We start from the raw sequence: 72,089 nt of genomic DNA on the forward strand, positions 1-72,089 counted from the left end.
AATATTATTTTCCTTTTGTATTATAGGATATAATTGTTTTACTATCACATTTATCTTGTATTTTAGGTAATTCCGACTTGTGTCGTATAATGCAATGTTATAATCTGTTTCCTAGTTTACCTGTATGCAACTTAACAGAAAGATTGTATTCACAATAATGTTATATTTATTAAGGAAGAGAAGGTTTCACGTTAAGCACTAGAAGATTCTTGTCAGACACAGGTTCACTTCTGAACCTGATTATCACCTTGTATAGTAATCCCGATAATATAATTTGTATAAAATCAATTCAAGTTTACAGTACGTGACGTCATTACGTGCTGTTATATATGACCATGTCATTTATAGCACACGGATTCGGATATTATATTTTCAGTTGATTGACTGATTGCCTGTGACTGCTGAATGCTGATTGTAGTGCTGAAGGAGTGAAGGAGGGACGGATTGTTAGTTATGCTGTATCTCCGTATATGCACCGTATTGTAGGTATTGTTTAGCCGTGGTGCTAATTTGGGTTGTGTTACACCCAGTGTGCTGCTGTAAGTGGTAACGTTGGTCTGGACGAAGATAAAGGTCATTACGTGGTGAAGAACCAAGGCTTCTGGACCAACGGGTCTGCAGATAACAATAGATTTTAGGGATCTTTAGGCAGACCAAGTGGGGCAAACCGATCGTGGTGGCTCCTCAACCATACGACTGAGCGTTTGGGCTGAGAAGACTTTTCGGATTTGTGTTCGACTCTGCAAGATATGTCTCAATGTTTTATATCATATTTCACTATAGCTTAAACTTATCATATTTCACTATTTGAGTGAAAACTTATAATATTTCATTATTTGAGTGAAAACTCATATTTCACTATTTGAGTGAAAACTCGTCATAATTCATTGTTTGTGTGGAATCATTTTTGAATCGTTAATCATTGTATCTTTTAACTTTTTTTTCTTTCTTGCAGATCGGTTCACATTTCATTTAAATCGCAATACATTATCAGGTTCGTGTATATTTTGTTAAATATCCAATATCTGGATTTTGTTGGCGTACAAATCAAATTTTTTTTTTCTTTCTTCATTGAATCATTCATAAATAAATATTGTATTTTCTTCACGATCAAAAGTGTTCGTTATAATCCGACCCCAACCCGGTTATCTTGTTACACTGATAACCACAAACAACAGACTGGCATCACATGACAGTTAAAACTAATCAACTGGCATTACCCGACAGCCACAAATAACAGACTGGCATTACGTAATAATTACAACAATAAAATAATGCTATGAGCAGACGTCACAGAATGACTTTAAGACGTAACAAACATCTTGACGAGGAAAACGTTCTTGCTGATGTTTACGACATGCCTTATCACGTCATTAACACATGTTGTGATGTTGACGATAGTATCTGGCACGTGAAAATCTATCTAAAGGGGAGGGGAATGGAAGGGAGAGCTTTGGTTGGCTACCCATTAGGGGTGTGATACTGTCAGTGCGCAGGCCAGAGCCTCCAACTCATTACCCGACCCAGACATCAGCCCCACCAAACAACAGGACCAAATTTCAAGTCTTAAAAATTTAAAATTTTTATTTTTGTTTTGTACTAAAACTCGCATACATAATTTGAAAATCTACTAAATCTAAAAATACCAAACTACAGTTAATCCACAGGGATCTATATGGGGAAAGTACAAGGCGATGACATCATGGGGCTACGTCACATGGCGCTACGCGAAGTGGACAGGTCTATGAAAGAGTCTTGGAAAAACACCCCATATAGAACATAAACAGACAAAACAAAAACACAAATACAAACAGAGAATACTACATACTAAATACCCCACTGACCCCTTCTTTATCTCAAACCATGCAGCTTCCGTACTGTATGGTTGACAAATCTACAATCTTGTAGTTATACAAACAACTTTGGATTTTTTTAAAGAAATAATGTAATAAAATAATAAAAAGAGGCCTAACTCGATTCAGGAGAAATACAATGAGAATAAAGAAGTGTGGACCTTGAATCGAGCACAGCCTATCTATTTCTAATTCTAGCACTTTTTGTGAGGAGCGACACAGATTAACACTCGAATAAAACAATAGAATTTTTTTTCATAACCTAATATATTGCACCGTTCCGATCGCCAAAATTCTAAATTGAAAATAAATTAACGGAAAATAACATAAAATGGATTCTAAATCCAAAGAATTGAAATAAGACAACTGGGAAAAAACTTGATTTATACTTGCTGTCTCAAAGACACAGAAAATATACCATACATACAATATAGCACTAATACACATAGCAAGCACTGAGACTTAGGCGACCTCTAGCAAAGGTCACAAAATGTTCAAGGGAAGGACTTCGAGCAAGGTGAATAAAACCAGGCTCGGACGAACGACCCTATAGATAACACTAGGGAAAAACAAATACCCCATTAAAAATTTAAATTTAAATTTTTGATATAAAATTCTGTTTAAATAGAACATACAACATATCTGAGGGGGAAGCACGCAAACATAAAATACTTTTTAAATATTTTTTTGGAACTGCGGGGCATCTATCTGGTGCCCCCTCCCCCCAAAAAAGTGAAAATCTATCGATTGTAATTAATAACTATACTTTTAAAAAAGCAAAAATACCTCGTCCCAAAAAACTGAAGTCTGAACTTTTCAACGAGTATTACATTAACATTGAAACAACCATGGTCTCAATTGATAAATATTCTATTCGTCATGCACGCAAGCTTTTATTGACAATCAGGCACATGAAAATTACCAAATTATTCAAAATACACAGAAACCTATAGGTTTGAACAATATCCCAGTCAGAATGTTAATACGCCTTTCCGCGATATTTAAGATGCTTTTGTGTAATCAGCTCCACTTACATTTCGATAATCTTAGGTATAAACATCCACAGTTGTCTTTCTGTGTGCCATGGCTGCCAAACACGAGGTCGCTAGTTCAAAACTCGCGGCGGCAACCCAATTGTTTTAAACACATTTGTGGGATTATTTTTATGTTTAATTTTTCTTTTAAATTCGCTCATTTCCAAATTTTAAAAAAATGTTTTCCTTGCTTTATTCATTCATTAGGACGGGAAGTTAACCTAATATCTTTCAGAAATTTATATCTTTTTAGATAAAGGTATCGATGTCAAACCGTATTGCTGAAATTTGAGGAGAACCAGTGTGTGTGTGTGTGTGTGTGTGTGTGTGTGTGTGCCCTGATCAATGGTTCCAAACGTGGATGCAGTCTAGATATACCAAGGTTTCGGCAAAATAAACCTATTGCTAAGTCGCAACAACTGATTGTTAATTAATATTATGTTAATGGTCTACAAATGCTTTATTGGGGCCCCGAGTGGCCGAGTGGTCTAAAGCGCTATCCGTTACGGATCACTGCCATTTCACCTCTGTCTGCGTGGGTTCGAGTATCGGATTCGGCTAATGTGGGTATGTGAGAAAGCTTGCCAGTAGCTTCTCGTGGGTCGGTGGTTCTTTCCGGGGTTTTCCCGGGTTCTTCCTCCACCATTAATACTGGCCGCCATGTATAATCGTGTGCTGAAGAATGGCGTTAAACCCTATAACAACAACAACAACAACAACCAATGCTTTATTAAGTAAAACTTTAATTGATTGCCCCCTTGTTGTAATGGAAGATATACTGTATATTAGTTTGTTTATTTTAATAACTGGTTTGATTCTTTGTTAAGAAACTAAAGTCTTCGTATTTAGCATAATACTAGATTAAGATACATGCCAACTGAAATAAAATTAATGCATCACAATAGAAGACCTATTTGTCTATGTCAACTGAAATATAAATAATGCCTCACAAGAGAAGACCTAATTGTCTATGACAACTGAAATATAAATGCCTCACAAGAGAAGACCTAATTGTCTATGACAACTGAAATATAAATAATGCCTCACAAGAGAAGACCTATTTGTCTATGACAACTGAAATATAAATAATGCCTCACAAGAGACGACCAAATTGTCTATGACAACTGAAATATAAATGCCTCACAAGAGAAGACCTAATTGTCCATGACAACTGAAATATAAATAATGCCTCACAAGAGAAGACCAAATTGTCTATGACAACTGAAATGTAAATAATGCCTCACAAGAGAAGATCTAATTGTCTATGACAACTGAAATATAAATAATGCCTCACAAGAGAAGACCTAATTGACTATGACAACTGAAATATAAATAATACCTCAGAAGAGAAGACCTAATTGTCTATGACAACTGAAATGTAAATAATGCCTCACAAGAGAAGACGTAATTGTCCATGACAACTGAAATATAAATAATGCATCACAAGAGAAGACCTAATTGTCCCAACGATCTGGTCATATTAAAAAAATTCAATTATAATGCCAGACATAAACATCTGACCCCAATACCAACGGCAACGACCAGAACAGACAACAGGCTTCCTTTTTAAATTTGAAAGCACATAATCTGTAACTGCCTGTTCAACAAACCGAGAGCAATCCTTGATTTCCAAAACTTTAGCAGATTGGTTCGGGCATGGACAGGGCCACAGTCTCAACATGCGTTGTGTCATGAAATTTAGATGTCAGTGACAAAGCAGGTTTATGAAAAAAAGTTAAAAGTCTTTGCTAAGCTACTTTGGTTTGGACCTTGCAGCTATATGCAACGTACACACACACACACACACACACACACACACACACACACACACACACATGCCATATACTGTTATGTTGCTTTTCTTTTTTATTGTTCAAGGGCCTCCAGCTGCTTACCAATAGACTTCTTGGTCTGCAGGCCGTCAGTATTGCCTATGTCAGCACTGTCCTGAACTTCCACTAAATGGAGCCTGTTATAGTGTGTGTGTGTGTGTGTGTTTCAACATTTTAAACCGCCGGGTTGCCTACCCAACGTGAGTTTAGTAGGCACTGATCTAACCTCCATATTGTCATTGTCACTCAAATCATTCTCTTATCAAACATTACATGTCTTAAAATGTATCACCAAACAAATCCAGTGTTTACTTTGTTTATCTCCAAGATCACACAATAAACAAGGTGTTTGCATTATCATTGCATAGTAAGGGTGCCGAGCATTCCAATGTTGTGGAAAATAGTTTATATTTACGTTTACGTATTTTTCTGCATTCTTGTCCACCTGTCTGTCTGTATGATTGTTCGTTTTTCAATTATTGCCAGCTCACCTCTGAAGTTGAACTCGGATGCCTTACAAAAGTGATTAAATAGTTTATAAAATCAGCCTAAGCAATCATGTCATGCCCACCCCCACCCAATAAATAAACCTCGAAAGCCTAAATCCTTGATTCCCGTCAGTTTATTTGTGCGTGGGCACATATCCTGGAGTATTTGCCTATTGTCACTCATGATATACAAATATATGCATTAAACCTTGAAATAAATTGAATATATTTATATATATATATATATACATATATATATATATATATATATATATATATATATATATATATATATATATATATATATATATATATATATATATATATATATATATATATATATATATATATATATATATATATATATATATATATATATATATAAATGGTATGATGGTGGAAAATTCTATCTAGGCCTTTTCCAAGAACTGGGAAAACTGGCGAGGGAACGGTGCAACGCTACACGTGTCGTTTCAGATTTTAAGCTGATACTTACTACTGGCTAAGGTAAATTTATTCAACTGTCACCTAATAATGTACAGATCAGTAATGCCCACGCAACTGTCCAGCCACTATGTGCTTTTTACAAATTGCTATATTGCAAAGATGCAGGAAGCAAACCACTTTTCGGTTTTTAATATACCGGGGAAATTTATAACCAGTTTACCTCAGCCTTCAATTTTTGGTTCAAATATTCCAGTCTACATGCAAATATACCAGTCTACATGAAAACATACAAGTCTACACTTATTATTTCTGGCTCGTCTTCAACGAGGCGTACGAACTGCCTGCCCCGAAGCTTGAAAACAAAACGAATGTTTTATGTATTTACATTCAAGCATGTAAACTTTGAGGAGCGGAGTTTCAGCGTGGTAAATTGGGTTGCCATAGCAACTGATTTGGGAGGAGAAGATTATCTACTCTTCATCGCTGGATACATACCGTGTACTAGGCTGTTGTCCAGAGAACTACCACGCTGGAAAATGATGTAGCAACGTTTTTGTTTTTGTTCCGTGTAGCAGAACACTGACCCAGTAAGAATACCTTTTCTGATCTAAACAAGGATAGAGAGGTAAGAAATAACATTAAATGCTGATATATTTTAAATTTTCATAATTATATTGGAGTGAATCTAAATTTAACTATACAACAAATTTGGAAATGAGTCGTACATTTGTGTGAAGACAGACCGACACTACTAAATACGCTTGTGTTATGGAATACTGTATTGCCCATTTGATTCCAAAACAATTACCAGGGGGAATTCTTTGCAAGAACATCTGCTTATTATAAAATTTTCTCAAAATAGTAATTTAATATCACTATCAATCACATCGATAATGTTGTGGCTTTTTATTATCATTTCTCGTCCATAAACTTTGATGAAAGAAAACAATATGGTATTGACAATGCGTAGAGTATGAAATGAGAGAGAACTTCAATTACTTTACAAACTTTTGTCTCTTTTTTTTTACTTCTGCCTCACCGTATTATTCTATCTTATAAACTAAAATTACACATACCCATAAATCGTTACTACCTATCAAGCCACCAATCCATTATCCTACAGGCATGCATGCAAAGAAACAATGTATAGAACAAAAGGTAAGAAATCAAGAAACAAATGCACACACACAAGAATTAGGTGTCCACAAATACGTGAACTATATATACACACACACTGAAAGCAATACTGTATACGCATATTTGAAGCTTTCATAAAACGTATCTATTATTTATTTGCAAAAAGAAAAGAACGGAGTTAATGATGAATTCAACTTTGAAGGGATCGAAATGGTGGTTTTTAATATTGGTATCCTCCCCTCCCCCATCCCCGCCTCCTCCAGTATCTCAACACCAAGGGGCGTTTAAGAAGATAGAGGGATAAAACCAATCAAAACCAAACAAGGGATACTCTGTGTGTGTGTGTGTGTTTGTGTGTGTGAGAGAGAGAGAGAAAGAGAGAGAGAGAGAGAACCTTCACTAAATATGGAAAATAATTATGTTCTGTTATTAAGCTCTATTATACTATAGGGCTGGCTTCTTTTTCTGACTCTAATATGATTTACGAATTAACGATAACAATAGAGTTTTGTTCCACAAAATCTAGAACACTGACAATTGGATCGGGCTGAAACATTTGCGGAGATTGTTACACGGTAATTCGAGAAGAGCATTACTGTTTCAACATCAGGGGGCACAGATGTTTACAACATAGTTTGTCTGTTATCCCCCCGAATGAATTTGACCTTTATGTAAACCAGATAATGCCAGAAAAAATGGACAGTCGGGACGGCTGGTGTATCTTAGTTCGGTACATTGCCTGATAAATTCACGAGTTCCAGTTTGCTAAGTGCATGAATATACTTTACAACAGTAGGTATTCCTCTTGGTTACGGGATATTTGGCTGCGGTCATTACATACATTACCGCAGACATTATTGCCACGCGCCGATGTTGTATGACGTCATGTGAAGAACGAAATCTGTTATTGACCTCACCCTTTGGAACTGTTTTTGTACAGTGCTGTCTCATGGGATACGATATCATTCGGAACATTCTGGTTTCTTGCCGATGCTAGTCGAATTATTGTGTATTTTTTGGGTGGGTGGGTGGAAACAAATTTTCACATGCCACTTAACGTACTATCAAATTGAACTATTTCTTCATGGTCTTAAATGTCGATGATGTTTTGTCTGTGTTCTATACATCTGCAGTAATATTGTATTTCGTTTAATAGACAAACGAAGTGGCCTCTTTGGTGTGTTCTTTGACTAGTTTTGATGAAAATGATGAACTGCTTAGATACTGTATTGATTATGTGTAGCACAACAATGTGCGCATTGAACAGACCCGAATACGTCATCGTATTAAGCATTAGCAAATCAGGGTTGTGCCGTTGGTTCTATCTACCATTTATGTGACTCGATGTGAATAACATTGACCCTGATCTGTCAAGGTACCATGGGACGGCATATATGGGTCTACACTGTTATCAATCATGTGCTTGTTGAACTGTAAAAATGGTTATGATTTATATAACTCTACAATCGGAACACCTCGTGGCAACAAAAATCTAGGAAATACTTCAATAGAGTGATAAAGCATGACAAGAGTGAACTCACTGGAAAATGGCAGAGAATTCAGTCTCACACTGAAGTACGCGGGGGGGGGGGAGGGGCTTGGTCCAGTTTTTTATGTACAAATTTAATGCCGCAATCAGCGACCTAGTATAAAAAAAATCATAAAAGATCAAATACACAAGTGAGGTCAAAAAGGTCCATATTTTTGGATACCCATATTAAAACAAACCATAAGAATAGTATCCACTTGACCAAAGAAGTAAATGGCAGTTCAAAGCAGAATAAGTTTATGAGCCCCAACCCCAAATTTTTACCTGCAATTTTCATGTCCGAAGGTCATTTTTGACACCATGTGATGGTCACAGTGCAAACACAAGCCGTTTTCCAAGATGATAGTTATGCAAAACAGTGTGTACTAAACAGGCTGATCTAACTGAAAATAGTTGTCATCCAAGCCGTTTTTGAGATATTCTACTTGCTCCAAACCCATGTGTTTACTGCTAAGGGAGGCTAGCTCTTTTGCCTGTAAAAATGTCTTGTCTTACATCAGTAAAAGGTAATAGTTGAGCACTATATGTTTCCCACCCCACCCCATCTAGCCTCCCGAAAATAAATCTGCGGACGCCAGTGTCAACACCATTATGATACATTTACGGAATTATTTGTACAAGATCAATACAAGAAAGTACTTTAGTGAGTACATGCTTGAAAAAAAGAAATTTTGATATCTTTCCGCCAAGAATAAGTCTTCTTAGCCTAGCACACGTTCTTATCTCTTCGGACAAAATATTGAAATTTTACCAAATGAAGCTATACAAACTTTATTGGCTAAAATAGACGAAAACCCTACTTTGTTTCGCTTGCCGTTGATGATTCTAACTTCCTCGCGGCCACACAAATATATTCTACTTGCTTTTATAACACAGTAATACTTGCATTCATTAAATGCATGCACGTAGTGTGGTGTACGTACTTTTTTTTTGGGCGGGGGGCACCAGACAGATGCCCTCTCCCACCTAGCCAAAGGTGAAAATTGTTTATGTGTTGGTGTTTCCCCCGAAGTTGTGTGTTGTATATATTTTTATAAAAAAGAATTTTGAAATTTTATTATTTAGAAATATGATTAGGGTATTTCTAATTTATCTCTTGTGTATCTATAGAGTTGTTCATTTGAGAATGATTTTTATTACCTTCTCGGAATTTCCTTCCCTAGTTCTTTATAATTGACCTTGCTGGGGGTCACCTATGTCCCGTGTATGCTATATGTGTGTGCTATATGTTGTGATTGCTATTTTTGTTTCCATGTTGGGACAGCAGATTTTTGTCAAATTTGAACCCATTTGTCCTATTTTCTCCCGTGATCATGTTTTCACTGGGAGATTTATGTAATTTTGAAGTTTGGCGAGTTAGCGTTATACTAATATATGAAATTAAAACCTTATTGGTTTGTATGTGTGTACTCGTGGGTGTCGCTCTCGCATTGTCTCATAAGATTAACTGTGCTCGAGGTGGGGTCGATACTTTCTTTATTTTTGTATTTCTCCCATCTCGAGCAGGTTATCTTTTATTTAGTTATCTGCCAAAATTTTCAAATTATTTTAAGCTGGTATTTAAATGTTAACGACTAATTAAATGCTTTGTCTGATACTTCATTGAAGATATTACTAAAGAGATCAGTTGATTACTGCAGGTAATATCTTTGGTCTATTTAAAAAATCTCGTTAATTGATACCTATTTGCCTTGGAATGGCCAGTCTATTATGATTTTGACATTATGTGTCATCTCCTCCCCTCTGAGCTGCTTTTACACTGGATGTGACGAAAAACATGTCATCTGTTTTCAAACATTACCAGCTCATCAGCTTGATATTTTTCATACGTATCCTTGGGCAGAAGAAAAAAAAACATAAATTGCAAAGCAGAGATCCATCCATCCCAAGTTATGCAAAATTCGAGAGTTACGTGACTTGTCATCCTGTCACATACGTATTAATTCCAGCAAAAAATGGACATCTTCTAATTTTAAAGTTGATAAATAAATCATTTATAAATAAAGGATACAGCCACGTGAATGACGCATGAGAAATCATGAACCGTCACAACAATAAAACAGCTTTGGAAACTATTGTTTCACTAAGCGCAGATCTAAGGAATTTTTTATTTGGACATCTGGGGTTAGTGCTGAGGTTCATGACGTCATACATCTTACATGGTTCCCAGATCCCACACATTTTATGGTTTCCGATGTCATTAAAATAAAGGTACCAGCAAGTAACTCTACGAGTATATTCCCCGATCAGTCATTTGTACATTTCCTGAATAAGGATACATGGGTCAGAGTTTATTTACTTTACTCAATTCTGAAATCTGTTCGGTTTATATAGATACAAAAAACATTCTGTAGGCAGAGTAAATAAAGCTCGACTGTCTCGATTATTTAGCTGGTCATGACGCCTCCACACCATGGATGTACAGTGAAAAGGTTGAAGAACATGCTTTTGTGATACGTGCTATTTTAAAGAGTATGTATGTATATATGTATGTATGTATGTATGTATGTATGTATGTATGTATGAGAGAGAGAGAGAGAGAGAGAGAGAGAGAGAGAGAGAGAGAGAGTCTTGGTGATCCAAGTAGTTAGAACGTCTGCCTTGGATGCGGGAGGTCGTGCGTTCGATCCCCTGTCGAGTCAAACCAAAAACTTATGAAAATGGTACTATCAGCTGCCTCGCTTGGAATTCAGCATTAGGCAGTTACTGTTAGGACTGGACGGCCTGGTGTCACGATAGTATGATCGGGTGGGACATCATGCTACATGTCTGCGGCATGATGCCCCATTGCTAGAGATCACTATAAACTGCCACACTGCAGACATCGTAGCGATATGACTAAAATTGTTAACTCCAGACGTACAGTGGTACCTCGGGTTACGAACTTAATTCGTTCCAGTACTCGGTTCGTAACCCGAAACGTTCGTAACCCGAAACATTGAAATCAATGAAATAGAGACAATCCGTTTCAAGATGAAAGAATCGTTCTTTTTTATTAACATCCGGTCGTTTACCTGACAAAACGCAAAGAATACGTGTACTTCACGTATTAAATAAAGAGAAAGAAAACAACCAAATAAATTAAATGTAAAATAAAAAAAGATTTAGTCCATCTTTCTTACCAAGAAAACGATCATGGGAAATTTGTCACTTTGTTTGCTATTCTGAATCATTAGTTTCAGGAGTTTCTTGTCGCTGTTTCTTGGCAGCCAACTGGGAATCTTTCTGCACCAAGAAACTATCAAGGGAAATTTGTCGCTTCCTTTGCTGGAGAATCTTTCTGAAGTGGGCCATCGCGTTATCATTCATCAGGTTTACTGCCCTGTTAGCAACAAGTTTGTTTGGATGATGGTTCACAATGAAGTCTTCGACGTCTGCCCACTTGCTGCAAATTTCTTTAATCCTGGCAGTTGAAACGGTCACTGGCTCCTCATCATCGGACGACTGCTCCTCCTTTAATGTCTTTAGCTGTTCATTCTGAAGATCCACAAGCTCATCTGTAGTGAGCTCTCCACTGTGGTCCTCAATCAGCTCCTCCAAGTCGTTGCCATCGACTTCCAGGCCCATTTTTTTTGCCCAAAGACACAATCTCATCCACTACAGCTGTTGCGTCTGCCTCTAATCCTTCAAACTCTTCTCTCTCTGGTACACACGATGGCCAAACTTTCTTCCAGGCAGACTTCAAGGTACGGGTGGAGACATCATTCCAGGCCTTGTCAATGAGGTTGATGCAGTGGAGGATGTTGAAGTGGTCTTTACAGTAATCTCTCAGAGTCAATTCAGTGTCATTAGTGACCTGAAAACACCTTGAGAAGAGCTCCTTTGTGTACAGTTTCTTGAAGTTGGAGATCACTTGCTGGTCCATGGGTTGAAGCAGAGGAGTGGTGTTGGGAGTTAGTACTGCGTGGCCTTCGTTTGTACTGTACGCGATCGTTTGTCTCCAACGTTAAACCTTGCTCTCTCTCTCTCTCTCTCTCTCTCTCTCTCTCTCTCTCTCTCTCTCGCCTTCGTTCGTAACCCGAGGCACTGTTCGTTACCCGAGACAAAAAATTTTCGAAGTTGTTGTTCGTGACCCGAATTGTTAGTGACCTGAGGCGTTCGTAACCCGAGGTACCACTGTACAAGCAAGAAGTCAAAGACCGGCGTTAAGCTCTTACATTCCTTTACCTTGTATGGACTCGAAGAAGAATTTGAATTTGTATCTCTAGTAAGGTTAGACGGACCTCGTGCATACAGCTACACAAAACAATGCATTCTTACAAAGTCATATTTATGAAAGTCTTTTTTCAAACACAGTCTGAAAACAAGATAGGTATATATTTTTTCAATTTGCTGAAACAAGATACTCAATACAGTAAATAAGGATAAATACAAACATTGACAACACGAGAACTCGGTTATTCTTCTCTGGAGAATGAAACATAATTTCAGTGCAGAATTGGTAATAGACCATGGTAAAGGCACAAATTCATGGTAAAGGCACAAATTCATGGTAAAGGCACAAATTCATGGTAATGGTAAAGGCACAAATTCATGGTAAAGGCACAAATTCATGGTAAAGGCACAAATTCATGGTAAAGGCACAAATTCATGCACAAATGGCCATTTTGCAAACAAATGTGGGTAATTTTTTTCTGCAATGTATTGCGGGTAAAAATGCATCCCTTATATCAATGCATTGTTTTCTTTAGATGAATGCCTAATACAGTCGAAAATACCTTGCAGAAAATTACTCACTATGACTTGGTACGATGCAGCCGATATATTTTGAATTTCCATTGTATAGACCGTCCGTCTGCGAAAATCCACACACTTAACTGCAACTGACATTGGTTTACCGGCTCAAAATATCATAATTCTCGTTTTATACTTGCTTGTAGTTAACATATTAATTTACTAAGGTATTTATTTCCGTTCAAAGAAAGAAGAAAAAACAAACAAAAACAAACAAAAAATCAAGACCCAATAATAAAAAAACCCACAAAAACGAAGCAACAACAACAAAAAAAACATACACAAAAACAAACGTACAAAATAAATCGACCATGTTGAACTGAAGTTTATGCATGTAAAAAGCAGTAAGTGGATTTAAATATTTCACCTGTTAATGGTGCATGCTTTATCAAAATATTATTAAACATTTCGTTTGAAGTATTTCCCAAAAAATACTTGTCATTCTAAAGTGGTGCTAATTTTTATGATAGTTTAGATTATTGCCACTGTTTCAAGGCGATATAGTACAATACGCTAAATGTTTAATATCTGTGGGCCATAAATCCGGGTACACCGATTACTTTTTGAAATAATGGCTATATTGTATTCATGTACAAAACCTTACTGAGGATATTATAGTTTGTGCTATATTCCAGAAATTAAAAAAAATATATCTTTTTTGTAAATGGATCTGATTTACATACATGTTGTTTAGTAATTTTATAATTGGCAAAGGAATTTCGCAAACAGAGTGAAACTTCCCTATGCCATCCCCTCTGAAACCCGACCTTGCATGCAGTCTAGACATATTTTGGTCCACGTTAAATGCCAATAAAATGTTTCTTTGTAAATCAACATCAAGAGTCCATTTTGAAGGAAATCATCTCCATAGCAATAGAATATAGCAACTTTATTTACGACATATACAGATTTTGCAACTTAGAAATTGTATGTTTACATGTATTAGGTCATAAATTTAATACAATATATGAAAATTATAGATAATTTCTGCATGTGATTTATTTGTTTTGATACACAGGGGCTCATATCTTTGCTTACAGTTTAACTACCAGTCATATATTAGTATAAAATAATAATAATAATAATAATAATAATAATAATAATAATAATAATATATGCACGACTGAGTTAAATTGTAAGCAATCATATGAGTCCCTGTGGTTCTATATTATGTTCAATCTATATGCAGAAACTTGATTACTTCAACACAAGCACAGCCCGATGGTCTAATAACTGCATTTCATGTTTTCTAGACTGGCACCATGGCGTTGACGGGTTGTGCGAATTTTATGAAGTACTCGTTGTTTGTATTTAATGCCCTTATTCTGGTAAGTGTTCTTCGAAAACTTCGTGTACTCTGTCAATCATAGTTCAGATCATTTTGCTTTCTTGACAATATATTTCTTTATCAGCAAGTTCTGAGTATTACTTTCTGTTTATGCTTCTTTGTGTCCGTACGTAAAGAAAAATATATCTAGAGAGCAGTCAGTTTTGTTTTGTATGTATGTATGTATGTATGTATGTATGTATGTATGTATGTATGTATGTATGTATGTATGTATGTACGTATGTGTGTATGTGTGTGTGTGTGTGCGTGCGTGCGTGCGTGTGCGTGTGTGTGTAGGTATGCATGCATGCTAGCATGTATGGATATAGCATTTTGTAGATCCTGGATCAATAATGAACAAAACATAGCTATTGGCATACATAATTATACGGTATTTAAGGTTTATTTATACACCACCATGCATGGTGAACTACAAGGCACTTAAGTTTTGTTAATGAATGTGCACCAGCACGATAGCGCTAAATTCAAATACGTTGATGTGGCAACTGCAAGTACTTATCACAGTATATTTATTACCTACCCGTACAGCTCGGATGGCCCTACTGACACCAAAAGATGAAATCTTCCATAACATTTCAGAAAAGCTTTAATTCTGTTTTACCTTTGTGTTCGAAAGCATTTGCCAAAAGCAACTGACAAAATAGAAAATATTTAATAAATCTCCCATGATGTAGAATGACACTATTTTTATCGATTGTTATAATTTTTTGCGTTCGTATAATTAGGAATTCGATTAAGGTCATCCTGTTCTTTTGTTGTCTACACAGAGCAGCTTTGAACTTTGGATAATTTTTTGGAAACAAATGATTTCGAAGAAAAGCTTATATATATATATATATATATATATATATATATATATATATATATATATATATATATATATATATATATATATATATATATATATATATATATATCTCTTAATACAACCTATCTAAAGAATGCATCAGCTATCTGAAGCACAAACCAGGAGATGTTCGTGGAGAGTACAGCTTTGTAATACTTGCTTAAATTTAAGAACAGAAACTTTATTATCAGGACGGACTTAAGAAAAGTACACATATGGATCTATATTTGGACAGAAGGGTGAACTTAACACGTTAAATTTCGAAACTATTATTCATGCGTACTATAATTTCCTGTGTATCAATAATTCACTTTGCAGGTTGCTGGATGTGGCTTGGTCGGATTCGGTGTGTACACACGAACAAATAATTTGGGAGTGACCTCTACCTTGTCCTCCATTCTTGGGAGCACCCTTCTACCTACGCTATCTCTAGTTCTCATAATAGCCGGCGCTATTATTATTGTTCTCTCTTTCTTCGGCTGCTGCGGTGCAATTAAGGAAGTGAAATGCATGCTTCTCACGGTAAGGTTAAAATCTGGAGCATTTTTCCCTCCGCTTTCTTGAAGCTTCGTAATCTGTAGGTGACACTGCAAAGATAGCAGATGCATACGATAACTTGTAAGAAATGCCGATTGATCCATTCAATGATCTGTTACAATTTTTATTTTTTTTAAATACTTTTTTGTCCGGTAAAATACAATTTATTATGAAAGTGTTTTGAAGCGGAAAATTACTTATGATCATTTACTCTAAAAAAAGATTACTTTGTATTGCATGTGTTTGGAAAAGAAATATTAAGTAGCGGCACTGCCAACGATAATAAGAAAGGGACGACTGTATTTTTATGCAGTCACCATATTTTAATCACTAACGTACTTATCTACAATAGTGACAGGATAATAGCTGGGTCTTCCAGCACTGCTGTTGAAGATTTCATTAAAGCCGTTTATTGCTCAAGGTAGTAATAATGTTAACACATATATGTCTGATTCAGTTTTTCCCCACATGTACTCAGCATAAAGATTAATTTTCTCTCTGTATTTTGGGTGATACCTTTCATAAAGAATTTAGCTGAGATTCTGTTCACAAATGGTGAGACTGAGAAAGAAATATAGCATCTACATTTTCTTCAAGACTGTCAATGATATTACTTTCACGTATGCGTTCATTCTCAGCAAAGATAAAACATATACGCCAGTAATTTTTCCAAGGTTAACTGTTGTTGATAGGCGAGGCTCACTGAGGTCTTTGTCCAATCGCTGTTATTTCTTTCAGTCTTTTATCGTTCAAGAAGCTGCGGTTAAGTCAGGTTTGTAACTTTCTGGCTATGTCACTGATCGTTGAGACTTGAAGAGGTCAGGTCAAATGCATATACATTTTCAGCCGAGTTACCAGATTCCCCTGATATGGCACTTGAGGTTGGCATTGTGGCATTTATGCATCGATATTACCCAAGTAAAAATTACTGTTACATTAAACAACCATTCTATTTGTTTCGACCCCTGCAGACAGCTTTTCAACATGTATAATTTCTTACCCAGTCGATCTCTTCGCAATAATCAAAGCTGATGTGAACTATGTGATGAGATGTGTGCATATATATATATATATATATATATATATATATATATATATATATATATATATATATATATAAAATCCAGGGATAGCACTTTCCGTTCTGTATGGTGTATATTTATAACTCTCTATAATTAATTTTATATACCTTGATTTATATCATAGGAATCCGGAATGACTGTGTAGATACATGAGAATTAATTACAATTACTAGGGCGTCATGAGAGTGTATCTGCTACACACGAGTGGATATAACACCGATTGAGTAACATCATTTTTGGGGGATGTGTGCTTAGTCGTGAGGGAATATGGGCTCTTGTGTGCAGGCAAGGCAATGGGTGCCGTTTGCCCGTGGACCTGGGTTCGAATCTCCGTAGAGTACGAATTAAAAAGTCTCTAACCTATATGACAGTATATATCAAGGTTACCGGCATATTATCACAATATTTGTTATATAATGTCGATTCAAAGTTAAATTCTACAAGTACAAATATAGAGATCGCCAAGAAATCAGTTAAAAGTACTAGTAGATGAACGGTTGCTTAAAGCAATGTCGAGTTGTATTTGGTAAATACCGACACATACAAGCTCTCCAGAATTATTGCCTTTTTCGCGGCATATAACTGGGGGGGGGGACTTCAGCCTTATACTGTACTTTTTGGGGTTAGATGACATATTATATGCACGGCAGGTAGTACCAGGATGATGATTAAATTTGGTTTGAGTGCATTCCTGGCACCAAAATAAAGTACCTATCGTTAATGCTGAAACTTCTGTGGAAATTTTTATAGTTGTGAAAATGTATACACTCAGTCAACGGATGTTGCACAGTACAAAACCCTGCTGAGTCGGGTCCATGAATTCTTAGGTTACACCCAGTAAATTAGTTCGTATATTTATAGTCAGATTTTAAATAAATGCATATTAACCGTTTAATCGCTTCTCCTTAACTCTGTTTACTGTACATAAACATCTTTAAAATCCCGTTCATTAAGGCTTCATTCAGAAATGTAAACAGTCAATCAAAAGTTAATAGGAAGTAGAATCAAACGTTAATTGCCTATCCTCAAGGGAGGTAGGCAAAAAGCCAACTCCAAGTGCTAGGTACAGTGGAACTGTGATAAAAATTCCTAGGCATATAACTTTTGCTCTAAATCCCCGACATCAGTAAAACAAGGAACCGTAAGGGCTAAGGTAACTTCAGGTAGATCACGCTCTAGTTATTATTGCACACAGGTCGTCACAAGCATATATATATATATATATATATATATATATATATATATATATATATATATATATATATATATATATATATATATATATATATATATATATATATATATATATATATAATGCATACATTGACATGAAATGTACTGCCTAGTTGATTGGTGTTTTGAATAAATCGAACACACTCTGCTCGAACCGCTTGTTAGCTGGAAAATTTCTTCTGTAGAGAAGGATGTGATCCGATTTAAGTTGAGCGAATTCTCCATTATTGACATTAATCTTAATTCCAATTATTAATTTCACATGCAGATAGTTGTCTTTCTCGACCATTTCGGAGATAAAGCCATTTAAATACCAATAGGAAGAATATTGAATGAAGCTTCGTATAAAACTGTCGAGGGATGAGGGGAAGTTCTTTCACGAATTTCATATGTTGTATCAAAGCTTTGCAGAAGAAGACCACATATGCCTTGAAAATAAGTTTGGCTATTTTTTTTTTGCTTTGGCTGTTTGAAGTAATAGTTTCATATCCGTCACAGCCATTGTGTGAAGGGGTGTATGTATGAAGTCCATTGTTTTCTCTCGTCTGGAAGATAAAGCGTGCAATATTGCTTCAATTGTTTATATGCTGGTCAAAAGATTCTTCAAGCGATTGTCCCCGAATTTATTTACTACTAACAGGTCTCCACAGTGGCACAACAAGGAATTCATATTTATTAAAATTATTTCATTTTAATCCGCAAAATCGATTTTAAACCGTACATTCATGCCTTGTATGTATGTATGTATGTATGTATGTATGTATGTATGTATGTATGTATGTATGTGTGTGTGTGTGTGTGTGTGTGTGTGTGTGTGTGCATGCATGCATGCATGTATGTATGTATGTATGTATGTATGTATGTATGTGTGTGTGTGTGTGTGTGTGTGTGTGTGTGTGTGTGTGTGTATGCATGCATGCATGCATGTATGTATGTATGTATGTATGTATGTATGTATGTATGTATGTATGTATGCGTGTGGCCTACAGGACGAATGGAAGATAAACTTGAAACCTCGTGTTTCTTTTTCAGTTCTTTCTCCTTCTACTGATAATGTTACTTGGGTTCATAGCGGGAGGCATAGTTATATATGCATACAGAAACAAGGTAATATTTTGATTATTCTTAATCTATTTACTGCCTATTTTAGCTAAATGGACCTCTGAAATGACAGCCTCTTTATCTCTTCCAACCCCCATCCCCGCAAAACACACACACACACACACACACACACACACACACACAAAAAACATAATTATTTGTTCGGGATTGTCACAAGAAAATGTGAAATCGAATGTACTTCAATCAAAGCTTAACAAAATAAATTATGACAGAGATCTTGTAGCTTGTTCATAGCTGTTTATTCTATGACTATTTTAAAAACTCTAAATGCAACATTTTCCATAATCAACGTTCACTATATTGAAAAAACTTTAGAATGAAATACAACTGACAAAGATATAGAAAGTAATATTTTTTATTTATGGACTTAACTGTTCTTGTTTCAACCTTGATTTATTAATGAGGTTCCAAAATTTGACATATAATACAATATACGGATACCTGACATTGTTATATATATGAGTTTTATTCAAGCACTAAATAAAATACCGTATATACATAGGAAACTCAAACTTATCAATTATGTAGCATGCACTTGTGTTACGGTTTAATCGACTAGACAGGAATGGGAGTACTGGAAAAGTCCTTTAAATTATAGGAACGTGATTCAAACTTAAGTTCAAACCTTTCTAGTGTGTTTTTTTTTTTTTAAATCTGGTAGTTGTATGAAACTGCTAACATCTTAAACCTCATCTAGCCAACTTGTAATTTTCTCCCTAATTATATCATTTTACCATACGCGTCAGAGCCCTATTTCCGGTAGGAGAAAATATTGGGTTTGCATAGACCTTAATCACATTCTTAAATTTAAATTAAGTTATTTCCTAGTTACTTTTTGAAATAATGTCAGATAATGTAAAAGAGAAATGTTTACATCTTTGTGTGTGTGTGTGTGTGTGTGTGTGTGTGTGTGAACAAGCACATTTGAAGGTGTTTCAGGCATTGATCACTGAAGGTATAGGAGGTAACGGGATAAATAACAGATAAGATAATGTCAAGTTTTGATTGGTTAATCGCATCGATGACGTTGAAACGAAAATTATTTATTGACCAGGTATCATTACTTGTAAAATAATTGAGCACGTAAAAGAAATTTTCATCCTTAATTAGTTTAAAGAGATTCAACTGAAGCGATGTTGTACTCTAATGGAACTCAAGGTGGGCGGTCTAATTCTTGCCAAACTAACAATACCCAAACTTTACTATATATGACAGGTATAATTTGGTCTCTTGCTGACAGCTTTTGAGAGGAAAGTGATCAAAGTGAAGCCATGTCTCTTCAGCAGGTGGATATATTTATATAAATTAACACGGAGATACAAGTCTGTTATCCAACTATACAATTGTCGTTGCATGCTGATATGTGTCATGGTATACTAGATGGGTCCAGTGGGAGCCATATATGATTTACGATAAAACAAGTGTTCACGGTGCAGGGGCAATATGTTAAAAGAACAGAATCGGAGAACAAAATAGTTCAAAACGTGGATAATTATCAAGTTACCTGCAATTTTTGTTGGGAGAAAAAATACATTACATTTCTAATAAAGGATATACGTAAACACTCTAAACATTATCATTTCGTAAACATTAATGACGAAATATAAAGAAAATCGTAAATTAGGCAAATTTTATTGCTTTCTGTAGAAAATCATGAGTAATTTAAAACTCTGCCGCTTCAATGTCATTTACTTTCACTCAATTTCCTAAATGATGGAATAAAGTTAGTGCAGAATTATATTGTCCGAATTTAATAACTGCATTACAGAAAAAATAGACTACAATCTGTTTTCTGTTATGTGTGACTTAATTCTAGAACGAGGCAAGTACCCATTACAAGAGCAATTGTTTTTTTTTTCTTTTTGAAAATACCATGATCACTCAATTGTAAAATGTGACCAATCAGGGTGGATGTTTCATTCAGAGCTCTGTGATCCCTGGTCCTTATAAATTGAATGCCAAGCGTATTTAAAGCGATGAAAGCTTTACTAATCTTTCTAAAATTTGGATAACGGGCATAGACTTAGATTTCGGCAACAACTTTGTTGTGTCATCTAAACTTTAAGATAAAATCAGGGCAAAATGAGAGAGAGAGAGAGAGAGAGAGAGAGAGAGGGTAGTGGTGAAAAGAAGTAGTCTCCTTTCTTAGGGTAAAGCACACTTGTTTAGAACTATTTCTTTAAAACATAACTATAAGAAATAAATGAACTAAATATCAAGTCATACTTGGTGATAGATTATGTCCAAAAATAAGAAGTACAGTCAAAACGAGGTTTCCCTCCAAGTTAAATATAGCATATTCTGAAAGATTTATTAACAACTAATTTTACCAAAAATGGGTATTTGGTATTCTTATTTTTGACTTGCATTATATCAAGGTTTGAAAATATATGTACATCCTGAACTATCAAAGAGTGGGCAAAAGCAATAGAATGATCTGTATTTTAGTCATTCTTAAATATATCTGCGTCTTTTAAGTTCCAGTTTGTTTTCTTCTTTCTATCCATTGATAATTATAGTGTAGGTGTAGCACTTTTGAATTGGTAGAGCGTCGGACTCGTGATCAAAGGGTAGCTGGTTCAATACCTGTCCAGTCGGCTGCACTTAGCTTTCACTTCCTCGGCTTGATTTAAACAATAAGGTGTTAACATGCCGTTAAAATTAAACACAAAAGAACTGGTGTAACATCCTGCAAAGAAATTTCCTAATGATATATTACTCTGCATTTGTTATGTATTTTGTTGTAGATTGAGGACATTACCTTACAACAAATGAAGATATCTTTGAATTCTTCCTATGGAAGTGTGGACCACAAGCAGGTTACCGAAGGCTGGGATTCTCTACAGAAGCTGGTAAGATTAAAAGAGCAAGAAAAACAAACGAAGCGAACAAAGAAGCAGACAAATGAACACAAACAAACTAGACATGCAAGCAAGTCAACAATATACATCAAATACAATAACTTGGTATTACAATGTCAAGATGAAGACACTTTGATAAAAATAAGCAGTTTTGTAATATTTTAAATCCTTATAAATGTATCATGCATTACACACACACACACACACACACACACACACACACACACACATATATATATATATATATATATATATATATATATATATACACATACATACATATATATATATATATATATATATATATATATATATATATATATATATATATATATATATATATATATATATATATATATAGAGAGAGAGAGAGAGAGAGAGAGAGAGAGAGAGAGAGGTTAAATAGATAGATAGATAGATAGATAGAAAGAAAGAAAGACGAGAGAGAGAGAGAGAAACAAAAAAAATCGTTCCTGTCAATGTCACAAAATACGGCATCTGATGCCTAGATTTCAGTGCTCATTGACATTTTGGACAAAAAAAAACAACACTACTTTGGGAGTGAATTAATTCAAAGACATTCTGGATTATTTCATTGTGATTCATTAAGACTATTGGTACATAAGCTCATTCAAGACTATTGGCACATCAACACAGTCAAGATTATTTTAATTCATTCAGAACATTCTATACTTTTGGATATGTGATAGAACATTAACGATTATTTGGGATTTAAATCACAATAATGTAAGTTCTTAAATTTTCACTATGTAAGTTGGAAAAATGGATTTATTTGTTGATATTACAATCTATAATAAACGCGTTGGTTTTGCTTCTTTCTGTTACTTAGTTTAAGAAGCTTAGATTCATAAAATACGTATCTTTACGATGACTATATATCAAAATCTACATCATTAATGGAAAGTCACCATCAGTATTATTTCCAGAGGACCACGTTTACAGCATCAGGAGAGACCGCTGTACGTCGCAAAGTTAAATTCGTGTAGGTTCTTATGAAAATATTGACTGTGTAGGTGATCAAGATCTTTTGTTCGTGATGGCTTGTTAAATTGTAACAATATTCGAATGACATTCATTGCGAATTCTCCTTAAACCAAAGAAACGCCCTCGATTATTTCTTAATTTGTTCAGAAAGAAAGTATGTTCATTTTACCGGAAGTATTAATTGACGCATTAATTATGAGGAAAATCTGTTTCTAGCGACTTTATTTACAGTGTTTTGTCTTTATTTACTATGTTTTGTCTTTATGTTTTGTCTTTATTTACTATGTTTGTCTTTATTTACTATGTTTTGTCTTTATTTACTATGTTTGTCTTTATTTACTATGTTTTGTCTTTATTTACTATGTTTTGTCTTTATGTTTTGTCTTTATTTACTATGTTTGTCTTTATTTAATATGTTTGTCTTTATTTACTATGTTTTGTCTTTATTTACTAGGTTTGTCTTTATTTACTATGTTTTGTCTTTATTTACTATGTTTTATCTTTATTTGCTATGTTTTGTCTTTATTTACTATGTTTGTCTTTATTTACTATGTTTTGTCTTTATTAACTATGTTTTGTCTTTATTTACTTTTCTGCATGCATGAAGGTTTATCTGTAAATAATATTGCAATGCACATTTTTAACAGTTGTTCCATCAGCTTAATTAGGTCAAATTTGTGCCATTGACATTAGATTTTGGTCCCTCTGATTAGCATACATCATAACTGATTTCTGCTTCTTGGATGTAAATTGGTTTTATAGCAAGAGTGAAAGCAGTAAGGTAGCACAGCGTGACTATTGGTGACATCTTGATCTTCATTGTATGATTTGTAAGGTTATGTTTCTTTCTTCTTGTTAGCTCAAAGTTTGTCATGCTTACCTCTCATTTCTATTGGTTAATCTAGTAAGGAGTTCGTGCAAAGTTTGGATTGCCTGAAGAATGCTGTATAGAAGAAAAAGTCTGATCAGTTGTACGTCAAAAAAGAGAAAAAGGTCACATTAAAAACAGAGGTCGAATGGACTTTCGACGCTTTGAAGTTACGAGCACGACATATAAAAGATAAATGATAAGAAAACCTGGATCAAATATGCAGGATTAAACGAGCTTATGTTCTCAAGACTGCTGTGATCAAATCAATAGCTTCAGCAAGTTTCAATGCCATCTCACCTCTGTATACGTGGGTTCGAGTCTCGGGCTCAGCCAATGTGGGTATGTGAGAAAGTTAGCCTGTAGCTTCCTGTATGTCGGTGGTTCTAACTGGGGCTTTTTCCGTGTTCTTCCTCCACTAATTTATACTGGCAGCCATTTAGAACCTATCGCGTACTGAAAAATGGCGTTAAATCCACAATAATCGACATAAAGTCCAAGCTATTTGAGAATACGCTTCTCTAGAAAATACTATGGCATGACGGAATGATGAGTATAAACCTTTCTTGTTTCTGGTTGAAAGAATGAATATAAGAACCAAGAGCCTTTTCGCCTTGCATCGAAGTTCTTTAGTGTACAATACAGCGAACCAAGTGACAATTATACAGACCAAGTGATGTGTCATTCTAGCTGTGTGTTACGCAAGATAATAAGGATATGGTTTGTTGCACGTCATCAGAAACATATTTTGTAAACTATGTCGATGGAGGCCTTAACTTTCTGAGTTGCCACTCTTTAAAGCGGTGAACATAAATAATATGATCAGTGAAACATGCACTCCTTGAAATCTTTCATATGCTACTTTCATTCAGTTTATTACGGTGTGACTTTAATTTCAAATCAACCATCTTGTAGTGGTACGTGTAAAATTGGATTGATTTGTTAAAAAAAAATGAAATTTTCGCGCTAATTAAAGACCAAATTACAATGGAGAGTCATCGCATATTTAACAGGTGGTGTGTTGTTGCCCAAATATTGTTAACGTTAATTCAGAAGTATGCCGTATTATGTTGGTTGTTTCCCTGTTGTCTTGAAAATGATGCTTTTCTTAGGTTGTCATTGATGCTTATTGACGATTGGGATAATTTCATATAATTACAATCAGCGCTTGTTTGGCAAAGCTAAGATTTGATCGGCGTAGATTCAAGTAACCTTATGTTCATGTAACGAGCGAAATTGTATAAAATGGTTTTGCGTATTAGAGCAATCTCTTTTGATTAAGAAGGAAAGAAAGAGATACACCTGCATACATGTATGCACACATAATACGTTCCTACATCTATGCACATTTACAGACAGACGTACGTGACTGGAATTAATTACGATGATTAGGTTGAATTGTTGTTATATCAGAATTGTTTATGTGCTTTTTCTTGTTTTCTGATGAATCAACATGTCTAAAACGAACTGGATAAACCTGTAATGTACAAGTTTATTATGACATCTTTTCTTTCCCATATGAATATCTGGGTTCAAACGTTAGGAATATATAACAAAGAGGATATGTATATGCAAAAAAACTCTTATTCACAACGACAAGTTCGTAATTGGCATCAAATCACCCGTTTTGTTTTTCTTCTTCTGTGAATCTAGATCTAAGGGGTCTACATATAAACGTACCGGACGCCCACATATAAACGTACCAGACGCCCACATATAAACATACCAGACGCCCACATATAAACGTACCGGACGCCTGCATATAAACGTACCGGACGCCCACATATAAACAGCAGAAGCCCGTATATAATCAACAGAAGTCCACTAATAAACATATCTGAAATCGATATATAACCCAATTAACGTTCAGGCTGATTTTATGTCAATATATGCGATTCCAATGTATTATGAAGCATGGTTTTACATAGCCATTGTTATTCTCAAGATGTTTATAAGATACTTAAAAAAGAATATTAACTCATGACAAGATTGTGTTTTCTCTATTATGATATCATTACATAATCATGATATTACATGTTATTCGTTTAAAATATTTAGGAGAAAAATTGGTGATTTTCTCTTGCTTGCCATATTTATAACAGTTGCACCCTCCAAAAAAGAGACCAAAAACAGACATACGAAATAAACAAATTAAACAACAAGAACTAAGGAGCGGTATAAATATACCTTCGAAAATTTCAGATAATTACAGAAGATTATATATATATCTTGGAGAAAAACTTGGAAATATGATATAAAATATATACTCTTTAATAAATCTTTTCTATCATAGAATTTTTTAATTCGAATACTGTGAAGTATGTAGTTTTCATTGGAAACCTATTTTCGTGGATTTTGTGGTTGTTAAAAATTACGAACTTAAATACCCAATGAATAATGACACAATTAATTGGCATCCTTCTCAAATCCATGATTTTTAAGTGGCAACAAAAATGTAAATTTTCTCATAAATACATGAATTTGTATTGTATTTAGTAATAATAATAATATTCCATTTGGAGATATTTTACTGACATTTGGACTGCCATCATGGTTAAAGACTTAAATTAACATATGATTGAATTTGCTTTTAATAGCTCTTAATGATGGAGAGTTGGTCGCTATCCATGAGTCTCCAAAAATATTGACAACCATCAGATTTTACCCCAGCCCCAACCGTAACACAACTCTTTAAGAACAGATGTCTGTTGTGCAAGTGAAGATTTTTCAGAGGTTTCCGGATGGAGACACCAATCAGTAATTCCAGTTTAAAAGACTAGATATAGAATGAGGATTAACTGAACTGTATCATTTTCTCTCTGACTGTCCAGATGAACATGCAAAACTCAAAGAGGCCATGAGCTGAATAGTATCGTAGTTATCTTATAAAATGTATAGAACGCTAGAATACGTTAGACAGAAGAGTATTCTCAACTTCTAATTACGAGCGCATGGGTGTGTGAATTAACAGCTCAAGAGTTAGTGGAGAAAAAAAAACCACAACAAAACTCCTTAATATACAGAGTCCTTATAATATTTCTATGATAAGGCATGTACGGAACTGTAAAGATCCTAAACCTTCAAAGTTGTAATCGGTGATTTGAGGTCGTACTTTTGTGTGCTACATTTTGCAGCATGTGGTTACATTTTCTGTGCATGATCGCAACATAAGATAACACCAAATGTCATGTGTTACATTTTGCGTCCATTATTACAACATAAGATAATACAGCATACGTTTTTGTGTCCATTATTATTGCAGAAGATAACACATAATGTCATGGTTTACATTTTGCGTCGATGATTACAAGATAAGATAACATACACTGTCATGTGTTACATTTTACGTCCAATATTACAGCGTAAGATAAGACACAATGTCATGGGTTACATTTTGCGTCCAATATTACAGCGTACGACAACATATAATGTCATGGGTTACATTTTGCGCCGATGATTACAAGATAAGATAACACACAATGTCATGGGTTACATTTTGCGTCCAATATTACAGCATAAGATAACACACAATGTCATGGTTTACATTTCGCGTCCATTATTACTACATAAGATAACACAGAATGTCACGGGTTACATTTCGCGGTACAACTTGATTGAAAATAAAATGTTCTGACCCTAGCTGAGGAAAGCGAGCTTGTCAGTTGACTGCTGAATTAAGAGATTCGGAAGACCTTTGACATTTTTCTCTCAAGTACATATGTTTACGGACCTATTAACGGAACAGTATACGACTTCTGTCAAGAAAGAATTCCATCAAGAATGTAGGGATTGCAGTCTGGTCTATAACAGGTCGAAATGTCATTGTCTCTCGAAGACTGTAATTTGGCGCTGTGAATGCCAACACCAATTACTAATGTACTGACAAGTTTTCGACAGTCGCCTAATGAAATCATCAGTTAGTCAAATATTTTGGTGAATAATTAACCAGGTTGCATCTCAGAATCTAGCGCTAAAGAGAGCAGACTGATGTCAATCACCTTCATGATCTTACCGAGTAGTCAGTTATCAGATAACTATCGATTGGCAATCGTCTCGTTTCTTGAATTAGGTCATAATAATAGACCATCCATTTAGCCGTTTAATTTGGTGGACGGAGCCGCTGAGATATTTTCTTTAGAGCCGGAATATCTTTTTTGTCATTACATCTAAATCTTTCCCACCTTACATTGTGAATATAATTAGATTCTTTTCTAATAATCAGCAAGAATATGTTCTTTTCAAGCTATTGTGTGGCGGAATTTTGACCTCCAAAAATGAGAGCAAAGCTCTTTTGAAAATAAAATGATCGGTCTCTTGGGTTCGGGCCTCTCACATCGATTCTGTGAATAGAGAAGGAAAAACAGGTAAAGATCATGTTCCATTAGTTAATATACTTGGTTTAGTTGTCAAGTTATTAGTTCGCCATATGACCAAGCTAATCTTATGGAGGATGTATTTTCTTTTGGTTTAAGATATAATCGTGTTTGGCAGACAGACGGTCATATGTATGTATGTATGTATGTATGTATGTATATATATATATATATATATATATATATATATATATATATATATATATATATATATATATATATATATATATATATATATATATATATCGACAGATAGACACACAGAGAAAAAATGAGGATATATACACGAATTAATAAGTACACAAATAAAAGAAGTTGAAGCAAGACAGACAAATTTGCTGGCCGACGGACAAATGTCTGTATCGATGAATGCATAGAAGGGTGGATGAACTGACATTTTGATCTAAGACGAAGCTAGTTACAGGAGGGGTCAACTGCTGAATTAGGAGAATTCGAAAAACCTTTGTTAGAAATACCGGCATATAGATGGGTTAATAGGTAAATTTAAAAAAGATACGAAGAGGGAAGGATAGTTAGACGAATGAAAAACATGAGCGAATTGCAAATTTGACAGGTGTGCATGTGTTTAAACCTTTAGATAAGAAATAAAGATAACTTTGAGTTACAGTGGACATGAAGGAGGCGAAATAGCCAGAAAAAATAATTATAAAGGTTAACAGAGAGAGAGAGAGAGAGAGAGAGAGAGAGGTGGAAAAGAAGTAGTCTCCTTTCTTTGGGTAAAGCACACTTTATTATAACTATTTCTTTAACATCTAACATAAGAAATAAATGAACCGAATATGAATAAAATTCATGTGTTAATTGTAACCTTGATTGTTCCAAACAGATCCAGCTTAACTGCTATTTAAGATTCAAGTACAGTTTTTCAGATGCGTAAGCAGTTTCAAAGCAATCCTTCCACTGGCAGTAAAACTGTGTTGGCAGCTGAGCCAATAGCTGTTAATTTCAGAAGTACTGCAACTTGATATGTTGCCCCTAAGGTCTCTGTATTACAGGCCACATGTTGATAACATCATTATACTCTCTGAAGGGATCATTACTTATTTCTTGCTTCTCTTTCCAGTTTAAATGCTGCGGCGTTCGAGGCGGAATCAATTCCACGGAGTCTTGGGCATATTATAGGTTCAATACGGGGTGGTTCATGAATCAGACAGGTAATAATTTATACTAATGAACTCCTCTGGACGATGGACAGGTGTGCTTGTGCTTGGTTTCTTCCAGTAATCAAATTTTCTCCCGTGTAATCAGTAAGCATCATTTGCAAGTATACCCGCCACCCCCACCCCAAAAAATAAGCATGAAAGCGGCAAATATTAACCGAAATGAAAAACTTTTAAAAATGATTTGTTTATTTGTTGCCTAAAGATTATGGAGATCTCCAGCATCAGTTTAAATTTAAGCCGCATGTAATATTCAGATAAAATTAATAGTCAATGCTTTTGATGTATTTCTTACATCATAGTTTTTCATAATCTCTTTTGTATACGAGGGTACAATGTGCGTGTAATAAAAACGAAAACTTGTTGACAATATCAACATTTACTAACACACATTCTATTGCCTCAGTTAGTCGCTTTGTATGGCACGATGATCTTTCCTGTATGTGGTAGAGGCGACTAATGGAGGTGCTGGCTGGTTCGAATCTTACCATCAGATCAGCCCGGATAGTCCACTATGGTGTGTCCTTGGACAACCACTGTACTCATATGGCTTGCACTAAATAAACAGCTTGTGGTGAAGTATCGTAAACCATTAAACCATACTACGCCGAACATCTTGACAACTATGCTCTCTTTATAGATACTGCGGAAAATTATGACTTTATCAATTTGGCTAAAGAACAGGAACTATATCGTCATGGTCTTGAAGACATATAAGCAAATTAAAACTCTAAAATATAATATAAATACAATTTGGAAATTAAATAACAATATGTACATATAAAAGAAAGAAGTTTAAACTTGGAAAGAACATTATTTTGAACACTAAACCGCAGTCGTGAGTGTACTGGATGACTTATGTGCATTTTTAAGAATTATATATTGGCAGACTATCTCGTAGCGACCATTTATATTTCAGTTTTCGTAGTTAGGATCAACAAGTTTTGAGTGTCATTGAAAATCAAGACGTAACTATCCGTTAGCTTTGTTCTATTGACTTGCTAATTCAGGTCAGTCAAACTCTATCTGAATTTATTTGTCCTATTTATTGCTATGGAAACCAGGCACATGTCCATTAGATACATGTTTTCTAGCTTTTCAATGAAGCATATTCATTATTTTGCGGATTTGATGCATACGACACCAATTATTTTCGAATTTTCTATATTGCGTTTTCTATAATGAGATTGCGTCTACCAAAGCAAGTAATCTTTACTTAAGGATATTTCACCAGGCTTAAAATACGAACTGTTAAGGTAACTTTAAGACAAGTGTCATAAATAGTGACTACGTTCCTCTTTTATATTTCGACACTACAGTGTCCACATCGCTGCAAAATTATAACTAAGAGTAAGTACCATTGTGAATGTTTATTAATGTTTCCTTTACAAAATATGCTGACTAAAAGTGCGTTGCATATATTTTTACCTTAAATTCTTTTCTTATCTTGTGTATTACAATGAATAAATGAAAAGTTTCTAATAATTTTCCGTGAACATTAATTTTGGACTAATTAAGCATAACTGACTAATCCATATCTAGCGATGATGCGTATAATACAATCTTTTTCAATTCTCAACTCTTTATAACGTCTATATAAATATCATTACTTAGCATTATGCATTATAGATTTCCTTCAGCTGTTTTACCCGCACACTTCAAAGTATAGGTGAGTCGTTATTCCATCTTTCACACAAAACATTACCATTTCTCAAATATAACTAACATAATATATCAGATATTTGATCGGATAGTTGATTCAAAACTAATGGCGGAGAATCTATTACATAAAAGAAAATAATCGTGTTAATTTATGCAATACGAAATATGTATTCTGTCCCAGAAAAGGAAAATGATTGAGATTTTGATTTGATATAAAAAGATTGCTTGAAAGTTTCTTTAGCGCTTTTATTAAATGATTTAGTAAATAATAACAAAATGAACAATAACTTATTTATTTATTTGCTGTATCAATGATGATGATGATGATGATGATGAATATGATGATGATGATGAATACGATGATGATGATGATCATGATTACAATAACTACATAAAGCTTCTGCTGCTACCACTACTACTATAGAACTTAGTCATGAATCTTCAAATTTTTGTTGTCAATGCACGTTTAGTTGTTCAAGATCAAATTTTGGTGAATGACATCCTACTGCTGTGCCAATTCAATTTTACGGAAGAAATTATACATCATATATTACTGACGTGCGCAAATGGTGCAGTAAACTGTACAGAAGCAGTGTCCGCTGCATGACTCACTAAAGCGGGCGCACCTATTGGTGGCAGATCATCGACAAAGCCGATATTTAGACAAGGGGTGCATGGTTTTGTTTCTTTTAGCTTTCCTAGATCCTATGTCACTTTGACACATCATCGTACCAGGCTATGCTTGCACTAATATCTGACTATTCGTTTGTAATATGAGGCAAGGAAAACATAAATATTTAGTATGAATATAATGGAAATGTGAATGGTCGAGGATGGACCATCTCCTCATTTTTTTCCTTCTGTGTAAACACATTGCCATCGTGTCGTGAGCGCACTTTAACAGTGTGCGTGTATTATAGAATGTCAGAAAAGTCCGGACTAAGTACAATAGGCAGGCGAAAATCGGAATCCTGGCCTTCGAAATATAAAATTAATGTGATGTTGAAATTAAACTCAAACTTTTTATAACTGGTTGGGTAACAAAATGATTACAACTTAATAAAGCATTGGTTTGAAATAGATCTAAATATTTTCTGTTATGGCCTGGCTAACATGATATTAAAATGGCCAACCAAACATAGATTCAGCGATTTTAATTTTTAGCATAACATGTTTGTTTGATAACCTCACAGACTGGCTCCAAAGCATTCTTGTAAAATAAATAGAACGTTCTCAGTCTATACTAGCATGCCTTTTTTTCTACTCCGAATAACTGTCAACTGTAACCATACTTTGGTTCCGAGAGTACTTGGATTCGACAAGTTGTACTATATAAGATTGTAAATAACATTTTCTCATTCATTGTTAATTTTTATTGTTAGTTATTCCATGTATCATTCAGACTGCAGTCAGAATAATCTAAATATTTATTGAATATTTACTGAGTGTTTGCTTGTGGTCATGTGACATTTTTTAGCCGGAAATATATCGAGGATCAGCTAGTGTTGTCAGACCATTATTATACCAAATGCGGCGAAACATCAAAATCATCTCTGATTTCAATTACAGAAAAACAGTTAAAATACGTCCCAGAGAGTTGTTGCAGAGACCGAGTGAACACACCAAATCTCAATAAATGCCAGGGCATCACAGACCGGAATCTGATTCCTTACCTAAAGCCACCTGCAACTCCGAAACAAGAGAACGATGAACTCTTTACCGAGGTATTACTGAACGATATATATCTATTGAAAATACAAATTAAAAACCTTTGAATCATGTACGTTCGGTTAAAACAAAGGGAGTCGTTTTGAGGGACACTTTACGGGCTAATGCCAATAACTAACATTGAATCCTTCGATAGATATTTCAGCGCGCACTACAGATAATTTTGCTTATCAATTTAATATCTAACTGTTGAGGGCAACATTTATTCCAAATCAGGATCAATCTCTCTTGACACCCATGTTTGCCATCTAGTTATATGATTACTCTTGTCAGTTAACTATGTAATTGGTACATAATTCTAGAACATTAATATCTTCCATGGATTCATGACCATCTTTAAAACTATGAATCGATTGAAATTGTTTAGGATAAGACAGAATGTTGATTGGCAAATTTTAATAGTACGTAGGATTCCTCAGTATGGTCTTTGCACAGTAACATAATTTCGACATTTTTACGTCACTGTCACTTCCCTATATATGTACAGAACCTAATTGCGTATAGAACGTTACGTTGTCTACCGGTCGGCATTAGATTTATTGACAGGTTCAAAGAAGCAAAAGAAAGTTATAGTAAAATGTTCAGAACGTTTCAAAAAAGCTCGTACTGACGCTGCCGGACAGATCTGACAAGCTAATGGTGTTTTGCTTTAAGCAAACATTATCCATGCGTGTTTTTGTTTACCATAGCTAGGCAACTGCTGGTTATAAAATGGTCATACTGACTTTACTTACTTATAATTGCCCCAACCGCACTGAGATTTTAATTTCTGAAACACTTGGTAAGACATATGGCTTTTCATGCATCAGCATTTATATAGATTACATCGTGAATACTCTTGTGGGAATAGGTCTTAGTACGTGTACGAGTACCTCGTGAATACTTGTAAGGATTGGTTTCAATGTATGTCCCCATAACAATCTATACATTTATGCAACAATGACCTTGCTCGAGGTGGTTAGAGCGTCGGCATCAGATGCGGGAGGTAGTGGGTTATACGAAAGACTTACAAAAATGGTACTAACAGCTATCTCGCTTGGCGTTCAGCATTAAGAGGTTAGTGTTAGGACTGGTCGGCCTGGTATCAGGATAATTTGACTGGGTGGGACATCATGCTACATGTCTGTGGCACGATGCCCCAGTGCTTGACATCACTATAAACTGTTAAAGCTACGTTAAAAATCCAAATCACACACACACTACTAAAAAATTTACTCTAATTTTAGATGACAGATTTATTGAGGCACGATACTTATATCTCAATACTATAATGATATCCATTAATATTCTTATATCCAATAATATACTGATATGCATTCATCTGCTGATATTCATTAATATTCTGATATCCATTAATAAAATTTTCGTTTATAAATATATATACTGATATCCATTAATATGCTGGTATCCATTATTATTCTGATATTCAGTAATGTAATATTCGTTTATCCATTAATATACTGATCAATATTATTAGTTCCGAACTCATGCTTTAAGATGCCTACAGCAGAAGTGAGATTAAGAGTGAGATTGGAACCAACAAGAATATCTGATAAATGACTCAGATAGCTCAGGAAAACATTTATAAAAGTGGATTCTTTCGTTCTTTGGCAGAATTTAGTATGGACGCTTAAATGCATAAAATAGATTCCTTCCACGCTTCAATTAAATACTTATTTTGGTCACAGCTGAATGAATGCAATATGACCCAAATGCAAAGACCAGATCCCAAGGTGTGACGTACCACAATGCGAGGCCTTGAAAAGAAAAGAAAAAAAAAATTCTAAATTTTCCTTTTGACAATTTTTCACAGAATCTATAGATCTGTGAAAAGTCTGTCCGCGAATAGAAAGGATAAAAGTTGTTGGGAAGGTATCAAGGGGTACCAATTTTCAACACTTGTATAGATATTTAATCTCAGTGTTTTGGAATAGGTAGTTATACTTTTGTGAGGTTCCTTCTGAACTAATTAAGCTACATTTGGATTGGACTAGTGATGCCTACAAAGAGTATACAGCTACATGGGTATTGATTAGTGATGCCTACAAAGAGTATCCAGCTACATGGGTATTGATTAGTGATGCCTGCAAGGGATACCCATCTCTATAGGGATTGCATTAGTTATGCCCACAAGGAATACATTTGCTTTGAACTCGTAGAGAAAGTAATAGTTAAAAAAGAATTCTTTAATCTTCAAACTTTAGGATCTTTTCTTTCCGAATGAAATACATTTTCAGTTACGATTCGGAGTGGTTCCATCGACAAATATGTCACAAACTGTAACAAGATAACCGGGAGGGATTTCGGATTTACAACATAACACTTTTGATGGTGATACAAATACAATGTTTAATAACGAACGACATGAATGAGCAATTAATTATGATTAATATGTGCGTGTATATGATCCAAATATTGGATGAATTAACATAAAACGCACGGACTTAAAAAAACAAAATGTATTTTACTCATAGTAAAATGTATTCACTCAAATAGTGAATATTATGCAAACAAAAGGGACAGATGTACAAATTATCTTTACAGTCCCAAAAAACATAACTGGGTTTTACAAACCGCAAAAATTAGCCCACGGCTAAAAGATTACATGTATGGAATTACACACTCCGTCACCAGCACACTCAGCTACCTGTCACACTGGGCAATCAAGCCGTCAGTATTTCAGGTTGGTCAATCAAGCAATCAGCGCCCACCAATCACGGTCAGCATCGCCCGATCACCTGCTACTCAACATGGTTTATTCAGCTCTACGGCTGCTATGGTTCAGCTTCACAGCTGCTATGGTCGACTTCTATGGTTAGCTCTGGAGCTGGTACTACGTCGGATCCGATCACTCCGATAACTCGGATCGCTTCGGTCACTGGGTCAGCTGAAAATACATCTAACACCGTGTATTATGCATGACACGAGCAAATACGATAAAACGTAATGACGTTATATACGGTAAGTTATACAGATTAAATTATCGGCACAATTACAAAACAACAAACAGGTTCAGAAGTAAACCTAACCATGTCCGACAACAATCCTACGGTACTAAAACGTTTCTTAAAAATGCAGCTTTATATTGCTAATATAAATTCCTTGCTAAGTCACAAACAAGAACAGAAACTATTTGCATTATACTGTGTAAGCCGAAGCTACATAGGAAACATACAAAAATAAACGTGGTAGTACAATAGTTATAACTTATACACAATACATTAATAATTCACATACCTCTACAGCTGAGGATGTGCAAGTCCTTCAAGTAGACTGCTCACTGACAAGTCGTTCCGTAATGTGAAGATTTAATCTTACGGTGGGGCATTTATACACAGACGAAGTCGTCATACATCGTCTGTGCGCTGGAAGCATTCGGTTTTTCCCATTGAAAGCACTTCGTACGTGCGGCGTAGGATGAAACTAACTCACCATTTCGAAATATTGTACAATATACATAAATCACCCTCGGGTATCGTAGTACACATAAAACGAAACCCGAGTACATGTATTTAATAAATAAAAGGATTTATACAGTTCCGTGACACAAACATTTGGCACACTAAGCTCTAAGCATTTCAGATAAAAATTACAGAATAATATGAAAACAAAGCAGGGCTGTATCAGTTTCAAATATATTATTAGTCATGTTGACACAGATGATGTTAATAGCCTCTCTGTCTCCGAGATCGTAAGTTCCTACAACAATCTCATTACCCACATGAGATCTCAGACACTAACTAAATTATCTGTATTACTGCAACCTCAAGGTCAATATATATATGAACAGCTGATAAATAGTTTCATCCTAATTTGGAAGGCGCTTGACAGGTATTTATCAATACAATCCAACTCTATAGCGTAACTTCATTTAATTAGTACCTCGCAACGCGCACCTGCAATCTGCTTCTTACACTCTTTAGGGAATACTTTCTGAAGTCAATGTTCTGCATTGAGCAAGATACCTGCCATAAACATTCTTGAAGAAGGCACGCAACCCTTTACTATAACCTCTTCAATGATAAAAATAAAAATGTTCAAAAGAAGACAAAGTTCCTGCGATGATTTATTAAGTAATGAATGGAAAGTCAGTAACTCCCAAAAATTTAAATAATTGACAATTCAGATACCTAACAAAGTAAATAAATGACTTGTGCAATTAGCAAGTCTCTGACAAATGTAAGCTAGTTGTCTTTGGTCCATAGATAAAAATTTAAAAAAATATATATATATATTGTTTGATTTTTAATCTTTGAAAACCAACGCTAAATACATTACAGGGATAATCAGGAATTTGTCTGTAGACTCCTTTAAGATCTCTCGTAAAAAAACAATACGTTTCTACATTTAATTTTGATTATGTTTTCCAAATAATCGACAGTAGGATATTTCAGTTTTGTTCGTTGCCTACATAATGACATTTGCCAATTACAAAAAATGATCAAAACTTTCACAAAAAAAAAAGAAAGTTGAGATCTAAAATAACTCTTCTCTCATTTGAATCGTTCTTGGGTACTGAGTTTAATGGGGAAAATTTGCTGATTTCATAATTGATCAAAAAGCTTAAAAAGAAAGTTGAGATAAAAAATAACTTCTCTTTCAATTGAACTTTTATTGAATTTTGATCTACTATATTGCCAAATCATATTTATATAACTTTTATTAATATTAGTTAAGACCAGAATTATTGTTGATTTTTTTCTACTTTATGCTCGCAGATTATTTCGGCAAAGAACGTTGTAAGGGAAAATGTCCAGCTAAATCGGAATTTTGCAACAAAATAGATTGTCCATAAAGGAGTGCAACATTGTTGTATATCCAGGTTCCTTTATAAGACATCTGTCAATATCATTCGTATATTTTCCCTCTTTTCCCTCGCTCCTTTATGGTTCTGAACAAATTTTATGTGTCTACTACTTTTTGCGCGAACACTTTTGTAACATATAGGAATTTCATGTCCGATAAATTTACAATGCCATAGTGGAAAATACAGGCGTGACTAATTTGTGAACAATTTAGGCATTTTATTGATGGGGTCAGAAGCCAGTTATTGTTGGGCTTATAAAGTGGAAGAATTCTATATCCTGTTTACATAGTTACCAATTCTCTTCGTAGCAATTACGCGTTTTGAATGTCAAAACCTGTCAATGTGAAACATGATACATTGAAAGTAGGCTTTTATTCTGGAATTAGTTTCGACAGGTATTGCTTCGTTCCTGAATAATTGCACTGGTAGTCTATTTCTGCCATGTTGACGTGCTTTTGTACACTTGAACTGCCGCACTCCTATGTACAGTTTACCTCGTAGATGCATTCGTTAGCATCAGCATGATAGAAGCGTCTCGTTGTCGTAACACATAGCGAATGGTTTCTTAACAAATCAAAGATTTCTTAAACAAAGGCAAGAAATCCCATACATTCACAAAGACGTCTAACAGTTTGCAGTAGTATTTCTTACAAATGCAGTATTTGTAGACCATATCTTATAATTTGCCAAAGTTTGCATATCGATGTGTCTGGATCGTGAATGAGCGAGCTGGAAGAAAAATGTCAAAAAGAATAAATATTTTCTATGCATGAGAATAGGATAGGTACAGATATGAAACTGAGACAAATAATATATGTTGAACTTGAAACGTATATTGAAAACCCGATTCTTTTCTGAAAATAGAAATCGAAAGTTTAACTTTGTTCACCAACTGTATGACTAACGAAAAGTAAAATGTACAAGTTTTATTTTATTAGAAAGTATTTGCGGACACACAAATTATTGCAAACTGAATATATAAGTACTATTTACATTTTTACAGTCCATTGCTTAGTGTAAAATGCCTCTATAAATACTATTTTCATTTGTACAGTCCGTTGCTTAGGGTAAAATGCCTGCAAAAGTACTATTTTCATTAGTACAATCCGTTGCTTAGTGTAAAATGTCTATATAAGTACTATTTTCATTTTGTACTGTCCGTTGCTCAGTGTAAAATGCTTCTATCAATACTATTTTGATTTGTACAGTCCATTGCTTAGTGTAAAATGCCTATGTAAATACTATTTTGATTTGACAGTCCGTTACTTAGTGTACAATGCCTATATAAGTACTATTTTCATTTGTAGAACCCATTGCTTAGGGTAAAATGCCTACATAAGGACTAATTTTATTTGTACTGTCCATTGCTTAGTCTAAAATGCATCTGTAAATACTATTTTCATTTGTACAGTCCATTGCTTAGTGTAAAATGCCTGTATAAGTACTATTTTCATTTGTACAGTCCGTTGCTTGGTGTAAAATGCCTATATATGTACTATTTTCATTTGTACAGTCCATTGCTTGGTGTATAACGCCTACATTAGTACTATGCTGCCTAATGGAACATATGTAGGTTATCTATGTTTTCGAACACCTGCGTCAGTTTCCATCATTCATTTTTTATGTATATTCTAACTGTTGCTATAAGTTCTCTAAATTGTATTGGGATTATCTTAGCGTGACACCTCACAAAGACTTGTTTTAGGGAATTCCTTTCGGGTTCACTTGACTAATGCCATCATCAGCTAGGTGATTTTTAAAATTCGACTGTCTGAATTTTCGCACCGAATAGCCTTTGTTTGCAATGAACGTTTTTCATTGTCTTTGATTTCAGAATACACACAACTTCTTAAAAGTAAGCTTTCTATTGATGAGAAGAGACCACGAGTTCAGCGTCAAGAAAATCCTCACAATTTGACAAATTTCATCGAATTCTTGTATGGTTTCTTTGATTACCATCAACTTCCGTAAAGAATTTACCATTTTCTCATCACTACCTGTATTTCCTATAAACTGTAATATAAAAAAATCACGCTCAGCAACAAACTCGTCTTCGCTAACACCTACGAAATGAAATAAATCAGCGAACCCCTGTTAATCCGTAAATACTGACGAATATAGAAAAAAAAAACAACAGGAGACCTTGGTATAAAACATCTCAGTTCTTTCAAAGCTCTTTCAAAATTACATAACCAGTGCCTTCTAGAAATTCAGAAACGAGGAAATTACACTGCAGAACGCGTCCTTGCACACTCGCGGGCATTATCAAAATAAATGTGTGACTTGAAAGATAAAGCACGAGCGAGGAGTCATTCTCGCCTTAAAGACCTTTTCGTGCCTCGGTTATTATAGGGGAAAATGTCCTATTACTCGTATGAATCATATACACATGTATACATTGTGGTAGATGAATGAACGTGATAAAAATAAAATTAATAATAATAATAATAATAATAATAATAATAATAATAATAACAATAATAATACTTTTCCTTTGCAGGGTTGCTTTACACGGCTTCAGGGTATTTTAGTGGAGAATATCAACATTTTGGTGGGAGTTCTTGCTGGTATCGCTTTCATAATGGTAATATTTTGTGTTCTATTAATGTAGTAATTGCCTTCTCATCCGTCAGGTTAGTACTAGTGGTAGTAGCAGTTGTTGTTCTTATAGCCGTGGTGGTACAGAGCAATGACGAGGAGAGCAAGCAATGCTTTAAACGGTACCATATCCATTTAAACATAGTAGCCTATTACAGTTAATGACAGTTGGCTATTTTTTATTTCTCTTAACACGAAGTGAATAATGGACAAATTAAAAAATGTGCAAACAAAGATAGTACCAGAATTAAAACTTGTAGCAGTAGTAGAAACTATAGCAGTAGCAATACTACAACTGCTGCTGCTGCAACAACAACAACAACAACGACAACAACAACAACTACTACTACTACTAATAATAATAATAATAATGGTATTAGTTTTAGGAGGAGGATGAGTGGTAGGAGTTACCTTTTGCTGTACATGGGTTGCAGTGTTGGTTTTGGTGGTGCTGGTAATAATAATCAAGGTGGAATTAATTGTTAGAGTGTAATAACTCCAGCGCGTTGCCTATTTGCCTTGGCGTTCGTTTGTATGTGCGGAATTCCTAATGAAAATATATTTCTTGAACAAATACGGTCAATATTACTCTGAAATAAGGAAGAACCGTTATTATAGATTGCACGAGTTTGTCATCCATACACTTTATCTCTAACACTATGTACTGAAAAAAAATCCATTTGATACATTGAAACTTCACTCAGTAGTCACCGCTCCGGTGGCCTAGTGGCTAGAGCGTCCGCCTCGGATGCGGGAGGTCGTGGGTTCGATCCCCGGCCGAGTCATACCAAAGACTTACAAAAATGATACTGACAGCTGCCTCGCTTGGCGCTCAGCATTAAGAGGTTAGTGTTTGGACTGGTCGGCCTGGTGTCAGGATAATGTGACTGGGTGGGACATCATGTTACGTGCCTGCGGCATGATGCCCCAGTGCTAGACCTATAACCTGCCACATTGCAGACATCGTAGCAATATGACTGAAAAATTGTTAAACTACGTTAAAAATCCAAATCACATAACACACATATCACACTCAGCAATCAAGTGCTTTCTATGTATGTTTGTATGTATGTATGTATGTACGTACGTATATGTGTTCACTGACCAGTAGTGTCGTCTCAGTGTTTATATGTATAGTCGAACTCAAGTGGACAAAACTGTAACGTAAACGCAGTTTTGACCAGGCTATAACGAGTTAAGGACAATCAATCCATATAGCTTTCAGACTGTGCCAAATGTATCATTAGATTGTAGAATGAACTGAAATACACAACAAAAATAGGTCACGATATTCTCAAGCTCAAAAGATGTTTCTCTAAATTTTGACGTCACATTGGTCAGTGTCTTCGAACTGATCCGTTAGAATTATGAGTTGTCTCATGAGTATGTGAATGCTTTTATATACTTCTAACCAGGCCATTTTGGGAAACTGCCAGAGTACTTCATTTGTTTGGTTGTTAATCGATATTATAGACGAAATATAATTTGACTATGCCTTACAGAATGTAGAACGTTCGTCTCTGAATACAAGGTTGTTATACTATATGAATTTGACTATTAAGTTATAGAATGGTGACTACATGTTAACGAATGATGAATTTTTTTATTTACCATATCTTCTTAAAATTAATGTTTTCTTTTCCTTTAAAATCGTAGGCATGGTAAGAACTGTGCTAGTTTATTTCTTTTGCGTACCATATGTACTCGCTTATACAACGAGTTCATTTGCAAACTACACAGATACAGATCTGCCGGCGCATAATGCATCAGCATATCACGGTCTGTGCAGTTTGCTAGGAGCATTCAGTAGAAGCAACAGCACAAATCCTGATCTGCAGACGCATTATGCTCGGTAGGTCAGACTCTTTGTTTTTTGTACAGTTTGACTCGACTAATAAGCGAGTAACGTTGGTAAGGTAACTTTATTTTGATTACTGTTTCTTATTTCTTATTTACTTTTATCATAAAACATTTTCCCCGTAAGTAACATATAAAAGACATGTACATGATGCATTCAACATATAAATGCAGTTTTAATTAGCTATTGTGATGCCACCTGTTGTTTATTAATGCTCTCAAGCAAAGCTATTTTCTCATTCCTAACTGGTTTGATATTTAGAGGAGAGAATTAGGTGGAATTGTATTTAAGATCAATTCTACTTCATTAAGAAAACCCCATCTCATTGGTTTCCGATCAAAAGAAGGTATATATGTTATGGTGTGTGAATGTTGCGCATATTCAACGATTATTTTTATTTTCCTCTCAGAATGTCAGATTTGATATTTACCACGTACAGTTTAGATTAGTCCCAAGTGATTATTAATTTCTCTTTTGACATAGAATCGACAAAAGCTTTACGTGTTAATCAGTGAATATTTCTATTTTATTCCACGAACTTGTTACAAAAAATATCTCAGCACTGAAGTTTATACACAGTAAGGTTGAATAGATAATTATACTAAATGTCAGATATAGTAAATCACACATAAGTACTGCAATCACAGACTAAGGGCTTCAAAAGAGTTCGAGTACCTGTAATAAAAACCAAACACCGGATGCATTTCATTGTTTGATTAGAGCTAACATTTTCCATATTTTCGTTTAATTTCATTCTTTAAATATTTCTTTAAAGTAAGTATGTCTTACATACTTGCCAACGTTTAACAATCATTCACAAAATTTAGGCGTTCATCAGTTCCCCGAAAAGTCAATCAAGTAATCACTTATTTAATATAAAGAAATATCTTATATGTCTCTTCCCGAAACACAACGACAAGGCAGAAAAATACATATAAGTTAGAAGTTTTAGATGTTATAATGACATTTTAACATGTTACATAAATCATCGTCTTCTTAAAAGGATTATGAAATCCTGTATTTAAAATGTTCTGTAACCTATTCAAATGCACCAGGACCTGGCTGATTTATCCATCGATTACAAAGTAAAACTACCTCAGTAAATGAGTGGTTCTATATTTGTCTCTTAAAATCTAGTCGTTTCTTCAGTGAGTTTTGTTGTGACATTTTGGAAGGGATTGTTTTAGACATCTTTGCATTCATGTACGTAACATGGGTCTTTTTTTCTGTAGCTATATATCTGGCTTTCTTGCAAAACATTCAACTGAATAGCAATTAGCATAAATGTACAAGAGCGTTTGTGAGTTCTTGACGGGAGCTGTTGATGTATGTGTGCGTGCGCGTGTATGTGTGTGGTCTGCGACATTGTTTAAGACCTTTAAGCGTATGTGACGTTAATAAAATCCTTCATGTATATTGGTGTAGGATGAGAAAATTGCATCGCAGGGTCAATATTTTGCGAGTATGTGGCGCAATACGATCCTGAGGAAATATCTTATCGGACGCCGGTACTATATGAAGTATTATTTTTCTAACTTTCCTGGCTGGAAAACGTAGGTGATTATCGAAAACGGCGCCCACTGGGTACAGATAAAGCATAAATTGGTCAAAATATATATATTATAAATGTTTCCTTATTAGAGTGTACAATATTTGGTTTCCACTGAAACTTTCGATGCAGATTTGGAAATGAGGTTACAGCGTGGATTCGATAACCACTGAAATTAAGCGATATAACAATAGCAGACAACTGTGACGTCATTTTTATCACATAGTAGGTATAGTTTTCCTATAATATGTGCAGTTTCATATTTTTGATATTACCACATGTTAAAATATCTTTACGTGATTCTGATTGGTCCAAATAAGCCCATGAAATTATTGTGCAGTATCCTCTTTACTGATTGGCTGGGATCGTGGAAAAACGTTTTTAACCCCGCATTCTGGAATTTTTGGTTTTCAATGAACATTTGGCGGCCATTTTTTAAACTCGACTCGCGGAAGGAAATTGAGGAAAAATTATCTCGGCTGTCGGAATATGGATATGTTACACCTACAGGGGTTTGTTATGTCGTGTATAACACTATCATATTGAGCAAAATGGCGTAAAACTGCAAGAGAAGAACAACAGAAAGAAGTAAAACTAAGGGTATTGCTTATTTGATGGCGGGTTGGGGTGAGGGAGCGGTATATCCGTAACATTGGAAGTTCCGTACCTTCTCTCTTATATATTATAATAGTGAGGGTCCTATGTCAGAACGGGTCATGGGCAAGGGGGGGGGGGAGGTAATCTACGGTATTTTTGTCACTCTGTATGATGTTTTTCCTTCAGATTATTGTAGGTTTTTTTTCTCATCTCAACATCAAGCTCGCGTCGAGCACCTGTGGTACATACGGAATGCAAATACGACTTACAGAAATTTGTTTACATCTTCTGTACAGTCTTGTTCCAGTCAAATACTGCAAATATCCGGTCACAAATGCATTGCAGTAAATGTGGGAATTTCTGCATCCAGTAATCCTATTTCACATAAAAATCGCAACAATGTAATGTTTAGTTCTGAAAGAGACATTTTAGGGTAAACATGTACTCTAGGCCTACTGTTTACCGAATCAAACATTGTGTCATCATATCGCATCGATCATTCTGTTTTGAAAAATGATTTTGTCGTTATAAAATGTTTTGTTTATTCGAACGGAAGCTTTTTCGTTGATTTATAGTTTGTAAAAAAGTACAATCTACTTTTACTAGTTCAACATTTTTTGGGACTATATTTTATGCACAACAAATGAAAGGTGCATCGTGTGTCAGTATGAACGAAATTATTCGTTCTTCTTTCTATCTAAATAATTTTCTCTGAAATATGATAAAAAGAATCTCAAATGGGTAATGATTTAATATTAAATTTATGAAACTCGTTGAATATTGTCCAGCTTTTGCTCGCCAAGGTTCGCAAAAGCTGCACATTATTCAACTTATTTCATAAATTCAATATTAAATCGTTACCCATTTGAGATCCTCTGTATATGAAACTGTTATACAATGAAAGTCAAAGAGTCAATGGTAAATTAACTTCAACCAGTGGAAGTTTCACTATGTAAATATGTTGCAATATATGTTTACCTGGGTTATTGTGAAATATTACTCACGTAAGTGATGATGGAAACAACGAATTTTTTTGCCAGTTTGTGTGTACTATGAGTGCGGCATGGGACCATGTGATCAAAAGCAGAAGTCACGTGATGAAAGATATTCCTCATTGTGTTCTACATTGGAAAACACAAATATGCAATATAAAAAAGCTGATAAAAAGGCATTCTGATTTGCAAGTTCTCTGATCCTCTCTTAAGCAGATGAGTCGAAATTTGTCTGTACAACTTCATCTACAGTTAGGTCTCTGTCAGCAGGTATTCCCAAAATGCTCAGTTATCGGTCCATGAGCGCTCCTTGTTTATACTTTAATACATGTAGAGTATGTGCCATTTGTATTTACGTCGTCATCATACGGATTTATTCGATTTTAGTGATTAGTTGTTTGATTATGGGAAGTCGGTCTTGGGGAAATTTTCCTCAGCTCGAGTAATTAGCCAATATCTAGGGACAAACGTCACATAGTGCAGTGTTGATACAACATTACAGACCTTTTGGGGCCACACATACATATAAAAACCTTTAAAAATTTCGGCAAAATGGAGGGTGGACACCTCAGTGGTCACAAGCTGACATAGCTGGGAGCTAGCGAGTGGCCAACAGATAAAAATGAGATTTCATTATGGCATGATTTAGTTTCGTAGTTCCCAGTAAATCTAAAGGTGTTGAGTGATTCTGTATCTCCATATGGAACATGTGTGATAGGGACTAATATTTTGTACAATGGAATAATTATTCCATCATCTGGACACGCCTTTTATGGTTGCTACGATGGCAAATATGGTCGAGCGATACCGGTGGAATCAGGTTTATAATGGTGATTCGACTGACCCATGGGTAGAGTAGGAAAATAGTTCCCTGTATTGGGTGTTTGAGGGGTTATTTGTCTTCTATGGTATTTAAGTACTCACAATATGTTACGGAAATCTAACAAGAAAAAGCAAAACACATGCAGTTGCGAGGTTGCCATGCAATTGTGAAGTTGTGATGCAGTTGTGGTCATTCACTGACTATAGGAGAATTATTTATAGTCTTGGCGCGTTAGTACTTCAGTAATAATAATAATAATAATGAGGACTTTGTATAGCGCCGAATCTTTGGAAGCTCTAAGCGCTTTACAACATTAGACAACACATATAAGATAAAAACATATAATGCTATGATTACAAAAACAAACACCTTGAAATTAGATAACATTAAAAAAACATGCTGAGGATATTTAAGGTAAGAAATATTTTTCAGTCTTTAAATTTGTTCTTGCAGTCGAAATAAGTGAGTTTTGAGAGCCCTCTTGAATGTGATCACTGTCTTTGTGTCTAAGTTCAGTGGGCAATTCATTCCACGTTGCTGGGCCCTGGTATGCAAAAGAACGCTGTCCATATTACTTTGTTTTCATACTTGGAATAATGAGTATACGATTGTCAGAAGAGGAGCGTAAGTATCTCGCTGGAGTGTACACATGGGTGAGGTCGGATTGGTATGTTGGACTAGAGTCCGACAGTGAAACGTAGCACAGAGAACAAATTTTGTGTTTGATTCTGGATCGAATGGATAGCCAGTGTAGGGTACAGAGCAGCGGTGAGGTTTGATCTGATCGTGGCACTCTAAGTATGATCCGAGCAGCTGTGTTTTGAACTTTTTGAAGTTTCTGGAGTAGATATTGAGATGAACCAGACATAACTAAGTTACAATAGTCCAGTCTTGAAAGTACTAATGAACACACAAGTGTTTTAGTGGCATCAACTGAAAGATATTTGCGAATTGAGCTGATGCGTCTCAGCTCAAGATATGCAGCCTTGCATATGTTCATGACATGTTGGTGCAATGTGATAGTACTGTCCAGAGTAACACCTAGGTTTCGTACTGATTGTGTGAATTTAATGTTGGTGTTGCTGATATTTATTGTTGAGGTAAAGGATGTGAATGATAACGTCTTTGAGTTGTGATCAGAATGGCCTCAGTTTTATCATCATTCATCTGCAGCTTGTTACATGTCATCCATGATTTCACATCAGAAATGCACCTCTCTACACCTTGGATGGTAGCATCGACTTCAGTTGGGAAGCTAGATTTGTATATTTGGGTGTCATCAGCGTACAATTGGTGAGACACTGGATGATGATCTATGGCACTTGAGAGCGACTGAGTATAAAGAATGAAGAGAACAGGTCCAAGAACAGACCCCTGTGGAACACCACAACATTGATCAACTGGGCTGGAGTGTATTCCTTTTGCAGATACAATTTGTGTCCTGTTGACCAAGTAGGACTTGAACCACAGTAAGGCTGTATCATGAATGCCAAATACATGCTGGAGACGGTGAAGTAATATATCATGGTCTATTGTGTCAAATGCTGCAGACAAATCAAGGAGGATGAGGACTGTAATCTTTCCGCTATCCAACGCAGAGAGAATGTCATTAACTACTTTTAGAAGAGTTGTTTCAGTACTGTGGCAAGGGCGATATGCAGATTGTACATTGCTAAAAAGACTACTTGAATTTAGATGAGATACAAGCTGGGATAGAACAACCTTTTTTAAGATTTTTGATATGAATGGGGGATTAAAAACCTGGGCGGTAGTTCTTTAAATCGTTATGGTCTATTGTTGGTTTCTTTAGCAGAGGCAGTTTTGAAAAATGATGGGAATTCCCCGGATGAGAGAGAGGTATTAATAATATCAGTTAGTGAAGGCAATGATTGTTGTCGAGAAGTCCTTGGAAATAGGGGGGATAACAAGTGATTTCTTGCGGAATTCACTCGAGTTTGGGATTTTCTTGTTAAAGAGACCCCTTTGCAGATTACAATATAAATGATGTAGCTGATAACCTTTTTAGCTTTACGACGATTGTTGCCGATGGTAGTTCCTTGGCTCCTTTATCTTAGACAAACTGATTCGTAAATTGTATACGTGACATTTCAATCCTTCTACTTCTTTGTAACTGCTTTGCTGTTCAAAGAAGAAACACAATATGAAACCTTCATCGAGGTTTTAATTTCGATTAAGATATATACTTTTATATAACACATGGATGATTACTTATATATAAGTGACATAAATTGTATATAACACATGTACAACATACAATTGTATATCATACAGGTGCGAGATATAAATTGTATAACACATCTACTAATATATAACACATTTGTCAAATATATAATTTAATATAACATATATTAAATTACATTTCCAGATGTTCAGAACTTTTAAACATATAAATAAGGAATCAATTTATTTTGATGACTTTAATATAATTTTGTTTCGTATGCTTTTGTTCAAGGTATTGATGAAGAACCGGTTCTATGTATAAAATTTTACTCTCACTTTTTAAGGCTGTAGTGTACTAAAATTTTCAATACTTATTTGATCTTATTTATTACTAAGCTTGTTCTCAAGTTAGACACGATTAAAGAAATGTGTAATATTCATTATATATTGAAATAATTTTGTACTCAGTATTCATATCATTTAAAGTGTATTTTAATATTGTACTCAATATTCATATCATTAAAAGTGTATTTTGATATTGTACTCAATATTCATATCGTTAAAAGTGTATTTTGATATTCAACCAAGTTTAGGAATTCATATTTGTATTCTTTGTATCATTAGAGGGAATGACTATAACAAAACACATCGGTTACTACAAGAAAGGCTAAATTTATGTTCTTGAATTTCAGGTCCTGGGAATGGTGTTTTCCATGTGTTTATGTCGTAGGATAAGATCCGAATACGACGATTATTGTGAAGAATAGATCTATTGTCCTTGGACATGAAAACAATTAAAGCCAGGCAGCTAGTCAGCGTGATAGTTGCGTAGACAATACAGAATAGTGAAATTTATATCGGAGTTCAGGTCTTTCTTGTAGGATACTTTCATAATCAAATTAGCTCTTTCTTGAACTCACGCACTGAAATCTCTCATACTGGTTGATTCAGAGCTGATGTTAGTGTCATGAGCATACGGAACAAATTTTCCAGAAAGTTTAGTGTTGAATGACTGAAACAATTATAGTGACAGTAGAATTGAACACACCGCAAATATATAATTAACCTTTGGCTTTTCATCCTTATTTTAAGGACCTAACATTTTTTCTTTTACCGATTCAACACCTAAATTGGAACTGAAACAGGGAAGAGTAATCTACAGTAATTCTTCCAAAGTGTTGAAGCGGACAATATTGGCCTTGGGGATGTGACTTTTGCGTCAGCATATTCACCAGGAAGCTCCGTGATATTAATATATATTGGAGTCATGCTTGAGCTCATGCACCAGGAAATTCGATGATATTAATCAAATTTGTTTTATTTTTAATTATCAAATATAAAGAAACGAACGTGACGGTTGAACATGTAATATGTTGTATGTATTCAGATATATTAAGGAAGCACTATTGCGATGCGACCCACAATTTTAAGAAAATATACCATATAGACTCGGAAAGAGTTGAAGCCAACTACAGACAATATAGATCTTGATACAACGGCAAATCATGGTTTATGTTATTTGTTCTACTGATTAGTCCTAACAAACCAACATATACTTTAATCTATGTTAGTCACAGTTAGAGCAGACTTGCTGTATTAGCTTAATAAATATAAGACTTATTTCTTTTTGTTTTAGAACCTCATCACTTACTCTTCCGTCGATATAATGTATTTCAGTTTTCGTTTTCTGTAATATCGTGACTATAATACTGTAAATAATATTATTTTATCGTCTTTGACTTTTCGGATATCTAAATCACATAAAATAGACTTTTTTAGGGTATGAGTTTACAACTATGCCTATTATACTCTCTAATCACCTAAAGAGCTGATTTTATTAGCGACTGTATTTACATGTATACATATTCTACTATCTAATCACCTTAAATGTATGTTTTTAAATAGGAATTGTGGAGTCTCAGAAAAGATATAAATATTATTCAAAATCATGACTTACCATGAATTAAACCGAATTTTGTGTGTGTGTATGTGTGTGTGAGTGAGTGTGTGTGTGTGTATGTGTGTGAGAGAGAGAGAGAGAGAGAGAGAGAGAGAGAGAGGATTAAATTTAAATTTGTTTAAAATAGGAAATTCGAATATTTCTGTCAGCCATTGTTTAATTTCCCTGACATCAATCTTCGGGTGGTACACACACAGTGAAATAGAATGTTATTTTGACAACTTCATTTATATGCTGCTTCAGATTTAAAGATGGCGTTTGTTGTTTTCTTAGATTGTTACCTATGGAAAAATGTAAGGAATGCATTTGTCTTTAAATAATGTTGTGGAGAAGCTTGTGTTGATATCTCGTGACATAGTTCGAATATAATTCCTTTTATTTTCTCATTTTCCATATGAGTTATGTATACAGTGTGTATGAACTTAAAACATTTGCGTGGCTACGTACATTTTCTTTGCATTATATAGTATATACAATAAATAAATAGTCTTGTTTGTGCTAAAATGAAGAAGCAAAGGCTATGTACTTTATTCTCTCCAAAATTGTAAAAATTTCACAAAACTAATTTTTTTTTGTGATAGATTCATATGCTCATCATCTTCTTTTTCACATTACGTAGAGTCACCATTAAACGTGCATAAGCTGTGAATTTGAATATGCTTTTGTGCTGCAGAAAAGAAAATTCCAGATCTTTTTTTGTTATGTCAAAGCAACTGTTATCTTTAAACGGTTCTACTTCTACGAGTTTCGGCGAATTTTATTTAGGTAAAAATGTTCAAAATCGTCTCGGTGTGCGAAGCTAGTAGGAGTTTTTAAAGCTGATATATTTGAACAATAAAATTGCTTTTGCTTTTATGTAAAATATGGATGCATGTCTTAGATTTTTGAGGAAAAATGATGCGTTCTTTGGACACAAGATCTTTTCAGCTACTCCAGTAAAAGAAAGTCAACGTTTTCTGACTGTCATGTGAGAGATATACCGAAATTATGGTTTTCTAGATGATGGCATGTACTAAAACATGTGCAAAATTTACATTAAAGTTATCCAAAAATATTACGGATACTATCACATACCGGTTATTTAGAGACGATTAACTGTATATATAGCCGTATTGCGTGAGACCCATAATAAGCAACAACTACAATGACATTTACTATTTTCTCAGCTATAACATTTAAAGATAAAAGTGGAATATATCTAAACAGAAATGATTAATAGTGTCATCTTTATTTCTAAAGACTCTTTGAAGGGGATATGCCTATTTTCACTCGTGGCAAGATTTACAAATTAGTTGTCTCTTTCTGCTTTTCAGATTTACTTTTCCTAGCTTTAATCTGTGTAAGCCAGAAGATAACATGAGTATAAATACTTTGACGGTGTGAAACAGAACTAGCAAAGTCGTAAAATGAATAAGAAATGAACAACACTAGTGTGTCTAGACGTAAAGCATCTGACAGGTCAATTTAAAGTGAGACTTAAATTTCACCCAATCAGATCACTTGATTTTAGACTTAAATTTGTCACAGACCCGAAAACAATCCTTTAAGGATAGGAAACAGAGCAACAGGAACTCAAACGCTCCTTGATCACGACAAAGCTTTAATTTACGACACAGAATGTTAACATCCGAGATATTTTTTTTAACTTAAGCTTGTTTAATAATTGGTCCAACCCACTGTTACTGAAATGAATAACACATTTTAGAGGGACATTTTAAAATCAGCCTTGATAATGTTTTGTTATCGTGTTGTTTGAATACTTTATACCGGCATTGTATTCACGTTCTTTGCATATTATTACCTTATGTCCTACTAATAACAACGTAACACATTCGTCGCATTAGAGGAAGAACATAAGAAGGCCTTCAGTTCAATTGTCGTTCTCAGTCTGTTAAATGTTTATTAGATTTTCGTTTTTTCCCGTTAGCCTAGAGACTTTGTGTTTCCGGTTTAACTTTAATCTGTTGGAATCTGTGTTCATTTTTCTCCAGTATAGAGCAAAGAAGTCCACGAATAAAACGTCGAACTTTGAGATCTTAAAGTCGCCAACTACAATGAACAGTCCGCACCCTCGTCTCCAACAACGGACTTTCATTTGTATGGCACTGCTGTCAAAGTCTGCATTTATTGTTTTCTTACTATATCAGTGAAGGAGTGTTCTACGAAATAAGAGAATAGATAGTTGAAAGTCACTGTTTCATGGTGGCTAACATTAGGGCAATGAAAATATGAAGAAGCTGTACAGTTCATAAGCACATATATTATCAGTGTACGAGAAAGTGCACACATTTCAAAGTGGGATGTACGAAATCTCTGCTAAAAGTAAAGCATTTTGGTTTTGTTTCAATTTTATGTTGAAAAATATATGAATTAACGATTCACATGAATTTTACAAAAGTAATGAATGACTGTGAAAACAAAATAAATTGTTCCATTGTTTATAAATTTTTGTACAGTTCGATATGGTTTTCATTGAAAATCGTTGTCCACTTTTTCATACTAAACAGACGAAACATGTCAATAAATAAACTTTTGACGGTCATCATGACGTAGACAAATAAGAAAAGTAAATCTGTTAAAAAGAAGGTTCTTACAGTACGAATCATTAGGAAAAGAAGATGCAACACAATTGACAGTGCTATCAGCCTTAGTCTTCTACAAAGAGACACAACTCCACATGTTTTAAGACATGTCTCTCAGCGACAACAATTTATGTCCCTTCCATTGTTAACGCAAATTTCGATTTGCACTGCATATTAAAAATATGTTCAAATTGCCACTCTCTTGACCCACCGGGGGATCTGGGTCTTAGCAGTTTATTACGACTAATCAGTAGAATAAACGACGTAGACCCTGATGGAAGTAGACAGCAATCAGCATGCTGTTCTGATTTCAGAAAAATTTGCTGCATACTAAAAATATGACATTTGAATTATGTAAAGGACTTTAACTTAAACGCATGCTGCAATTAGGTATAGGAACATATACTTACCCCACACATATCTGGCAGGTAAGAAGACATAAGTGGTGTCTAAAACGATCTCTTTGTTGTCTTAAAAAACGTTTTGTTGGCCTTAAAATTCCCGTCACTGACCTCAAACAGCTATAATGGTTTACACACTAACACAGACGTTACATCGATATCATGGAACACAATTGCTTGCGTCCGGTTTCGGATAGCAAGGTAGTTTGTACAGACTGAGATATAATTTGTGCTAATCTCTCATCTGTATAGATGTAATTTGTGCTAATCTGTCATCTGTATAGATGTAATTTGTGCTAATCTGTCATCTGTATAGATGTAATTTGGCTCATTTTCTATATTCCAATGTTCGTGTGATTTAAAAGAATAGAACGAAGGGTTGTCCTGAATCTCCACAAGACGAAGATTCCAGATTTTGGTAAAAATGTAGATTGGTATACATTTGTCATGGCAAAACGCTCTTATATGCTAGTTCTAGTACGAAGTTGTCTGTCACCTACCTGCTGGACACTTTTCAGGAGTCATGAAAAGGTACATTTTAAAAACTGTTGCTCTGTGTTTTGTAGCGTCTTACAGAAGGCATTTCCCATCTTGTCTCATCCATAATTCTAGCATATGACATAAACTGTGTTGCCTCGTAACCGATTATACACGCTTAAGCTTGTACTTTTCCTACTTCATCTTTTTCATACTGGGAGCAATTATTTCATAAAAATATACCCATACTGCAAAAGATGTCTCATAAAAGTGAAGTAAAGAAGAAGAATGATTTTCTGTCAAGTAAAATTGGAAACTTCGTAGTACACACACACACACACACACACAGATATATATATATATATATATATATATATATATATATATATATATATATATATATATATATATATATATATATATAACCTTTCCACGCTTTGAAATGATATTTTGCATATGCCATGATCGAGTTTATTTGTTGATTATGGAGAGTCAATGTTGGGAAGATTTTTCTCAAACCGAGTAATTAGCCAGATTCTAGGAGCAGTTGTCAAAATGTATAGTAGTTACGGGAATTTATGGTAGCAGGAAACTGTCAAATTATAGTAAAACATGGTTCGTATGAACTAAAAGAAACACCAGTTATACACCTAGTACTAAGGGAATTCTTATAAATGACAAAAAACGAGATACGACGAATATGCACATAGGAAAAAGTAATTTCGTATGACTAGTAGACCATGAAAAATAACGAATATACGCCTGTTACCAATTAAATTTGTCCACGCGGTGGAAGACTAGTACTAAATGAAATATCACTGTTAAAACGCAGATACAGAAAATATAACCAGGTGCAAAGTGAATTCGTATCACTGGTAAAATACAAGATTCAAGTAATATACATCTAATATTAAATGAATTCGTATATCCGATGGAAATTTGATATAACAAATATGCAATTCTAAAAAGTGAATTCGTACAACCGGTGGAAGACAGATACAACGAATATACACATAGTACTAAGTGAATTAATTCATGCGTTGGAACACAAGATACAACTAATATTCACCAATAACTAAGTGAATTTGTCCACGTAGTGGGAACTCATAATACAACACATATACACCTAGCAGTAAGTGAATTCGTATTACCAGTGAAACACATTTACATCGAATATATATCTGGTACTAAAGCACTCGCGACAAAAAGATACAATTAATATACCCACAGTACTCAGTGAATTCGTCTACCCAGTGGAAGGCAGATGCCATGTACAAAATGAATTAGTGCACCTGGTGGAACACGATAGAACGAATAATACCATGTACTACGTGAATTCATATTACTGGTGAAAAACAAGATACAACCAATTTACACCTAGTACTAAGTGAATTCGCCTACCTGATGGAACACATATAGAATGAAGATACACTTTGTACAGATTGAATTCGTATCCCCGGCAGAACACAGATACAAGAAATATAACTAGTAGTAAGTGAATTCGTCAAGTCCGGTGGAACTCAATACAGCGAACATACCCTTTGTTACAATGAACCATACTGGAAATGTCGCGAGCGGTTCGTTATAAACAGATGTTACTGTATAATATAATTGAAGCTATTTATATTTTAATAAAGAATAATAATAAAAAATATTACAAGGAATTAGGTGTCACATTGTTAAAGAAGAAGAAACTAAATATAAGCGCAGGAAAACAATAAATACAATGTTTGCATACAATCTGTATTTAAGAGAGGACCATCAAACCATACAATGTCCAGATATTGCAATAAAGGTTTATCTTTTCTCAAGCTCCGATCAATAAATCTCAATTAAGGCGACAAGATCAATCAATGTTTGGTCAAAGTCAGAATACAAAATTCCATATGGCTGATGTGAATTTTGTTGGGGAAGATAATCATCCACAACAACGGTCTAACTGACTAGAAGAGAATATTATGATATGGTCATTAGGATGGACACACGGTCGATTGAATGACAGACAGGATGGACACACGGTCGATTGAATGACAGATATGATGGACACACGGTCGATTGAATGACAGATAGGACTAAATGATAAGCTTAGAGAATTCGCAGTGGACACACGGTCGATTCAATGACAGATAGGACTAAATGATAAGCTTTGAGAATTCGCAGATCATGTTGAGCATTTGAAAATATCTGGTTTTCGATAAGGGAATTACACACTTGTAAATATTCTTTATTTGCGGACATTGAAAATCAACATAACATGCAGTGTTCACAGACAAAAGTTAATTGCAATGTATATATAAATTGGAAACTACTGATGATACAATGTACATTGTAACATTTAATTTTATGTTTGTCTACATTTACACAGCTGAAAATAGCTTGATACATTTATAAAGTAATTCCTTGATAATGGTGTAATGCAAGGAAAAATGTTATTACGTTGTTTATCCATTGTGTTGGTTCAAGAAACTTAATATTCTGAAAAGGTCTGGAAGGTACAGCTAAAATTAAACGTCAACATCGAAACTTTGTCATCCGTGTGCTAATGAAAAACAAAGAAATTGAATCATAAACAGTAAACACACCGCGACCAGTACAAGCATTGGACACAGCTGAATTAAAACTTTGTCTGGGATTAGTTATATTACCGTCGATAAGGAGACAAGACTTTAAAACAAATATCAATATCATGTGTTTTAAAATGCGGTCAAGCCGATACATTTTAATTAGTACAATATTGTGTGATACTGACTCAGTTAAAAATAAAACAGTCATTATGTTAACTTCAATTATAATATCAGTAGCATTTTCAGTCTCCAACCCCCACAAATTACCGTCTTCTATAACACTGCGTTTGCATGGACTAAAGTTAGGCATGTATCGACTGGAGCCATAAAAAATGCACACAATGCATTGTCATAAGCAGTGTCAGTTACATGTTTTATCATGATTTTGTTTAGATACATCTGTTTTTATTCAGGATGTTGACAGCTTTTTCAAAATATTATCAAAATCCAGGAAGAAGTTTCATAATGGGACCTTTGGACATTGCATACTGGTATAGGTCAACGCCTTATGTACCTCATCACTTTCCTGAATTTACCACTCCTGCTGTAGGATTAAACTTTAGGCGATACAAATAATTATAATGTTAACCTGAACGATAATGCGTAGCCAATTAATAATTCATTGGAAATACAATTACCAGTTCTTTGGAAATGTAAACTGCTACATCGTCTCCAAAGGTGCAGACAATTCCGTCTCTGTATATGGTGTCATCGGGGGAAACTCATTGATTTTTGCATAGCAAAAATCTGTTGACATAAATGATTTTACTTCTACGGAAACGTAAACTATTTTGAGATGCAATACCTGCGCTGCAGATTGATATATAATGACAAATATTGACTCGATTTCTATTGAACGTAAATCAGATACCTATTTTGGGGTCCTAAAGCCACGGTTTCGTAATTGCAACAAAGCCGTCGGTTGTTTTCAATTCCCTCCTCAGCATCAGTGCTGTTACTCTTTCTGTAAAACACAACAGTGTGTTTAGCCTTGCAAACATCCCTACAAAGCCCTAACATATGATTGAGAGGAGATGAATGTCCTTTTAGTTGGACGCGCTGCGAATCCAAGGTTGCATGCAGGTTTTTATTTACCAGGTCTGTCAGACATACCAGCATTGTGGGTGAAAGAAAGCAGCCTGTGCAAGTTCATGTGAGACATACTCGATAATAATTTCTTCGTATTCGTATGCGTCCTTATAAAGCATCATAGACTTTCCAGCGGGTCTCGCATAATCATGACTGTATATGTCGAATCCAATAACTGTCGTAGCAATGTCAATTTTACTCATACATAAATCGATTTGGTTTCGATCAATGAAATAACTTACGATGTTGAACATCGCCACGATGCCTCGTTAAAAAATACAACCTTCTTATCGGGATCATATTTTGTAACGGCATAACCGTTTTGTATACATTTTCCATCGATTTCCAAGAAAGCTTCACACAGGAGAAAATACCGAAAGGTAACAAGCACTTGTAATTCTAGTCAATCTGTTTAAATCCGATCCTTAGGGTGGGAAAGAATAATTCTGAAAATCTTTTTAACTTCAGTCTGTCATCACAGGCACGTCCATGTCAAACGCGGTATCGATAATTTGTTTGAATTGAAGCATTGCTTTCAATTATAAATTGTTGATTTTGTCTATTAACTCTATCACTCGCGTCCAGTTTTACTCCACAACCTTAGTCCGCTGCCCAGTACCACACATGCAACCATCTAATCAGTTTCATTCATGATCTTGATGATCATGGTTGGCATTGTTGCGTCAATGGAATTATAACTGTTTTGGCTGGTCTGCGAGTCGATCTCGAATCGATTGAACAGCTCGCAATCCCAATCTTTTCAAAAGAACCGCAACAAAGATTTGTAGGCTATGAACGAATAGCATTGCAATTTGATTATCTGCTGGAGCAGAGCCACGAGAACTTATAGGGCTTCTCAGAATAATCTCTGGACAACAGAATCAATGCCATTTCAGTAATAGGTCATGAAAACGGGTTTCAAGTGTTAACAACACGCATGGGTATCACACATAGCATTGATTGCGTCTCAATACCATAAGACGTTTTAGATATGTGCAAATAATATTCTCTAATAGAACAACCATCTATGTTCTCGGTTGATGGTGACTTCAGACGTACCCTGTCTTTTTTGTCATATAACATATCAGGATGTAGGGTATACTCCAGTGGATAATATTTTGACTGCATTGCCAGCCGCTGTAAAATAATTTTCGTCTATGATAATAGTTTTAAAAACTCGAGGCAATCACTAGTAAAGAAATATTTTCACCAAGATGCATTAATCAAAGGTTACCATCAAACATTTTTTTCATGCTCAAATATAATTTCTTCAATTCAGCATTTGACCAAATCACTGCACGTCGACTATTTTAAAGTATAATATCTAATTGTAAATGACTGCCGCTTTGTACAATGACACTTGATGATTTCAATCATCTTGCACTGCTTGTTTATTCACTCCATAGTTTCTTGCATTTGCTTAGACCATCCTTTCGTAAAACTTCAGATATTAACTCTACGTCTTGGATTCTTAACTTTGTAAATATTCCTCATACTTACATGTAAGTGCCGTTGTTGTTTTCATATATTATAATGCTGACGACATGTCTATAATTAATTTAATCTTTGCTGTCATCATTGTTTTCACTAATAATTTAAATATCATCACTGACTTCTCAGTCTTTGTTAGACGACTGGCTTAAACGTCAACAACTTTAAAGGAGACTAGAAATCAAAATTTTCCTTTTACATATGTAATTATCTACAGATTTTAATTCGACTGCAATGTTTATAAATTAAATATCGTAAGCGGGTAGTGATTATATTGCGTGGAAGATAACACGATTCCGTAAATTGCCGAGTTTTTCCGAGTTTTGATGAGACGACAGATCACGTGGTACCGTGACGCTATACTAGCCAGTCCTCGAATACAAACATAAACATTGGCGAGCAAGGCAGAGAGGAGACCACATTTGGGTTGCACATTCAAAAGTTGAATCTGCAGTCTGATATAATAGTTTATGTACTGTACTGGTAAATGCTAAAAGAAATTTGTTAGGCACAGGTCCCGGGCTGGTGACTTAAATAAACTAAAAGTCCTGAATGAAATCCCACAAGCCGGGACAGTTCATACCTGTCAACTCTCAAGCCGGGAGAAAAACCTCCCGATTTTGAGGGTATTTCCTCATCTACCTCCCGATCTCGTAATATCTCTCAATTTTGCGCAGCGAAGTCCCGATTATTACATTATGTCTGTCAATTTTCATTTGTCAGAAGAAAAAAACCCAACCCCAAACCATTTATAAATATAACGTATGCAATCCACAGTCTAAACTGCCAGACTGCAGACATCGTAGCGATATGACTGAAAAATTGTTAAAGCTACGTTAAAATTCAAATCACACGCACACACGTCTAAATCCGGCACTGGACGAAATAATTAAAATACAACAGTTTTTTTCTTCTTTTTTTCTTCTTCAGATAATAGAACGTGAAGATTAAACATTATTCAAGTCAATTTCAGATATTTTTAAACAACTACAACAGTACTAACGTAAAAAAAATATAAATGAATAAAATTGTCACCAATTAGCTTAAATGAATGATCACTTTGAAATTTTCTCTGCAAAGAAAATCGCATCTCCATTTCCGCCAAAGAAACTCGGCCAGTTAACACCTGACACTCCTCTACCGTATATGAAAAGTTTAATTACCATGATTAAATTACAAGGAATAAAACAAAATATACCATGCAGTATATGTGCCTCTAAAGAACTAATTCTGAATAAATATTTCATTCAGCAAACAGTGTTACATGCATTAAGACTTAAACCTAAGGAAATAAGGTGGGGCATAAAACTTGAGAAAAACAGTTGCTACATGTACGGTAACTTGTGACTGCAGATTTGAACTGTTAAAATGAAGTCCATGGCATCGTAAGTAACAACAAAATAGGCATCGTTTATTTGGTAATCAATTGCTGGTGCTTACACATACACACACTGTCGAACATGGTTTCTTTGAATTATGTCCGAAGGGCAGTCCTTTTCACAAGATCAATGCAAGGATAAGGATTATGTTCATTAGTCACACCGGCTTTATTGTTTGCGTCCTTAAATCAAAACTTTAGCTATTTTGCAATTTAGCCAGAACTGACCAGAATATGCAAAAGGGGCTTGTCGTGGGGGAATAATAAGGCGTATCACGGGGAGAAAAGGCACGTCAAATGGGCGGTCGCACATTGGGGCAAGGGGGGGGGGGTCAATACCCCCCCCCCCCGTTCTATTGTCAGACAGTTAATGTGAAACTTTGACCTCTTTTTTTTTAATCGCTGCTTTTTAAACTGCCCAAGGAATAGTCTTATATCAGTTCCAATTATTACAGATTACCGTTTATGCATACTACATGTATACAATGCATTTTTTTAATTAAATTTTTAATTTTTATAAGATTACTGAAAATTGTGTTTTCTCGAAACACGACAGGTTTAGAATCTTATTTTTAGCAACGCTTCCATTTGATTAAAATCAAATCTAAATTTCACCTAGGACAGTGGTGATTTGATTTAGATTGTGCCGTGTTAAGGCATGTATGTCAACATCTTGAAAATACATTTACTCATTTCACCAGCGCGATCGAAAGTTTTCTCAGGCAAACAATTTTTGTTTCGACAAGCCTGACGGGCACCTCACTTTGAATACAGGATGGGCCGGTACTAAAACCAGAAGGGGCCCAGGGTGTCGGGCTGTCAGATTTGTTTATAGCACTGCTGGTGTAGATAAAAGATATGTGGATTGATTGTTGCATTTTGTGGTCACTTACTCGTCCTTCTGCCTATTTTCGTAACTCACACGTTTAACACTTTTCCCAGGATTTAAAATGTCCAAAGGTATTTCTGGAACAGCGCCAACTTTTAGTCTAGGCCTAGCATTTGCGTATCTTTGAGCTGCCATTTTTTCATGATCCCTCTCGTAACATTCCTTTGAGAAATGTAACGAGCACATAGTGCTGTATGGTGTTGCTTTGAAATTAACTCGTTTGTAATAATGTACCCATTCTTTCATTATGCCTTTACCTTTCGGAAAAGAAATTTTTTTCATGTCCACAGGCTTTTCTTAATGTTCTATTACACCCGTAAGTAACGCAAAACGGTATTGTCTTTACTCTGGCAACACCCACTTGGGCTGCTGGAGTCGCTACTATGACGTCACATCCCGAAAGTAACCGAATAGGCGCGGAAATTTTGCATACGAGGTCACGGAAATTCAGCTCCTAGAAGATAGGCCAATATTTAAATATTGGCATTACGGTCGCAGGTGATACTTCAGAATAAGGTTTTCTGCTATAGTACTTTTATTATTATTCTATATTTCCATTGGTTTCTGGTCTCCTTTAAGTTTTCTTGCATATATCACTTGTGGATCTTAGTTACAAGTTTCAACGAGTTTATGGCGTTGATCTTCCAATAAAATCCTTAGCTCGATTACATTATCAAGAAGTGACGGATAAGTATTTGAAAATCATACATTTGTTGAGGTTTCTGACAAAAAATCGGCATGACGCATTTATCCGATTAGCGATTTAATCTTTTCTGTGACTTTACAAACACTCCATTGGTCGGATAATATGATTCCCGCATTTTATACATCCATATATATTTTTAAAATACTATACACATCAATAGGTGAAGTTTTTGCATTTTTACTTTCTGCTGTTATTCTCTGATAAAATATATTCTCGCGTAAATGGAAACAACACATATACGAAATATATTTTATAAAAATATACCCACAATCAATACAAAATATTATTGCACAAAGGTTATATCAGCCAGATATAGTATAGTCACGATCAATAATCATATTGTTGTAGCAATATATTGGTTTCAAGTAATAGGAGGAGTCTTACAATATAGTTTTATAGTTTTTGGCAAGCGGGTGTTTTCAAAACGGTGGATTCAAGTGCTTAAGATTAGTTTTTAGTTTAGTACTATAGAGTAAAATTCATTATTGTTTCTTAAAATAGGTTAATTATCCAATATATATATATATATATATATATATATATATATATATATATATATATATATATATATATATATATATATATAGAGAGAGAGAGAGAGAGAGAGAGAGAGAGAGAGAGAGAGAGTCTACTTCAAAAGCTGGACACATTTCAGCCGAGATAATGTTGCCAAAATTGTTTATAAAGTGTTGAGTCTTTCCAGACATAAAGAAATTAAAGGAAATTCATTTTGATTTTCCCTGTCTCCATACATAAGACACACTCGTAAATTTATCTGGATACTAGCACTGTCAAATCTACAGGTTACGACCTCTAAAGATTTGGCAGAGACCCTTAGGTATGATCAGACCTGAACAACGTTTTCATGTTTACTATTCTGTAAAATAATAGTTTTGATTAATTTTCAACATTTATGTTCTTTATATAGATGCATCATTCACTATCTATTCAAAATGTATATTTATTAACATGTACTGTTCGGCGGCTTATCCACTGTGAAAACTCTAAATTTCACTGGCATAAGATAAAACAGGGACTCTGCATAAATTAACTAATTCATTGACAATATATTTCAAAATCGAGATCATCAGATGATAAATCTGAAGGACACCTGTATTGGTTTAGAATTCATGGCCCAATTACTTGTAGTAACCTGTCAGAATAAGCGTTGCGTATTGTATTATGGCGAATTATCGTTAAAAATGATTGGCTCTGTATAAGGTGTTCAACTTCATGAATATGAAACCCGTAATGTGATTGGTTAATCGAACAGTGAGCGGGACGTACTCTCTTATTGGTCTCCGTCATACATCCATGCAGTTTTCTGATTTAAAAACAGGTAATTTCAAAATTGATAAATATCTGATTCTGAATCCCTCGTTCACGAACAGACAGTTTCCCTAAACACTTGCTTTAAAATATGACTTTTCCATTACGGTATTATTTAGCTTAAACTAACACTTTCAGCTAGCATTCACAAACACTGTCAAGATCTGCAAGACAGTGCCTCACTCTAAATTATATCTTAAAATACTGTCCTATTACCACGAGTCAGACACATGAATGGGGAAAGCTTTGACATAATTTGTAACAGTTATTGCTTTTTGTGATTTCAAACTTTATCAGTCAGTGCTGATGCCTGCTTCGAAAACATGCCCCGTGAGAAAATATTTTCCTATGAAATATATATGAGAACGAATTTGTGGTAGAAAATGTATAACTCAGTGAAGTGACATACATTTGATACAAACGAGCTTTCTAACAGCAAAAAAGTTTAGAAAGTTTATGAAAACAGAAGGCAGAACTTATTCTATTTGTGAACAGGAGAGGCCAGATGTACATACTAATAAAATATTTGTAGCAGACATGCATTTTTGAAGTTACAAATAGATACCTCGAATAAAAAAGGAAACTAAAATTATTCCACCAGAAACAAAACTGTAAATACCACTAACGCCCATGAATTTCGGGTAAATTAATTAGGGCATACGAGTCAAAGTCAGTTGTTAAAAAGCGTGATGCCCCAAAACAATCGAATTTACTGGTGTAGTTAGGTTTAGAAAATGGTTTACTAACAATAATGCATTACGATGTCGTCAATGTATTATTCCTGTAAAGCATCAAGCAAATGCGGCACATAATTCTGGCGACACGTAAATGCTATTGTGTGGTGTACATTTACTACAATAAAAGGTTTATTGAAAATTGACTGTGCATAAGTATGTACGTGCACTCAGTTCTATAACGGAGAGAGAGAGAGAGAGAGAGAGAGAGAGTTATCTCTTCAACACACTGGTCATACAAGGAAAAAAGCCAGAAATATACACTGGGTTTTAAATGAATGACATTATCTAACTTTAGACCCCTGACATTTGCTTCCAATTGATTTTCAATCATTCTCATTTTGATCAGGCTTGGTTAAAGCCAGAGTTCCATTCGCAGATCTAACATTCCGTCTGGTACAAATTATGTAGCAATAAACAAAACAATATTAGCACCGGAGACAATCTTCTTCCTGACCTCTACGTATGGGATTTGACAATGGAACCTTGTATTATTAGAAAAGCATCTGAATACAAACCAAGCTAAGGAAGTGGAATTAACGTTAATGTTGAGTATTAAGGACTGTTGCAAATGTGGAATTCCTGGGATAATATTTTATTAAAAGATCATGCTTTGGCGCTTATTACCGTCATAGTTAAACTCCAGATTTAGACAAAGAGGCGTCGAAAGGAATCGGAAAGCAAAAAGAATAGAAAGTTATCATACAAATAACATTTTATTCGTACTTGTGTATATAACAAATTTGATAACCCACTCTATCTGTCTGTATCTATCTATCTGTCTAATGTTTCGAGAAATGCCTCTTTCCTGCAAAATTAGTATGATGGAAGTGGACATTTATAATCAAGATAAAATTTAGGGACTGATAAACTCAATGTCGGTGTGCTTCAAATGTGGTTGGACGCTTTTCATAAAAACTCTGTCATGAAGGCATATGTATGCATCCAAATAAAGTGTGGCATATGTATGCATCCAAATAAAGTGTGTAAGTGCTATCTAAAGGCATGTGTATGCATCCAAATAAGGTGAGTAAGTGCTATCTAAAGGCATGTGTATGCATCCAAATAAGGTGTGGCATATGTATGCATCCAAATAAAGTAAGTGCTATCTAAATGCATGTGCATGCATCCAAATAAGGTGTGGCATATGTATGCATCCAAATAAGGTGTGGCATATGTATGCATCCAAATAAAGTGAGTAAGTGCTATCTAAATGCATGTGTATGCATCCGAATAAAGTAAGTGCTATCTAAAGGCATGTGTATACATCTAAATAAAGTAAGTGCTATCTAAAGGCATGTGCGTGCATCCGAATAAAGTAAGTGCTATCTAAAGGCATGTGTATGCATCCAAATAAAGTAAGTGCAATCTAAAGGCATGTGTATACATCCAAATAAAGTAAGTGCTATCTAAAGGCATGTGCGTGCATCCGAAAAAAGTAAGTGCTATCTAAAGACATGTGTATGCATCCAAATAAGGTGGGTAAGTGCTATCTAAATGCATGTGCATGCATCCAAATAAGGTGTGGCATATGTATGCATCCAAATAAAGTAAGTGCTATCTAAATGCATGTGTATGCATCCAAATAAGGTGTGGCATATGTATGCATCCAAATAAAGTAAGTGCTATCTAAATGCATGTGCATGCATCCAAATAAGGTGTGGCATATGTATGCATCCAAATAAGGTGTGGCATATGTATGCATCCAAATAAAGTGAGTAAGTACTATCTAAATGCATGTGTATGCATCCGAATAAAGTAAGTGCTATCTAAAGACATGTGTATGCATCCAAATAAGGTGAGTAAGTGCTATCTAAAGGCATGTGTATGCATCCAAATAAAGTGAGTAAGTGCTATCTAAATGCATGTGCATGCATCCAAATAAGGTGTGGCATATGTATGCATCCAAATAAGGTGTGGCATATGTATGCATCCAAATAAAGTGAGTAAGTACTATCTAAATGCATGTGTATGCATCCGAATAAAGTAAGTGCTATCTAAAGGCATGTGTATACATCCAAATAAAGTAACTGCTGTCTAAAGGCATGTGCGTGCATCCGAATAAAGTAAGTGCTATCTAAAGGCATGTGTATACATCCGAATAAAGTAAGTGCTATCTAAAGGCATGTGTATACATCCGAATAAAGTAAGTGCTATCTAAAGGCATGTGTATACATCCGAATAAAGTAAGTGCTATCTAAAGGCATGTGTTTGCATCCAAATAAAGTAAGTGCAATCTAAAGGCATGTGTATACATCCAAATAAAGTAAGTGCTATCTAAAGGCATGTGCGTGCATCCGAATAAAGTAAGTGCTATCTAAAGGCATGTGTATGCATCCAAATAAAGTAAGTGCTATCTAAAGGCATGTGTATACATCCGAATAAAGTAAGTGCTATCTAAAGGCATGTGTATACATCCGAATAAAGTAAGTGCTATCTAAAGGCATGTGTTTGCATCCAAATAAAGTAAGTGCAATCTAAAGGCATGTGTATACATCCAAATAAAGTAAGTGCTATCTAAAGGCATGTGCGTGCATCCGAATAAAGTAAGTGCTATCTAAAGGCATATGTATGCATCCAAATAAAGTAAGTGCTATCTAAAGGCATGTGTATACATCCAAATAAAGTAAGTGCTATGTAAAGGCATGTGCGTGCATCCGAATAAAGTAAGTGCTATCTAAAGGCATGTGTATGCATCCAAATAAAGTAAGTGCTATCTAAAGGCATGTGTATACATCCAAATAAAGTAAGTGCTATCTAAAGGCATGTGCGTGCATCCGAATAAAGTAAGTGCTATCTAAAGGCATGTGTATGCATCCAAATAAAGTAAGTGCTATCTAAAGGCATGTGTATGCATCCAAATAAGGTGTGTAAGTGCTATCTAAAGGCATGCGTATGCATCCAAAATAAAGTAAGTGCTATCTAAAGGCATGTGTATGCATACAAATACAGTAAGTGCTATCTAAAGGCATGTGTATGCATCCAAATAAAGTAAGTGCTATCTAAAGGCATGTGTTTGCATCCAAATAAAGTAAGTGCTATCTAAAGGCATGTGTATACATCCGAATAAAGTAAGTGCTATCTAAAGGCATGTGTATGCATCCGAATAAAGTAAGTGCTATCTAAAGGCATGTGTATGCATCCAAATAAAGTAAGTGCTATCTAAAGGCATGTGTATGCATCCAAATAAGGTGTGTAAGTGCTATCTAAAGGCATGTGTATGCATCCAAAATAAAGTAAGTGCTATCTAAAGGCATGTGTATGCATACAAATACAGTAAGTGCTATCTAAAGGCATGTGTATGCATCCAAATAAAGTAAGTGCTATCTAAAGGCATGTGTTTGCATCCAAATAAAGTAAGTGCTATCTAAAGACATGTGTATACATCCAAAATAAAGTAAGTGCTATCTAAAGGCATGTGTATGCATACAAATACAGTAAGTGCTATCTAAAGGCATGTGTATGCATCCAAATAAAGTAAGTGCTATCTAAAGGCATGTGTTTGCATCCAAATAAAGTAAGTGCAATCTAAAGGCATGTGTATACATCCAAATAAAGTAAGTGCTATGTAAAGGCATGTGCGTGCATCCGAATAAAGTAAGTGCTATCTAAAGGCATGTGTATGCATCCAAATAAAGTAAGTGCTATCTAAAGGCATGTGTATACATCCAAATAAAGTAAGTGCTATCTAAAGGCATGTGCGTGCATCCGAATAAAGTAAGTGCTATCTAAAGGCATGTGTATGCATCCAAATAAAGTAAGTGCTATCTAAAGGCATGTGTATGCATCCAAATAAGGTGTGTAAGTGCTATCTAAAGGCATGCGTATGCATCCAAAATAAAGTAAGTGCTATCTAAAGGCATGTGTATGCATACAAATACAGTAAGTGCTATCTAAAGGCATGTGTATGCATCCAAATAAAGTAAGTGCTATCTAAAGGCATGTGTTTGCATCCAAATAAAGTAAGTGCTATCTAAAGGCATGTGTATACATCCGAATAAAGTAAGTGCTATCTAAAGGCATGTGTATGCATCCGAATAAAGTAAGTGCTATCTAAAGGCATGTGTATGCATCCAAATAAAGTAAGTGCTATCTAAAGGCATGTGTATGCATCCAAATAAGGTGTGTAAGTGCTATCTAAAGGCATGTGTATGCATCCAAAATAAAGTAAGTGCTATCTAAAGGCATGTGTATGCATACAAATACAGTAAGTGCTATCTAAAGGCATGTGTATGCATCCAAATAAAGTAAGTGCTATCTAAAGGCATGTGTTTGCATCCAAATAAAGTAAGTGCTATCTAAAGACATGTGTATACATCCAAATAAAGTAAGTGCTATCTAAAGGCATGTGTATGCATCCAAATAAAGTAAGTGCTATCTAAAGGCATGTGCGTGCATCCGAATAAAGTAAGTGCTATCTAAAGGCATGTGTATGCATCCAAATAAAGTAAGTGCAATCTAAAGGCATGTGTATACATCCAAATAAAGTAAGTGCTATCTAAAGGCATGTGCGTGCATCCGAAAAAAGTAAGTGCTATCTAAAGGCATGTGTATGCATCCAAATAAGGTGAGTAAGTGCTATCTAAAGGCATATGTATGCATCCAAATAAGGTGTGGCATATGTATGCATCCAAATAAAGTGAATAAGTGCTATCTAAATGCATGTGTATGCATCCGAATAAAGTAAGTGCTATCTAAAGGCATGTGTATACATCCAAATAATGTAAGTGCTATCTAAAGGCATGTGTATACATCCGAATAAAGTAAGTGCTATCTAAAGGCATGTGCGTGTATCCGAATAAAGTAAGTGCTATCTAAAGGCATGTGTTTGCATCCAAATAAAGTAAGTGCTATCTAAAGGCATGTGTATACATCCAAATAAAGTAAGTGCTATCTAAAGGCATGTGCGTGCATCCAAATAAAGTAAGTGCTATCTAAAGGCATGTGTATGCATCCAAATAAAGTAAGTGCAATCTAAAGGCATGTGTATACATCCAAATAAAGTAAGTGCTATCTAAAGGCATGTGCGTGCATCCGAATAAAGTAAGTGCTATCTAAAGGCATGTGTATGCATCCAAATAAAGTAAGTGCTATCTAAAGGCATGTATATGCATCCAAATAAGGTGTGTAAGTGCTATCTAAAGGCATGTGTATGCATCCAAAATAAAGTAAGTGCTATCTAAAGGCATGTGTATGCATACAAATACAGTAAGTGCTATCTAAAGGCATGTGTATGCATCCAAATAAAGTAAGTGCTATCTAAAGGCATGTGTATGCATCCAAATAAAGTAAGTGCTATCTAAAGGCATGTGTATGCATCCAAATAAAGTAAGTGCTATCTAATTGCATGTATATGCATCCAAATAAAGTGAGCAAATGCTATCTAAAAGCATGTGTAATCAAATTCTAAATTGACACCCATTACTGAAATTGAACACCTACGTGACCTATATGACTTTTACTTTAGCTATGTATATATCTATTTGAGAAAGGTTTTAGATGAATTATAAAGGCTCTGAAAGCTAAATAATTTTTTTTCCGAACTTCACTCATCTTTTTATCATCATTATGGTCATCATAATTATCATCATCCGTTTCCTTCTCGTCCGCGTCATAAATTAAAGAATGAAGGGATCAGAACGATAGTAGATAGATTGACGTTGTTGACACCATGGGAGGTCATTACAACATTTTATTATTTTATTAAAGGTCAAACTACTCGAGAAGAGGGATGCATCATAAATTATAAAACTCGCCTTGATATCAGAAGCAGAGAGATGGAACGTTTATCGTTTCAGTCTTGCTAAGACGCAAACAGCCATTACAAACACCATTCAGGTCGTCCTTTTAGTACACGAACCTTGTTTATTATAACAAGCGAAAATGATATGTCATCAATTTGGAAATTTAATTTTACAAACTGTCTACGGCTGAGTTATGTGTGCAATTTTTTAAACATATTTATAATGTAGATGAATTTCAGAATAATATATCGTCTCAAAACCATTGTAAATTATTGCAAAAAATCTTTCCGATACCGATGAAATTTGCAAATGAAGGTTATGTTAACATAGGAAATTTCAACTACTATATACGGAATATGGGGGGTTGGGGTTGCGTTTGAAGCGACAATTAATTCAGATTTAGAAACATAACATCTCGTTATTTAGGTGCATACGATGAACAAGCAATTTTTAAATGAATATTTTTAAAAATTATTTTCCTCTATTTACTTAATGATGGGAGAGTCTTATGCTAGATTCCCGTAGGTAATTTACATTTGCTTTTTTAAAAATTGCTGACCTCGGTAAGTTTAATTTTAAATTTTAAATAGGTTAAGAGGTAATTTTTTTTCTTCATGTACCACAGTTATACGAGAAAATATATCGTTATATCTCTCTAATTTTGTGCATGAAAAAGCAGATTTATTTAAATACATACCTTGAGTAATTATGCAACAAACATTAATCAAAGTTTGTACTTATCTATATTTAAGACATACCTAGTTATTCTTAGCCGTTCGATTATTTGTTTTTGTAACGGTAAAGACAAATGTATTCCACCCTTTCCTCTTTACTTGGGGATAATTTATCACCTGAAATCTTCTAGGTCATGTTGTGTCCTGAAAAGGAAAGTACATCTGGGTTTGTTACATAATTTGGTTTACCATCACACGATTCTGGGAATTATGGTAAGACTGCATTGACTGTTAGGGTCTATAGGAATGAACACTCAACATCTGCCATGTTTTAAATACTCATATCCTGCTTTCCAAGACAAGTACCTATTAGCAGCGGTTGATGTTTGTTTAGTGTCACTGAAATGGCGTTGCGGCTAAGTTAATTCTGAGAAAAACAATTATATACTCATTTCTCAGTTACTGAAATAAACGTTCCTTTTTTAACCAAGTTATTTACGTGATCTGAATGTGATTGGTTCTTATTTCTCTTTTTCACAGACAACCTACGAACAAGTAGTGGAACAATTATCCTATTGCGGATTGTTGGCAAAAGCCTGTTAGATTTTCATAGCGGTAAGAGTCTAGGATTTTAGACGCTGTCACTAACGCACGTTCAAATTTCTTCTGAGACATTTGATCAGTATTATACTATTTTGTTTTCAGACAGGGCTGAAATTAGATACGTTGTGGTGGGGACAATTAACGTGTCGGTCTTTTACGTATTTTGTAAGGCTGAAACGGTTATTAAATTATTTAACATGTTACCCGTAATACATTAACTGAACCTTAATCAGTTAATCGCAGTCGAAAACAACTTTTCCGCACAGTGTGAATTCGTAAGAATGAAGCTTCAAGTTTCTAAAATCTAGAGAAACTTGTAAGTTAAACTTGCTGACAAATATAGTTAATGCTTACTTTCGCATGAGCTCTAAGTATACATTACAGCTTAATTATTGCTTCATATTCTCCGCCATTTTATTGCATTAAGCAGTAGAAAAAGACCGATTGTCATGATCAGTTAAACGCAAGGTGTAACACTTTTGTATTACATACTATGTTACATAAACGGTCTTGCGTTTGATACATTTGTTCAGTCTATAAAAATTTCCGTATCGCACACTCTGAATGGAACTATTTTTGCAGCTTGAAATATTAAACATTAGTCGACTTGTAAAATATCATGAATGATTTATTGCCATATATTTTAAATTATTCAAAAATGCCAACACACGCTTGTAATTTTAAGAAATGTAGTTAAATTGGTTGAAAATGGCATCATTTGCCCCTGGAGATAATGGGAAAGTACTGTAAATAGTGACGAGGCAGATGTGCATTTTCACGGTATCTAGGCAGAGAAATTAGAGTTATTCGAGGTGGGCAAACTATCTTGGACAGAATGTTTGAGAATGTGTTTTCAGCTGAAACTGGTTTGCAAAGTTACATCAAACGAGAGAGAGAGAGAGAGATCATTTGCCCCTGAAATCTTGTATTGAAATATTTAAAGCTCTACGCAAAAGAAGCAAGACTAAGGGAGTCCTGTCAAGATTCAAGGCACAGTTAGAAATGCCCCACATTTGGTTAGAAAATTTCACCCCACGTTTAGCTCCCAAGAGATTTTCCACAATTAAATCTTCTAAAGTACAAAACATAGCTAAAATCCATTTCAGCTGAGGAGTTTAAAAATATGATGTGCGCAATTATAG

The 72,089-nt window shown here is 34.8% G+C and overlaps 1 protein-coding gene across 1 annotated transcript; it reads left to right on the forward strand.

The window, feature by feature from the left end:
- The first annotated feature begins 6,106 nt into the window (after positions 1–6,106).
- Positions 6,107–50,935, forward strand: LOC149787997 (tetraspanin-9-like). Its single transcript, XM_089974280.1, has 9 exons — positions 6,107–6,279; positions 14,328–14,402; positions 15,588–15,791; positions 19,154–19,228; positions 21,991–22,095; positions 29,435–29,525; positions 32,763–32,917; positions 40,229–40,312; positions 49,019–50,935. The coding sequence occupies exons 2-9, from the start codon at positions 14,337–14,339 to the stop codon at positions 49,091–49,093; spliced, it is 855 nt and encodes a 284-aa protein (XP_089830406.1). The 5' UTR covers positions 6,107–6,279; positions 14,328–14,336; the 3' UTR covers positions 49,094–50,935.
- The last annotated feature ends 21,154 nt before the right edge of the window (positions 50,936–72,089 follow it).

This window comes from Sinohyriopsis cumingii, chromosome 11 (assembly GCF_028554795.1).
Source record: "Sinohyriopsis cumingii isolate HCF-2022 chromosome 11, ASM2855479v2, whole genome shotgun sequence".
Classification (NCBI taxonomy): domain Eukaryota; kingdom Metazoa; phylum Mollusca; class Bivalvia; order Unionida; family Unionidae; genus Sinohyriopsis; species Sinohyriopsis cumingii.

Excerpts from the sequence above, each read along its gene's own strand:
- LOC149787997 (XM_089974280.1), top strand. The coding sequence starts at position 14,337 with ATGGCGTTGACGGGTTGTGCGAATTTTATGAAGTACTCGTTGTTTGTA. Across the intron at positions 19,229-21,990 it reads TATATGCATACAGAAACAAG|ATTGAGGACATTACCTTACA; the intron begins GTAATATTTTGA and ends ATTTTGTTGTAG. Across the intron at positions 40,313-49,018 it reads CTGGTATCGCTTTCATAATG|GTCCTGGGAATGGTGTTTTC; the intron begins GTAATATTTTGT and ends CTTGAATTTCAG.